This window comes from Oncorhynchus tshawytscha, linkage group LG33, assembly GCF_018296145.1.
Source record: "Oncorhynchus tshawytscha isolate Ot180627B linkage group LG33, Otsh_v2.0, whole genome shotgun sequence".
Taxonomy (NCBI): domain Eukaryota; kingdom Metazoa; phylum Chordata; class Actinopteri; order Salmoniformes; family Salmonidae; genus Oncorhynchus; species Oncorhynchus tshawytscha.
This window is the reverse complement of record NC_056461.1, coordinates 40,088,972-40,161,060: the sequence shown is the minus strand read 5'-3', so window position 1 is coordinate 40,161,060 and position 72,089 is coordinate 40,088,972. Positions and strand designations below refer to the sequence as shown.

The 72,089-nt window shown below is 42.5% G+C and overlaps 6 protein-coding genes across 6 annotated transcripts; 3 read left to right on the top strand and 3 right to left on the bottom strand.

Moving 5' to 3' along the window:
- Nucleotides 1-5,720: 5,720 nt before the first annotated feature.
- On the bottom strand, nt 5,721-6,693 carry LOC112230712 (olfactory receptor 10G7-like). Its single transcript, XM_024396964.1, has one exon. It carries the CDS (start codon nt 6,669-6,671, stop codon nt 5,721-5,723), a length of 951 nt encoding a protein of 316 aa, XP_024252732.1. The 5' UTR covers nt 6,672-6,693.
- An 8,783-nt stretch (nt 6,694-15,476) lies between these two features.
- LOC112230630 (olfactory receptor 1-like) lies at nt 15,477-23,626 on the bottom strand. The gene is made up of 7 exons (XM_042311232.1): nt 23,550-23,626; nt 22,996-23,190; nt 22,377-22,429; nt 21,141-21,362; nt 20,853-20,969; nt 20,527-20,724; nt 15,477-15,735 (listed from the first exon to the last, which is right to left on the bottom strand). The coding sequence occupies exons 2-7, from the start codon at nt 23,140-23,142 to the stop codon at nt 15,477-15,479; spliced, it is 996 nt and encodes a 331-aa protein (XP_042167166.1). The 5' UTR covers nt 23,143-23,190; nt 23,550-23,626.
- Nucleotides 23,627-32,030: 8,404 nt separating this feature from the next.
- Nucleotides 32,031-33,163, bottom strand: LOC112230713 (olfactory receptor 10G4-like). Its single transcript, XM_024396965.2, has one exon. It carries the CDS (start codon nt 33,161-33,163, stop codon nt 32,201-32,203), a length of 963 nt encoding a protein of 320 aa, XP_024252733.2. The 3' UTR covers nt 32,031-32,200.
- A 9,669-nt stretch (nt 33,164-42,832) lies between these two features.
- LOC112230714 (olfactory receptor 6Y1-like) lies at nt 42,833-43,510 on the top strand. Its single transcript, XM_024396966.1, has one exon. The coding sequence runs from the start codon at nt 42,833-42,835 to the stop codon at nt 43,508-43,510; it is 678 nt and encodes a 225-aa protein (XP_024252734.1).
- A 4,056-nt stretch (nt 43,511-47,566) lies between these two features.
- On the top strand, nt 47,567-57,594 carry LOC112230715 (olfactory receptor 1-like). Its single transcript, XM_042311546.1, has 7 exons — nt 47,567-47,632; nt 47,992-48,183; nt 54,503-54,555; nt 54,871-55,092; nt 55,264-55,380; nt 55,511-55,705; nt 57,266-57,594. The coding sequence occupies exons 2-7, from the start codon at nt 48,037-48,039 to the stop codon at nt 57,522-57,524; spliced, it is 993 nt and encodes a 330-aa protein (XP_042167480.1). The 5' UTR covers nt 47,567-47,632; nt 47,992-48,036; the 3' UTR covers nt 57,525-57,594.
- Nucleotides 57,595-65,991: 8,397 nt separating this feature from the next.
- Nucleotides 65,992-67,374, top strand: LOC112230631 (olfactory receptor 10G7-like). The gene has a single exon (XM_024396904.1). The coding sequence runs from the start codon at nt 66,132-66,134 to the stop codon at nt 67,080-67,082; it is 951 nt and encodes a 316-aa protein (XP_024252672.1). The 5' UTR covers nt 65,992-66,131; the 3' UTR covers nt 67,083-67,374.
- Nucleotides 67,375-72,089: the final 4,715 nt, after the last annotated feature.

Sequence of the window (72,089 nt, the reverse complement as noted above, 5' to 3'; positions counted from 1 at the left end):
GATGCATTATGCCTAGGAATCCACCGGAAATAGCGGTCACGACAACGCAGACAAAAATTCCAAATTATATCCATAATATCGACAGAAACATGGTAAACGTTTTTTATAATCAATCCTCATGGTGTTTTTCAAATATCTATTCGATAATATATCAACCGGGACAGTTGGCTTTTCACTAGGACCGGGAGGAAAAATGGCTACCTCTCTGTTTAGCGCAAAAATCACACTGAGAGCCAACAACTGACCACATACGCAATGTGGACGTTTACGCACATTCTTCAAAATAAAGGGCTGAAACTACGTCTAAAGGCTGTAGACACCTTAGGGAAGCCACAGAAAAAGGAATCTGGTTGATATCCCTTTCAATGGGCAATAAGGGATGCATAGAAAGACAGGGGTTTCAAAATAAGAGTCACTTCCTGATTGGATTTTTCTCAGGATTTCGCCTGCAATATCAGTTCTGTTATACTCACAGACAACATTTTTACAGTTTTGGAAACTTTAGAGTGTTTTCTATCCTAAGCTGTCAATTATATGCATATTCTAGCCTTCGGTCCTGAGAAATAGGCAGTTTACTTTGGAAACGTTATTTTTCCAAAAATAAAAATAGTGCCCCCTAGCTTCAAGAGGTTAACACCTTCCTGTTTGGCCCTGTCCGGGGGTCTCATCGGATGGAGCGATGGGTAACGATGCTTCGTGGGTGACTGTTGTTGATGTGTGCAGAGGGTCCCTGGTTCGCGCCTGGGTATGGGCGAGGGGACGGTCTAAAGTTATACTGTTACAATAGCTCAGATGTGTCTTTTAAAATACTATTTCAGCAAATGTTGGTGGGGCATCTGAACCTGTTTTAATGATACTCCCGAATCTCTATGATCAATAAAATATTTTCTTGATTATACTTTCAACAGAACTGGGATTTACTTCAATGTGCATTCACCCTATTGCTTCCACCTATCAAGTTGTTTCAGAGTGCTTAGTGAGGATGGGTTAGGGATTCTTCTGGACAGGACCTAAATATACTGGCCTAATAACCACATTTGCTGGAGATATGCCTTATTGGGACAGTGGTTAGAGCGATCATTGGTGCTGGTGGGTTCGAGACCCAGGCCAGCAATATACACTGCTCAAAAAAATAAAGGGAACACTTAAACAACACAATGTAACTCCAAGTCAATCACACTTCTGTGAAATTAAACTGTCCACTTAGGAAGCAACACTGATTGACAATAAATTGCACATGCTGTTGTGCAAATGGAATAGACAACAGTTGGAAATTATAGGCAATTAGCAAGACACCCCCAATAAAGGAGTGGTTCTGCAGGTGATAACCACAGACCACTTCTCAGTTCCTATGCTTCCTGGCTGATGTTTTGCTCCCTTTTGAATGCTGGCGGTGCTTTCACTCTAGTGGTAGCATGAGACGGAGTCTACAACACACACAAGTGGCTCAGGTAGTGCAGCTCATCCAGGATGGCACATCAATGCGAGCTGTGGCAAGAAGGTTTGCTGTGTCTGTCAGCGTAGTGTCCAGAGCATGGAGGCGCTACCAGGAGACAGGCCAGTACATCAAGAGACGTGGAGGAGGCCGTAGGAGGGCAACAACCCAGCAGCAGGACCGCTACCTCCGCATTTGTGCAAGGAGGAGCAGGAGGAGCACTGCCAGAGCCCTGAAAAATGACCTCCAGCAGGCCACAAATGTGCATGTGTCTGCTCAAACGGTCAGAAACAGACTCCATGAGGGTGGTATGAGGGCCAACGTCCACAGGTGGGGGTTGTGCTTATTTGCCAGAGAACACCAAGATTGGCAAATTCGCCACTGGCGCCCTGTGCTCTTCACAGATGAAAGCAGGTTCACACTGAGCACATGTGACAGACGTGACAGTCTGGAGACGCCGTGGAGAACGTTCTGCTGCCTGCAACATCCTCCAGCATGACCGGTTTGGCGGTGGGTCAGTCATGGTGTGGGGTGGCATTTCTTTGGGGAGCCGCACAGCCCTCCATGTGCTCGCCAGAGGTAGCCTGACTGCCATTAGGTACCGAGATGAGGTCCTCAGACCGCTTGTGAGACCATATGCTGGTGCGGTTGGCCCTGGGTTCCTCCTAATGCAAGACAATGCTAGACCTCATGTGGCTGGAGTGTGTCAGCAGTTCCTGCAAGAGGAAGGCATTGATGCTATGGACTGGCCCGCCCGCTCCCCAGACCTGAATCAAATTTAGCACATCTGGGACATCATGTCTCGCTCCATCCACCAACGCCACGTTGCACCACAGACCGTCCAGGAGTTGGCGGATGCTTTAGTCCAGGTCTGGGAGGAGATCCCTCAGGAGACCATCCGCCACCTCATTAGGAGCATGCCCAGGCGTTGTAGGGAGGTCATACAGGCACGTGGAGGCCAAACACACTACTGAGCCTCATTTTGACTTGTTTTAAGGACATTACATCAAAGTTGGAACAGCCTGTAGTGTGGTTTTCCACTTTAATTTTGAGTGTGACTCCAAATCCAGACCTCCATGGGTTGATAAATTTGATTTCCATTGATCATTTTTGTGTGATTTTGTTGTCAGCACATTCAAATGTGTAAAGAAACAAGTATTTAATAAGAATATTTCATTCATTCAGATCTAGGATGTGTTATTTTAGTGTTCCCTTTATTTTTTGGAGCAGTGTATATGATTCATTATTTGGCAGCAGTTAAAACACACTTTTCTCAGTTAATTAAATGCAGTTTCCCATTTTACATTTGAAAACTTTCCAGTCCAATATCAAACAACCAGGAAGAGGTAGGCTCTCTCTCCCTCAGTTGTCTATGTACATCAACAACTAGCTAATGTTAGCCAGAGTGAGGTGAGCTCAACTCTAACGAGCAAACAGTAGATAAACACTATTTCTGCTACCACTGATGAATGATGAACGATGGCGAATAGTATCCTGCTTGCCCTCTGCAGCTTGCCTGCCAATGTGTGCATGTCCCAACCCACATTTTGACAACTGAATGTGAACTTGCCTGCCTGCTCATTTGATCAATGCCAAATCCATTTGATTGATATTTAGAGACATGCTAACTGTTGACAACATAGCTAGCATAGCTAGCTAGCAAAGTGATTCACATTTCTTACTAGTTAACCAAATGACACCTGCATCTGTAGCTGTAGCCACCGAAAACGATATGGGGGGGAAAGTCATTCACCCACTTGTTCAAGGACATGACATCCTCCCTAGCTAACATTAGGCCTTGTGTGTTTAGCTTGCTAAATAAATAGCTACATAAATAGATAAGCTAGCCTATTAGCCACATTACTCTGTCATGGAATTTTGATTTAAATTTAACCTAATTTTAAAACTTCATTTAAAGTTGGCTTTGAAGTATAAACTGGGAATTTTATATTTTTACTGATATTGTGATTGTCTGTTGGATTCCAATCACCAAAGTAGTTAAAATGCTGTTCATTCAACTTTAAATTGTTGAAATAAGTAAGTTCCCATGAAATGTGTCTGGAACATTGATATATTGTATTAATCATTAACCATGTAACCAGCAACCATGTCCTGTATATGTTCGGTAAACATGGTAACCATGTTCTGTATATGTTCGGTAAACATGGTAACCATGTCCTGTATATGTTCGGTAAACATGGTAACCATGTTCACACACACAACAGTCAGGTATTATCAGTACTGCATTGGCTTACAGAATGCAGTGACACTGATGATGTTATGACACTTACAATGGTTTGTTTTTATTGTTACTAAGCTTCAATAAAATAAATATAGCTATTTCATGAACAACAATGCACAGTGACATAGTGGTCTTCTCTCATATAAACATGACCCATATTTTATATTTCTTTGTGTCTGTAACTTTAAATCTATTTTGTAAAAGGATCCTTTAAATGAGACCAAACTCTTTGGTCCTGTGTGGCTCAGACAGACCTCCCAGGATGCATCCCAAATGGTACCCTATTCCCTATATTATTTAATTTTTATTAATTTTTATTTCACCATTATTTTATTTAACCAGGTAGGCTAGTTGAGAACAAGTTCTCATTTGCAACTGCGACCTGACCAAGATAAAGCAAAGCAGTTCAACACATACAACAACACTGAGTTACTCATGGAATAAACAACAACACAGAGTTACACATGGAATGAACAACAACACAGAGTTACACATGGAATAACCAAACATACAGTCAATTATACAGTAGAAAAAAGGAAAACAAAAAGTCTATATACAGTGTGTGTAAATTAATTAAGATAAGGGAGTTAAGGCAATAAATAGGCCATGACGGCGAAGTAATCACAATTTCGCAATTCAACACTGGAATGGTAGATGTGCAGAAGATGAATGTACGATATAGTGCACTACTTTTGGTTCCTGGTCACCTGGCACTATAAAGGGAATAGGGTGCCATTTGGGACAGAGGCCCAGTCTCCTCTTGTCTTCCAGCTTCTCCACTGCATCTCCGTAGGCCTCAATAACCAGGTCCTGATTGAATGAATGCAACCAATCATTATTAATGGTTCTTATGGGTGATGATGATGACACAGTGGGAATAGACATTAACTACTATGCTGGTGGGGATTGTGACCTAGTAAAGCTGTGTAGCATATTATAGCTATAATTTCTTGACTTCATTTTTATATCACTTTATTCAGAGGGCCTGTGGATTCATTGATAAAGAGTCAGGTTATAATCAAGCTCCTTTCTATAGATGAATCCTTCCCAACTAGCAGCAGCAACAACTTTAGTTGCACAACAACATGTTATCTCCATCACTTCACTTCTCTGTCATTCACACATCTCTCATGTGAAACTCTTCTCACTCACAGATGAGTATGGGATGGTACTTTCAGAATAAAACCCAGACATAAATTCTATATGGTGATGCCATAATAAAAGTCTTGATAGACCTTACATACAGCAGTTCTGATGACTAAACTGAATACCATGGCTCCACTAGTACTATTGACAGTCTCTTCATGGTGTGCTTGGGGCTATGATCCTGGCCTAGTAGGCATAAGAAAGAACAAGATCCAGATCAATCTTTGCCGTCAAATAAGAAAAGTCAAATGTATTCCGAGAGTGCTTCATCCTGGTCCAATTTTGGGTGTTTGTTCAATTGTGTGTGTATCGGGTGGTTGTGGTGTGCATCGTTGTTGCGGTGTGTGTCGGCCATAGGGCCCAACACAATTGGCCCAGTGTTGTCCGGGATTGGCTGGGGTAGGCCGTCATTGTAAATAATAATTTGTTCTTAACAGACTTACCTAGTTAAGTAAAGGTTAAATTAAACAAATATATATAAAGGGGTTATATAATCAAATCAAGTTTATTTGTCTTTTGAACCAGACACATGTTGTGTATACAGTACAATCAAATTCTAACTTGCATGTATAACTCTCGACATTGCAACAACAAACAAAGAATTATGTGGAATATACAATGTAATAAAAACATTTAGATACAATAGATACATGACAATAGACAGGTGTAGTAATGTAAATTGCAAACAGAAGAAGCCGGAACTATTTAAACCTTGGACTGTGGTTATTCAACATAAATCCAATCTGATCTTTCTTGAAGACAAAGCAACTCTTAAAGGCAACGTAAACGCTGCTGATGTGAGCTGAATTGGAACTTATCTTTCAAATCTTTAAACACACATCTGTGCAATTTCTGATTTAATCCTGGGCCATGTTGCAAAAAAATACTGTCAAGACCTCATTTCATCACTGCAGTTCTTTTTCTAGACAGTATCTGAACCAATCTCTTTCTAATCTCCTTGGTCTTCAGACAGTAGACTACTGGGTTGATCAGAGAAGGTAACAGCGTGGCCATAATCAGTAAAGCATTACGCTCCGTCAGATTCAGCCTCACCCCTATCCTCGTCAACAACACAGAGACCAACTTGGGAGCGTAGTAACAGGACACCACAATGATGTGACAAATACAGGTATTAAACACCTGCACTCTGCTCTCGTTGTTAGGCAGTCTCAGTACTGTGTAGATCAGATTCACGTATGACAGCAGAATGAATATGAACTGTGCACCAATCAACCACAGACCCAGGATGGTGGGAAGCATCCAATAGGGTTCAGGGTTGACACAGGCAGCTCTGACCATAGCAGGATAGTCACAGAACACATATCTAATGATGGGCTGGCAGTATGGAAGGCTGTCTACCTGAGCTGCTACTACCCCCATGACCCCTAACCCTATCAGCCAGGTAGCTGTGATCAACAGGAAGAGCCGTGGGTTAGTCAGGATGCTGTGGTACCTAAGAGGGGTGCTGATAGCGATGGTTCGGTCCAAAGCCATCAGGGACAGGGACAGAAACTCTTCGATGTCACCCAGGTGGTAGATGGACATGCTTGATATGCAGGAGTAGTAAGAGATGGTTTTGACCTCGGCCAGCAGGACAGAGATCATGGTGATGCTGGTGCTGGTGGTGAACATGATGTCCACCACGGCCAGGTTACAGATGAGGAGGTACATGGGCGTGTGCAGCCTTCTGTCCGTCAAAATGATGCAGATGTTGGTGCCGCTTCCCAGAAGCACAAGGAAATAGGTGATGAAGATGAGGAAGCCCAGGAGCTTCTGGTGAGAGAGGTGGTCGAAGCCAGTGATGGTAAACTCCTCCACATTCTTCCCAGTGAAATTCACTGAAGACATCCTACACAAGCATCAGCCTACACAGACATAAAGATGATATATAAACACAGTTAAACTAAGACACTAACAAGTGGTGACACAAGTCGCATGATCAAAGTCCTCCATTGAAGCTAGCTGAGTAGACAGAACTCTTAAACCCCTAGGCTGTGTACTGTGACACTGTGACTGTCAGCACTTATACATTAGGTGACCAACCCACGTGGTGAAAAGGAGGGGGAGGTGTTTCCCAAATAATAGGTCAGTACCCACTGGGAGGTGACAGCTTATTGGTTTTGAATCATGGCCTAAGTTTTGGTCTTGGATATCATTATTTGGAAACCTATATAGTTTGACATAAGAACATTTTAACAAAACCATCACAATTTATAGATCCAAAAGTCATCAGCCAATAAGACCACAGACTGCAACACTCCTGGCTTTCATCTCTCCTCTCTAATCAGGGAATGACTGTCGAATACCCATCAGTGAATTACCACTAAGAAAAAAGGCCAGCAGTACTGTGGATCTAGACTCCTAGATCTGAAAACCCCTCAGGATATAACATCTCCTTTAGTGAGTGGTATCGTATCTCTGGGGAGTAAACACCTACAGACAACATGTTTAAATCATTAGATGCTATGCTATGCTACGCTATGGAGCTATGTTTTCTCTGGGGTGTAAACACAAACAGGCAACAGGTGTAGTCATTAGACGCTATACTATGCTATGCTACGCTTTCTCTTGGGCTCAACACCTACAGTCCCCAGGTCCAGAGGTCTAATCATTAGACTAATGATTTCCCTGTCTTATTAAGGTTAATAAACATCATCAGGGAACAGTATTACCACTTCCTCATTGAATTGATAGTCCCACTGATCCATCCAACTGGCTCCATGTGGACAAAGATACAGTAGATGATATGCAATGTATACTCTATCTCTAGATATACCCAGGCAATTCACACAAGGAGGTACAACTTCGATGGCCTCACCTGCTTCGTACTGCAAGACTAAACGAAAACTTTCAGATTGTAATGTATCTCAAGGTAGTGGTAAAAGGGAAAACATACACCTACGCCAAATACATTTAAACTGTCTTTCACAATTACTGACGTTTAATCCTAGTAAACATTCCCTGTCGTAGGTCAGTTAGGATCATCACTTTATTTTAAGAGTGTTAAACGTCAGAATAATAGTAGAGAGAATTAATTTATTCCAGCTATTTCAGCTTTATTTCATCACATCCCCAGTGGGTCAGAAGTTTGAATATGCTCAATTAGTATTTGGTAGCTTTGCCTTTAAATTGTTTAACTTGGGTCAAGAGTTTCAGGTAGCCTTCCACAAGCTTCCCACAAAAAGTTGGATGAAATTTGGCCCATTCCACCTGACAGAGGTGGTGTAACTGAGTCATGTTTGTAGGCCTCCCTGCTCACACATGCTTTTTCAGTTCTGCCCACATATTTTCCATTTGGAAGACCTGTTTGCGACTAAGATTTAACTTCTTGACTGAGGTCTTGAGATGTTGCTTCAATTTATCCACATAATTTTCCTTCTTCATAGTGCTATCTTGTGACGTGTGTCAGTCCCTCCTGCAGCAAAGCACCACCACAACATGATGCTGCCACCCCAGTGCTTCACGGTTGGGGTGGTGTTCTTTGGCTTGCAAGCCTCCCCCTTTTTCCCACAAACACAATGATGGTCATTATGGCCAAACAGTTGTATTTTTGTTTCATCAGACCAGAGGACATTTCTCCAAAAAGTACGATCTTTGTTCCCATGTGCAGTTGCAAACCGTAGTCTGGCTTTTTTATGGAAGTTTTGGAGCAGTGGCTTCTGATGTGTGGTCCCACGGTGTTCTTTCTTGCATACTATTGTTTGTACAGATGAACAAGGTACCTTCAGGTGTTTGGAAATTTCTCCAAAAGGATGAACCAGACTTGTGGAGGTCTACAATTGTTTTTTTGGCTGATGTTCCGTTGATTTTCCTATGATGTCAAGCAAAGAGGCACTGAGTTTGAAGGTAGGCCTTGAAATAAATACATCCACAGGTACACCACCAATTGACTCAAATGATGTCAATTAGCCTATCAGAAGCTTCTAAAGCCATGACATCCTTTTCTGGAATATTCCAAGCTGTTTAAAGGCACAGTCAGCTTAGTGTAAGTTAACTTCTGACCAACTGAAATTGTGATACAGTGAATTATAAGTGAAATAATCTGTCTGTAAATAATTGTTGAAAAAATGAATTGTGTCATGCACGAAGTAGATGTCCGAACCGACTTGGCAAAAGTATAGTTTGTTATTAACAAGAAATGTGTGGAGTGGTTGAAAATGAGTTTTAATGACGCCAACCTAAGTGTATGTAAACTTCCGACTTCAACTGTACATTTGGGCCTAACATTGTGGCCTAAAGACAGGCCCCAACTTCATCTGAAGCATAATGTAGCTAACATCAGTTCCATCATCACCTGAATGGCTACCTGTAAACAGGTGAGGTGATGACTCAAGATCCCAGGTCTACCAACACTCTAATTAGGTCTCTGATGACCACCTGTTTGTTGATCCTGAGTCTGAGGAGAGTGACAGGGACACTAGACCTGGTGGGAATACTGCTCTGCCATCATACAACTTGTTACTGTACACTCATTACGAGAGAGAGAGACTCGTTTAAGCAACAGGCCAAAGCAATGGGTTTAGGCAAGCTAATTAAATATTACTGCGAAATGTAAATTTGCTGAATCTTGCCAAAATACTGTTAATACATCTCTCTACATTGTCCCTAAAACACACAACAGTTAGTGGGTTGGTAATCTGTTCAACACTGTGACATTAATCTTCTCATAGGATCTGATGTCACTCTGTACAGAGTTAACAAATAGGCAGTCATCAGAGAGCCAATTATAATGTTGATACACCTGAGAAGAGTGTTTACAGGTAGACAACTTAGGCTGGGGAGAGTTAGGACGTTTAGGGTCAAAGGGCTACAGAACAAGGTCAATGCAGGTCAGCACTTTTGTTACGACCTTGCATGCTGTCTATTGCAAAGCGCTTGAAAATAAACTACTGAAAATGTAGAAATAGACAAGGTTGTCCCTTCTCCCCCCTTTTGTTCACTATTGTGAAAAGCCACTGGTCATCTCAGTCCAGGCCAATGACGTCATAAGGGAGGTGAAACGGAATGACATAGAGGTAAATTAAAACATAAGGGAAGTGAAACAGAAGGACATCCAGGCCAATAACAACATAAGGGAGGTGAAAGAGAAGGACATCCAGGTCAATGAGAACATATCAGGAGCTGTTCCAGAAGGCTCAGGCAGTGGTCAGACAACATTCCCATTTCAGAGTAATGAGTGAGTGATGCCATCCAGTCAGTGCCATGCTGGCACATGTCCCTTGTCGGATTTAGGCACAGGTGACATGGGCATCCTGCCGGGAGGCAGCATTTGATGCCTGCTAAAATAAATTAAATAATGATATATATATATATATATATATATATATATATATATATATATATATATATATATATATATATATATATATATATATATATATATATATATATATATATACAAATAATATCCCGAATGGTGACATATGCGCGATCGGTTTTATATCGCTCATTTGCACGTCACGTCAATGATATCATGTCACCGTGTGGGACTGTGGGTCAATAATACTTGTCGGAGTGGGCGTCCTGATTCTAGTTTCTGAGCTTAGCAGGCTACTGCCTGGGAAGGTCTCCCACTCAGAAGTATGAGATATGGAGTGGGCGTCCTGATTCTAGTTTCTGAGCTTAGCAGGCTACTGCCTGGGAAGGTCTCCCACTCAGAAGTATGAGATATGGAGTGGGCGTCCTGATTCTAGTTTCTGAGCTTAGCAGGCTACTGCCTGGGAAGGTCTCCCACTCAGAAGTATGAGATATGGAGTGGGCGTCCTGATTCTAGTTTCTGAGCTTAGCAGGCTACTGCCTGGGAGAAGGTCTCCCACTCAGAAGTATGAGGTATGGATATGTGGGCGTCCTGATTCTAGTTTCTGAGCTTAGCAGGCTACTGCCTGGGAAGGTCCCTCACTCAGAAGTATGAGATATGGAGTGGGCATCCTGATTCTAGTTTCTGAGCTTAGCAGGCTACTGCCTGGGAAGGTCTCCCACTCAGAAGTATGAGATATGGAGTGGGCGTCCTGATTCTAGTTTCTGAGCTTAGCAGGCTACTGCCTGGGAAGGTCCCTCACTCAGAAGTATGAGATATGGAGTGGGCGTCCTGATTCTAGTTTCTGAGCTTAGCAGGCTACTGCCTGGGAAGGTCTCCCACTCAGAAATATGAGATATGGAGTGGGCGGGGTTAGGTTGACCTCAGGTCACTGGAATCCCGAGGTAGCCGGAGCAGGGGAATCTATCAAATAGAGCACCTCAAACTTTCTTCAGTACTAATGCAATTAGTTGTGTAATTTAGTTTGTGTGTTTCTTGTTTGAAGTGCAGTAGTGTAATAATCTTCTTTATAAGTGTGTTATCTATTTGTATATTTGTGTGGTATAGGATTTGTGCAATTTAGTTTTATTTGTGTGTTTTTTGTTAGCAATAGGGTAATAGTGCAATAATTCGATACTCTTTAACATTTGTATTTTTTACTACAATTTGTTTCTATTTGTCTTTGTTCTTTTTGATATTTATGGGTCTTATTTTTGTATATATAATTATATTTATATAGTTTTGAATGTTTTGATGATTTATTTGTGTTGTTCCAAATGTCAACAGATGAAGGACTGAAGAAATGCTTTGGAGTCCTCTGCTGTCTGAACTGGGAGGGACATTTCCCTCAGTATTAAATTGATTCAAGACACATCTGGTACTTTTTATCATCTTTGTTATTATTAAATCCAATGGTACATCAATAGAGGGAGGAGTGTGTATTCTTCAAACATGTCAGGGAACTCCTGTCTTATACGGGGCACGGGGTTTATTCTACATGAAACTGTTACACCTGAAAGTTATTTAATCAAATGTATTTGTATTTGTCACATGCGCTGAATACAACAGGTGTAGACCTTACAGTGAAATGCTTACTTACAAGCCATTAACCAACACTGCAGCTTTAAGAAAAAAAAAACATTAAGAAGTAAGTAACAAATACTTAAAGAGCAGCAGTAAATAACAATAGCGGGGCTATATACAGGGGTTATTGGTACAGAATCAATGTGTGAGGGCACCGGTGTCGAGGTAATTGAGGTAATATGTACATGTAGATATAGTTAGAGTTATTAAAATGGCTTTGTAGATAATAGATAATAACAGAGAGTAGCAGCAGTGTAGAAGAGAGGTAGGGGGCGGGCAATGCAAATAGTCTGGGTAGCCATTTGATTAATGTCTCTGTCCTGAAGCAAGCACCAATTAGCCTGGAGCTAGCCCATGCTAGGCTCACCTTCCTGGCTAGCTGAAGAGGTACATCAGCCACTCCTGGGCTACTATACCTATTTTGCCAATTGGCCTGGACCCCTTTTACTGCCGGTTCGAAGCCCCACCAACCCTTCACGGCTGGACTACCGATGGGTTCTTCAACTGGCTAAAACATTGCGATGTCCCCTGAATGATCATCTGCTAGCATGCTAGCCACGGTCCTCTAGCTGTCTAGAGCATATTGGACTGTTAGCTGAATATGTACATCGGCCAATTTCTTGTGCCTCTATACCTATTTTGGCAATTGGACTGGACCCCTTTTACTACACGGAACCCTGCTTATCCATCACGACTGGACTACCGACGTAATCTGCCCAAGGTTTTTTTTTTACCAACAGGCCCCTCCGTCGTGATGTCTCCTGAATGCTCATCTGCTAGCCTGCTAGCCACGGCCCGCTAGCTGTTTAGAGAATATTGGACTGTTAGCGGAAGAGACCCATCGGTAAATTTCTTGGGCCACTATACTGTATAGTACATACTATATACTATATATATTTTGCCAATTGGACTGGACCCCCTTCACTAAACGGAACCCTACTAATCCACCACAACTGGTTTGCCAACGTAACAGCACGAGGAGGCTCCGCACGAGGAGGCTATAACAGACTTATTTTGTCGCGACGTCCCTCTAAGGCCCTTCTGCTAGCTTGCCAGCACCGGCCCGCTAGCTGTCTAAATTGCCGTGTCTCTAGCCAGCCTAACTACTCACTGGACCCTTATGATCACTCGGCTACGCATGCCTCTCCCTAATGTCAATATGCCTTATCCATTGCTGTTCTGGTTAGTGATTATTGTCTTATTTCACTATAGAGCCTCAAGCCCTGCTCAATATGCCTTATCTGAATTCTGGCTTAGGAAGACCACCAAAAACCCTGAAATGTCCATCCCTAAACATTTTCCAACAAGATAGAAATGCCAAAGTGGGCGGAGTTGCAATCTACTGCAGAGATAGCCTGCAGAGTTCTGTCTTTCTATCCAGGTCTGTATCCAAACAATTTGACCTTCTACTTTTAAAAATCCATCTTTCCAGAAACAAGTCTCTCACTGTGGCTGCTTGCTATAGACCACCCTCTCCCCCCAGCTGTGCCCTGGACACCATATGTGAATTGATTGCCCCCCATCTATCTTCAGAGCTCGTGCTGCTAGGTGACCTAAACTGTGACATACTTAATAATACCCTGGCCATCCTACAATCTAAGCTTGATGCCCTCAACCTCACACAAATTATCAATGAACCTACCAGGTACAACCCCAAATCCGTAAACACAGGCACCCTCATAGATATCATCCTAACCAACTTGCCCTCCAAATACACCTCTGCTGTCTTCAACCGAGATCTCATCGATCACTGTCACATTGCCTGCACCCGTATTGGGTCTGCGGTCAAACGACCACCCCTCATCACTGTCAAAAGCTCCCTCAATCACTTCAGCGAGCAGGCCTTTCTAATCAACCTGGCTCTGGTATCCTGGAAGGATATTGACCTCATCCCGTCAGTAGAGGATGCCTGCTTATTCTTTAAAAGTGCCTTCCTCACCATCTTAAATAAGCATACCACATTGAAAAAATGTAGAACCAGGAACAGATATAGCCCTTGGTTCACACCAGACCTGACTGCCCTTGACCAGCACAAGAACATTATGTGGGATACTGCATTAGCATTGAATAGCCCCCGTGATATGCAACTTTTCAGGGAAGTTAGGAACCAATTTACACAGGCAGTTAGGAAAGTAAAGGCTAGCTTTTTCAAACAGAAATTTGCATCCTGTAGCACAAACTCAAAAAAGTTCTGCGACAGTGTAAAGTCCATGGAGAATAAGAGCACCTCCTCCCAGCTGCCCACTGCACTGAGGCTAGGAAACTCTGTCACCACCGATAAATCCACTATAAAGCATTTTTCTACGGCTGGCCATGCTTTCCACCTGGCTACCCCTACCCTGGTCAACAGCCCTGCACACCCCACAGCAACTCGCCCAAACCTTCCCCATTTCTCCTTCACCCAAATCCAGGTAGATGATGTTCTGAAAGAACTGCAAAATCTGGACCCCTACAAATCAGCCAGGCTAGACAATCTGGACCCTCTCTTTCTAATATTATCTGCCGAGATTGTTGCAACCCATATTACTAGCCTGTTCAACCTCCCTTTCGTATCATCTGAGATTGGAAAGCTGCCGCGGTCATCCCCCTCTTCAAAGGGGGAGACACTCTAGACCCAAACTGCTACAGACCTATATCTATCCTACCCTGCCTTTTTAAGGTCTTAAAAAGCAAAGTTAAACTCTTATGGATCCCGTCGCGCGCCAATCCCTTTAGATCGATTTGACAACATCCAGTGAATTTGCAGTGCGCCAAATTCAAAAACAGAAATACTCATAACAAAAATTCACAAAACATACATGGCTAATACATCAAAATAAAGCTTAACTTCTTGTTAATCCATCCGCAGTGTCAGATTTCAAAAAGGATTTACGGCGAAATCATGTGATTATCTGAGGAAAGCACCCCGCATACAAACACATGAAAATCATATTTCAACCATCCAGGTGCGACACAAAAGTCAGAAATAACGATATAATTGATGCCTTACTTTTGAAGATCTTCTTCTGTTGGCACTCCAAAATGTCCCAGAAACATCACAAATGGTCCTTTTGTTCGATAAATTCCTTCTTTATGTCAATTTATTTGGCGCATTTGATTCAGAAATCCACTAGTTCCAACTCGCCCAACATGACTACAAAGTATCTAATAAGTTACCTGTAAACTTGGTCCAAACATTTCAAACAATAAACAAGCCAATAACACAATAAACAAGTCAATGACACAGTAGAAAAAAGAAAGTCTACATACAGTGTGTGCAAAAGGCATGAGGAGGTAGGCAATAAATAGGCCATAGGAGCGAATAATTACAATTTAGCAGATTATAGTAGAATGCATCCCCCAAACAACTACCCCGGGCCATCCGAGCCTGGTTCCTCTCTAGGGTGTTAATCCTTCTATGGTGTTAATCCTTCTAGGGTGTTCATCCTTCTAGGGTGTTAATCCTTCTAGGGTGTTAATCCTTCTAGGGTGTTTTTACTGGTTCTAATGTATTGCTTCTAATTCTGCTTGCTGGGCACTTTGTAAAACTGAGATGTAGAAAGGGTTTTATAATTAGATTTGATTTGTATTAGAGTTCTATCCAGATTTTTTATTATGTAATTTTCTATATGGCTTTAAAGGAATATCGCCAAAATAATATAAATATTTAATTTAGAAGAAAAACAATTTTACATTTAATTGAAACAATTATTCACTATGGCAGATACAGTATATCTTACACAGCATATCAATCAAAAACAAGTCAAACAGAGATATAAATAAATAGTAACACTTCATGTTGATTGGTTCAGCACCACAGCTCTCTGTGCTCTTCTTTTACTAAGCAGCTTCTTGGCCGATTCCTTAAACTCCTCTGTCTTTAGAACATATACGAAGGGGTTGAGCATGGGCGGCAGCACCAAAGTCAGGGAGAGGTTGAATATCCGGGCGTTGGTTGGTATGATTGGGTGAAGGAGGTAGGTGATATTAATAGGCAGGTAGAATATGGCTACGAGTATCAGGTGTGAGGTACACGTCTTCAAGCCTCTGACTCTGAGAGAGAGAGAGAGAGAGGGAGAGAGAATGACAGAGAGAGGGAGAGAGAGAGAAGGAGAGGAGAAGTGTCAGTACAGTGAGTCATAACCTATCCAGTTCAATGGCATTCTCAATCTTTACCAGCCTTTCTCACCATAACAAGTCCATCACTCTAACATGCACACACTGTACAGTCTATACAAAAGAATGTGGACACCCATTCAAAGGAGTGGATTCAGCTATTTCAGCCTCACCCGTTGCTGACAGGTGTATAAAATGGAGCACACAGCCATGCAATCTCCATTAACATGCAGTGGCAGCAGTAGAATGGCCTTACTGAGGAGATCAGTGACTTCCAACATAGTACTGCCATAGGATGCTACTTCTCCAACAAGTCAGTTCATCACATGTCTGACCTGCTTGAGCTACCCAGCTGAACTGTAAGTGCTGTTAATGTGAAGTGGAAACGTCTAGGTGTCACGATCGTCGTATGAGTGAGACCAAGGCCCAGCGTAGTAATGAATGAATGAATGAATGAATGAATGAAACACTTAACAAAACCAACAAACGACACGTGAAGCTATACAACTTAGTGCAGACAGGCAACTAAACATAGTCAAGATCCCACAACACAAATTAGGAAAATGGCTACCTAAATATGATCCCCAATCAGAGACAACTATTAACAGCTGTCTTTGATTGGGAACCATATCAGGCCAACATAGACATACAAAAACCCCTAGATATACAAAAACCCTAGACATACAAAAACTAGAGTACCCACCCTAGTCACACCCTGACCTAACCAACATATATAGAAAAACAGAGATATCTAAGGTCAGGACGTGACACTAGGAGCAACAATGACTCAGCCACGAAGTGGTAGGCCACACAATGTCACAGAATGGGACGAATGCTGAAGCATGTAAAGCGTAAAAATTGTCTGTCCTCAGTTGCAACACACGCTACCTAGTTTCAAACTGCCTCTGGAAGCAACGTCAGTGCAATAACTGTCTGTCAGGAGCTTCATCAAATGGATTTCAATTCAATGGAGTATCCGCACACAAGCCAAAGATCACCATGCACAATGCCACGCGTCAGCTAGAGTGGTGTAAAGCTTTCCGCCATTGGACTCATTGGAACAATGGAAACCGGCAGTCCGACGGATGAATCTGGGTTTTGCAGATGCCAGGAGAACGCTACCTGCCCCAATGCATAGTGCCAACTGTAAAGTTTGGTGAAGGAGGAATAGTGGCCTGGACCTGTTTTTTAATGGTTCGGGCTAGGCCCCTTAGATCCAGTAGCTTCCGGCGCCGACAGAGATGGCCGCCTCGCTTCGCGTTCCTAGGAAACTATGCAGTTTTTTGTTTTTTTACATGTTATTTCTTACATTAGTACACCAGGTCATCTTAGGTTTCATTACATACAGTCGAGAAGAACTACTGAATATAAGATCAGCGTCAACTCACCATCAGTACGACCAAGAATATGTTTTTCGCGACGCGGATCCTGTGTTCTGCCTTACAAACAGGACAACGGAGTGGATTCCATGCAGCGACCCAAAAAAACGACTCCGAAAAAGAGGGAAACGAGGCGGTCTTCTGGTCAGACTCCGGAGACGGGCACACCGTGCACCACTCCCTAGCATTCTTCTTGCCAATGTCCAGTCTCTTGACAACAAGGTTGATGAAATCCGAGCAAGGGTAGCATTCCAGAGGGACATCAGAGACTGTAACGTTCTTTGCTTCACGGAAACATGGCTCACTGGAGAGACGCTATCCGAGGCGGTGCAGCCAGCGGGTTCTCCACGCATCGCACCGACAGAAACAAACATCTTTCTGGTAAGAAGAGGGGCGGGGGGCGTATGCCTTATGACTAACGTGACATGGTGTGATGAAAGAAACATACAGGAACTCAAATCCTTCTGTTCACCTGATTTAGAATTCCTCACAATCAAATGTAGACCGCATTATCTACCAAGAGAATTCTCTTCGATTATAATCACAGCCGTATATATCCCCCCAAGCAGACACATCGATGGCTCTGAACAAACTTTATTTAACTCTCTGCAAACTGGAAACAATTTATCCGGAGGCTGCATTCATTGTAGCTGGGGATTTTAACAAGGCTAATCTGAAAACAAGACTCCCTAAATTTTATCAGCATATCGATTGCGCAACCAGGGGTGGAAAGACCTTGGATCATTGTTACTCTAACTTCCGCGACGCCTATAAGGCCCTGCCCCGCCCCCTTTCGGAAAAGCTGACCACGACTCCATTTTGTTGATCCCTGCCTACAGACAGAAACTAAAACAAGAGGCTCCCACGCTGAGGTCTGTTCAACGCTGGTCTGACCAAGCTGACTCCACACTCCAAGACTGCTTCCATCACGTGGACTGGGAGATGTTTCATATTGCGTCAGATAACAACATTGACGAATACGCTGATTCGGTGTGCGAGTTCATTAGAACGTGCGTTGAAGATGTCGTTCCCATATAGCAACGATTAAAACATTCCCTAACCAGAAACCGTGGATTGATGGCAGCATTTGTGTGAAACTGAAAGCGCGAACCACTGCTTTTAATCAGGGCAAGGTGTCTGGTAACATGACTGAATACAAACAGTGCAGCTATTCCCTCTGCAAGGCTATTAAACAAGCTAAGCATCAACTGAGCTAAACGACTACCGCCCCAGCCCAGTCAGCACTCACTTCCGTCATCATGAAGTGCTTTGAGAGACTAGTCAAGGACCATATCACCTCCACCCTACCTGACACCCTAGACCCACTCTAATTTGCTTACCGCCCAAATAGGTCCACAGACGATGCAATCTCAACCACACTGCACACTGCCCTAACCCATCTGGACAAGAGGAATACCTATGTGAGAATGCTGTTCATCGACTACAGCTCGGCATTCAACACCATAGTACCCTCCAAGCTCGTCATCAAGCTCGAGACCCTGGGTCTCGACCCCGCCCTGTGCAACTGGGTACTGGACTTCCTGATGGGCCGCCCCCAGGTGGTGAGGGTAGGCAACAACATCTCCTCCCCGCTGATCCTCAACACTGGGGCCCCACAAGGATGCGTTCTGAGCCCTCTCCTGTACTCCCTCTTCACCCACGACTGCGTGGCCACGCACGCCTCCAACTCAATCATCAAGTTTGCGGACGACACAACAGTGGTAGGCTTGATTACCAACAACGACGAGACGGCCTACAGGGAGGAGGTGAGGGCCCTCGGAGTGTGGTATCAGGAAAATAACCTCACACTCAACGTCAACAAAACAAAGGAGATGATTGTGGACTTCAGGAAACAGCAGAGGGAACACCCCCTATCCACATCGATGGAACAGTAGTGGAGAGGGTAGCAAGTTTTAAGCTCCTCGGCATACACATCACAGACAAACTGAATTGGTCCACTCACACAGACAGCATCGTAAAGAAGGCGCAGCAGCGCCTCTTCAACCTCAGGAGGCTGAAGAAATTCGGCTTGTCACCAAAAGCACTCACAAACTTCTACAGATGCACAATCGAGAGCATCCTGACGGGCTGTATCACCGCCTGGTACGGCAACTGCTCCGCCCTCAACCGTAAGGCTCTCCAGAGGGTAGTGAGGTCTGCACAACGCATCACCGGGGGCAAACTACCTGCCCTCCAGGACACCTACACCACCCGATGTTACAGGAAGGCCATAAAGATCATCAAGGACATCAACCACCTGAGCCACTGCCTGTTCACCCCGCTATCATCCAGAAGGCGAGGTCAGTACAGGTGCATCAAAGCTGGGACCGAGAGACTGAAAAACAGCTTCTATCTCAAGGCCATCAGACTGTTAAACAGCCACCACTAACATTGAGTGGCTGCTGCCAACACACTGACACTGACTCAACTCCAGCCACTTTAATAATGGGAATTGATGGGAAATGATGTAAATATATCACTAGCCACTTTAAACAATGCTACCTTGTATAATGTTTACATACCCTACATTATTCATCTCATATGCATACGTATATACTGTACTCTATATCATCGACTGCATCCTTATGTAATACATGTATCACTAGCCACTTTAACTATGCCACTTTGTTTACATACTCATCTCATATGTATATACTGTACTCAATACCATCTACTGTATCTTGCCTATGCTGCTCTGTACCATCACTCATTCATATATCCTTATGTACATATTCTTTATCCCCTTACACTGTGTATAAGACAGTAGTTTTGGAATTGTTAGTTAGATTACTTGTTGGTTATTACTGCACTGTCGGAACTAGAAGCACAAGCATTTCGCTACACTCGCATTAACATCTGCTAACCATGTGTATGTGACAAATAAAATTTGATTTGATTTGATTTGAGTAAAGGGACATCTTAACGCTGCAGCATTCAATGACATTCTAATGGATTCTGTGCTTCCAACTATGTGACAACACTTTGGGGAAGGCCCTTTTCTGTTTCAGCATGACAATGCACAGAGCACTGACCTCAAACCCATCAAACAACTTCGGGATGAAATGGAACACCGACTGCAAGCCATCAGTCCCCGACCTCACTAATGCTCTTGTGGCTGAATGGAGAGTGGAGAGTGTTATAACAGCAACGGGGGGACCAACTCCAAATTAATGGCCATGATTTTGGAATGAGATGTCTGACGAGCAGTATGTGTGTCCACATACTTTTGGTCATAAGGTGTAGGTCTGAGGCAGCAGAACAAGAGCTATATATTTATATTTATAATCAAAATATATATTTATATTTATATGTGGTTAAATCTCTGACTCTGATCAGTATGACTTCTCACCTGTCCTGGGGCAGTGTGATGGTGACCAGGGCATGTGTGATACAGATGTATGATGATATGATGAAGACCATGGGGAAATAGAGCATTAAACAGGGGTTGAGATAAGATATTACTATGTTAGGGACCACATCAGAACAGGGGGCCGCCAGACGGAACAGGGGACCGTGGTCACAGAAGTAGCTGTTGATCACCAGAGACCTACAATACAAGACATCTTCATTGTCCACATGTTACAGTGATCAACTGATCATTTATTTTTACAGCACCCGGCCCGGGATTCAAACCGGTAACCTTTTGGCAACAGGTTCACCTCCTCAGCCACCTACCGACAAAAGGAGAGTCGGGTGATGAAGAACACAGCCAGAAACACCAGGAACACAGCAAACGCCCAGGCAGCACCCGTCAGCTGGAACATGGACCTGTGAGTCACTATCATATGGTACCTATATGGACAGTGGAAAGAAGCTGTTAACAGGGATTTTAGATGCAGTGTATTGATATATCAGGTTGAATTGTCAGTGAAAGCAGAAACATTATTATCACACAAGGGGCAATTATGAAGGCCTTTTAAATTGTATTTTTTGAATTATTAGATTTGATGTATTATCTGAGACCTGAGCGGGTAGCAGATGGCCACCAGTCTGTCGTAAGAGAGGATGATGAGGTTGAAGGACTGCATGTTGAGGAAGAGGAAGATGAAGAAGAGGCTTGCGAGGCACTGGTTGTAGGAGATGAGCTGTCTGCTGAACAGGAACGTATCCAGGAGCTTGGGGACCATGGCAGTGCTCCCACACACGTCTGTGAAGGCCAGGTTGAACACAGCAATGCACTTGGGGCTGTAAGGGTAAGATCCTGACTTGATTATCTCCATGGGGAAATGTTTGTTTGTGCACTAGACACAGGACATAGACAATTACAGAGAAGGTAAATACAATCAATCAGTAAAGAAGTAGACAAAAAGTGCAGATCCTAAACATCTTTACACTGTCATCTGTAATGTGTATGTTATCAACTATAGACCATCCAGCTGAACCTAATGGTGGTTTTCATTCAGAATCAACTATAGACCATCCAGCTGAACCTAATGGTGGTTTTCATTCATAATCAACTATAGACCATCCAGCTGAACCTAATGGTGGTTTTCATTCAGAATCAACTATAGACCATCCAGCTGACCTAATGGTGGTTTCAATTCAGAATCAACTATAGACCATCCAGCTGAACTTAATGGTGGTTTTCATTCAGAATCAACTATAGACCATCCAGCTGAACTAATGGTGGTTTTCATTCAGAATCAACTATAGACCATCCAGCTGAACCTAATGGTGGTTTTCATTCAGAATCAACTATAGACCATCCGGCTGATCTAATGGCGGTTTTCATTCATAATCAACTATAGACCATCCAGCTGAACCTAATGGTGGTTTTCATTCATAATCAACTATAGACCATCCAGCTGGACCTAATGGTGGTTTTCATTCAGAATCAACTATAGACCATCCAGCTGATCTAATGGTGGTTTTCATTCAGAATCAACTATAGACCATCCAGCTGATCTAATGGTGGTTTTCATTCAGAATCAACTATAGACCATCCAGCTGACTTAATGGTGGTTTTCATTCAGATGCCTTATTGAGAGGCAGGCCGGTAACCAGGGATACAGTTGAAATCCCGAGCTGATGGGGGGAATCTAAAAGGAGTGAACTAGCAGCCAGAGCCCCTGTGCTACTTCAGCTTGTGTTGTTTGTGTTGTGGTTCATCTGGTTGGGTTCTGGAACTGCAAAAATACAGTCCAATAAAGGTGGAATTCTGCTGTATTATTACCACTGAGATAAAAGAGGACTGATTACCTGTGGAGACTGTTGTCCATGTAGATAACCATCATGACGAAGGTGTTGCCCACCTAGACCCAATACACACACACACACACACACACACACACACACACACACACACACACACACACACACACACACACACACACACACACACGCACACAGGAGAAAATATGAACCACAATGTAAATAGAGGTAAATTCATTTTTCACTTTTCATTTTTCACCTGTTGACTATGGGTGACCCCCAGCTGAAATGTTACTGCACCATATCAGGTTTTCTTAAGTAAAACAAAATGTGTGCTTTCAATTGGAAAGTGAAAACTTTAGTAAATAAAGTGGATCAAATCAAATCAAAGTTCATTTGTCACATTCCTTGAATACAACATGTGTAGACCTTACAATGAAATGTTTACTTACAGGCTCAACTAGCTGACCCTGGCCGTACGTAACACCCTGGCCTGGAGCTAGTTAGTAACAGACTGTAACAGAGCTATTTAGTAACAGCCTGGACCACAGCTATTTAGCAACAGCCTGGACCACAGATATTTAGCAACAGCCTCGACCAGAGCTAGTTTTTAACAGCGTAGACCAGAGCTATTTTGTAACAGCGTAGACCAGAGCTATGGACTAACCAGAGACATGATGTATACGAAGCAGAGGAAGATGTAATAGTACTTCATGTGGGGGATGTCGATGAAACCACTGATGAAGAAGTAAGGGGGTCGGATAATGGGGTCAATGTTCTCTGTCTGGTTAGGGTCAGAGGTCAGGTAACTCATGGTGGTGACTGGTGGTGTTATCAGTGATTCCTCCTGGCTCGTAATAATCTGTGGAAATATAAAATAAATACATTACTGTTTTTTAATTCACCTGTTGAGACATTGCAATGGGTGAAACATCATCAATACAAGGGCAAATATCCAAGTTCAATTGTCTATTGTTTATGTAATTATATTTAAAAAACTAAGAATATAATTAATTTAACTGACAACAAAGTACGAAATAGAATCCATTTGACTTTTACCTCAGATACAGTTAAACAATACTAATGAATAATCCATGGAATAGCACTGGAAAGGTGATATTGGTTTCACGTTCCCTCCATTAGAATAACTCTTACCTGTTGAACCCTCATACTGTATAGTTTAACATGGTACAACTACATACTGCAGAAACTAATTCTTACCTGGTCTTACCACAGACTTGATCCAAATGTCTCTCTTCAGTAGTCTGGTGATGTGTGTTGGACTGAAGAACAATTTGTGGTGCTGGCTCTGAGTCCACCTCCACTGTTCTACCTGCAGCCCCATGGTAAATATGTAGTAGGAGGTCCCCTGTGGACCACCGTAGTTGTGTATGACACACCTTGATTGAGTGAAGAAGACATGTCGGAGATGAATACCCTTGCTGTTGGTGTTGTTGTTGTTGTGTGGTTGTCATAGGACACATCTCAATGCCCTTCTGGATCTACCAACCACACAGGCTGAGAAGAGAGAGGAGGGAAACGAAATAAAGAGGAGGTAAGAGAGAGGAAGGAGGAGAGAGAAAGAAGAGAAAGCAGAGAGAAATAGGAGAGTTGACCATTCAGATCTCATCAAAGTTACATTTTTTATGTTTTGGTAATTGTGGTAATTTTAATAATTTAGCAGACACCCTCTTCCAGTTGAGCTAATGAATTGAGCTAATGACAGTAGCGTAAAGTACTTAAGTGAAACTACTTTAAGGTGCTAATTAAGTCGTTTTTGGGGGGGGTATCTGTACTTCCCTTAATATTTATATTTTTGACAAGTTTTACTTTTACTTCACTACATTCCTTAAGAAAATATTGTACTTTTACTCCAGGATGATAACTAGAACTCTATCTATTTGTAGTTTCATATTGTCACGACTTCTGCCGAAGTTGGCTCCCCTGCCTGTTCGGGTGGTGCTCGGCGGTCGTCGTCACCGTCCTACTAGCCGCTACCGATCCCTTTTTCGTTTGTCTGTTGGTTTTGTCTTATTCGTTTCACCTGTGTGTATTTTGGTTTAATTAGCATCCCTATATGTAGTAGTTTGACCCGCCCTTGTTTTGTGCGGGATTGTCTTTTGTTACGTGTGTACATATTAGGTTGTGGTGTATTTTATTTTCTATACTGGACACCCTGTGGTTTTGGGTTGTCTGGTATAGTGTTGCGCCCTGTATTGTATTGGGCTTATCAGTTTGGTGTGCAATAGTAAAGCACTTTACTCCGTTACTCTCTCTCTGCGTCTGATTCCTGCACACACACGTAGTCCCGCGTGACACATATAGGATGATTTCTAAACATCTATCTATGTGTAGTATCATAGAGGATGATTACCAGACCTCTATCTATCTGTAGTATTACAGAGGATAATTACTAGACCTCTATCTATCTGTAGTATCATAGAGGATGATTACCAGACCTCTATCTATCTGTAGTATCATAGAGGATGATTACTAGACTTCTATCTATCTGTAGTATCATAGAGGATAATTACTAGACCTCTGTCTATCTGTAGTATTATAGAGGATGATTACCAGACCTCTATCTATCTGTAGTATCATAGAGGATGATTACCAGACCTCTATCTATCTGTAGTATTACAGAGGATAATTACTAGACCTCTATCTGTTTGTAGTATTACAGAGAATGATTACTAGACCTGTCACACCCTGACCATAGTTTGCTTTGTATGTTTTTATGTTTTGGTTGGTCAGGGTGTGATCTGAGTGGGCATTCTATGTTGGATGTCTTGTTTGTCTATTTCTATGTCTGGCCTGATATGGTTCTCAATCAGAGGCAGGTGTTAGTCATTTCACTGTGTGTTTGCGGGTGATTGTTTCTGTCTTTGTGTTTGTTGTCACCAGATAGGCTGTTTCGGTTTTCGTGTTACGTTTATTGTGTTTTTGTATTTTGATTCGTGTTTACTTTGTTTGATTAAACATGGATCGCAATAGCCACGCCGCATTTTGGTCTGACTCTCTTTCACATAAGGAAAACCGTTACAAGACCTCTATCTATCTGTAGTATTACAGAGGATAATTACTAGACCTCTATCTATCTGTAGTATCATAGAGGATGATTACCAGACCTCTATCTATCTGTAGTATCATAGAGGATGATTACTAGACCTCTATCTATCTGTAGTATCATAGAGGATGATTACTAGACCTCTATCTATCTGTAGTATCATAGAGGATGATTACTAGACCTCTATATATCTGTAGTATTACAGAAGATAATTACTAGACCTCTATCTATCTGTAGTATTACAGAGGATGATTACCAGACCTCTATCTATCTGTAGTATCATAGAGGATGATTACCAGACCTCTATCTATCTGTAGTATTATAGAGGATGATTACCAGACCTCTATCTATCTGTAGTATTATAAATGATGATTACCAGACCTCTATCTATCTGTAGTATTATAGAGGAGGATTACCAGACCTCTATCTATCTGTAGTATCATAGAGGATGATTACCAGACCTCTATCTATCTGTAGTATCATAGAGGATGATTACCAGACCTCTATCTATCTGTAGTATCATAGAGGATGATTACCAGACCTCTATCTATCTGTAGTATCATAGAGGATGATTACCAGACCTCTACCTATCTGTCAACACATGAGTATCCTTATGAGTACACAGTCAGGCTAATGAGATATCTAATGAGGACCGGCTTGTCCACATAGCTTAGAAACACTCTCTGCAGATGAAAGAGAGAGATAGATAGAAGGAGAGAGAGAGCAACTCATGTGTAAGCAACAGGCCAATCCCAGCTAACAACAAATGTTCCCACAACTTTAGAGAATGTTCCCTTAGGAGTCTCATTACGTCATTAACTAACCATTAGGAATGTTCCCGTGTTGTGCATGGAATTTTTTCAAGAATCCAATCCCTTCAAGTCAAATAGAACTTACCCAGAACATGATATGAATATTCTAAAAAGTCTCAGGAGAACGTTTAAAATACTTTGTAAAATTTTTTAAAATAACATTACACATCATATCTCATTACTGTTGCTGAGCCAATTAAGGCCCTGATTGTTGAACTACTGATCCATTCGCTGCTCTTTGTCTGTTGACAAAGTTAGGGATAGCCACACAGTGCTTTTAAGATAGTGTTTTCAACTTAACATATTTGACACACATGATTACATTGTGCGTGTTCAATTAATGAGTCGTTGTTATTCAACAAATCCTCACGTGCGATTATGAACTCACAATCTCTTGGTTTACGTTACTCCGATCCTCCTGCTACGCCACCACATCCAGTTAAGTTATTCGGACTATTCTCTCATGATTGATTTTATTGAATTATTTCAGAAAGAAGAAGAAACCCCCACACTGCTCTTGATAGTATCACTGCTCTTTATTAAGCTTTACGTATCAGAAAGGCCTTCGTCAGAAAGTGCTTTTAATTTGGCATTCTTCTTTTTTCTCATCTTACTCAACTGTTACCATGTCCCTGCAACAAAGATAGCTCAGATGTGTCTTTTAAAATACTATTTCAGCAAATGTTGGTGGGGCATCTGAACCTGTTTTAATGATACTCCCGAATCTCTATGATCAATGAAATATTTTCTTGATTATACTTTTAACAGAGCTGGGATTTACTTCAATGTGCATTCACCCTATTGCTTCCACCTATCAAGTTGTTTCAGAGTGCTTAGTGAGGATGGGTTAGGGATTCTTCTGGACAGGACCTAAATATACTGGCCTAATAACCACATGCCCTAGACATATTCCTTATTGGGACAGTGGTTAGAGCGATCATTGGTGCTGGTGGCCTGGGTTTGAGACCCAGGCCTGTCATATTCATTATTTGGCAGCAGTTAAAACACACTTTTCTCAGTTAATTAAATGCAGTTTCCCATTTTACATTTGAAAACTTTCCAGTCCAATATCAAACAACCACGAAGAGGTAGGCTCTCTCTCCCTCAGTTGTCTATGTACATCAACAACTAGCTAATGTTAGCCAGAGTGAGGTGAGCTCAACTCTAATGAGCAAACAGTAGATAAACACTTTTTCTGCTTTTAGTTGGCCGTCAACATACCACTGATGAATGATGAACGATGGGGAATGTCCCAACTGTCCCAACCCACATTGTCCCAATGTCCCAACCCACATTTTGACAACTGAATGTGAACTTGCCTGCCTGCTAATTTGATCAATGCCAAATCCGTTTCATTGATAACTAGAGATATGCTAACTGTTGACAACATTGCTAGCATAGCTAGCTAGCAAAGTGATTCACATTTCTTGCTAGTTAACCAATTGGCATCTGCATCTGTAGCTTTAGCCACCGAAAACGATATGGGGGGGAAAGTCATTCACCCACTTTTCAAGGACATGACATCCTCCCTAGCTAACATTAGGCCTTGTGTGTTTAGCTTGCTAAATAAATAGCTACATAAATAGATAAGCTAGCCTATTTGCCACATTACTCAATGTCATGGAATTTTGAGTCAAATTTAACCTAATTTTAAAACTTCATAGAAAGTTGTCTTGGTAGCATGTACTGCGAATTTTATATTTTTATTGATATTATGATTGTCTGTTGGATTCCAATCACCAAAGTAGTTAAAATGCTGTTCATCCAACTTTAAATTGTTGAAATAAGTAAGTTCCCATGAAATGTGTCTGGAACATTGTTTGATATTGGACTGTGAAGGTGGTAAATGACATTTTAATGGCACCGGACCGAGGCTCTGCATCTGTCCTCGTGCTCCTAGACCTTAGTGCTGCTTTTGATACCATCGATCACCACATTCTTTTGGAGAGATTGGAAACCCAAATTGGTCTACACGGACAAGTTCTGGCCTGGTTTAGATCTTATCTGTCGGAAAGATATCAGTTTGTCTCTGTGAATGGTTTGTCCTCTGACAAATCAACTGTAAATTTCGGTGTTCCTCAAGGTTCAGTTTTAGGACCACTATTGTTTTCACGATATATTTTACCTCTTGGGGATGTTATTCGAAAACATAATGTTAACTTTCACTGCTATGCAGATGACACACAGCTGTACATTTCAATGAAACATGGTGAAGCCCCAAAATTGCCCTTGCTAGAAGCATGTGTTTCAGACATAAGGAAGTGGATGGCAGCAAACTTTCTACTTTTAAACTCGGACAAAACAGAGATGCTTGTTCTAGGTCCCAAGAAACAAAGAGATCTTCTGTTGAATCTGACAATTAATCTTAATGGTTGTACAGTCGTCTCAAATAAAACTGTGAAGGACCTCGGCGTTACTATGGACCCTGATCTCTCTTTTGAAGAACATATCAAGACCATTTCAAGGACAGCTTTTTTCCATCTACGTAACATTGCAAAAATCAGAAACTTTCTGTCCAAAAATGATGCAGAAAAATGTATCCATGCTTTTGTCACTTCTAGGTTAGACTACTGCAATGCGCTACTTTCCGGCTACCCGGATAAAGCACTAAATAAACTTCAGTTGCTTCAGGTGCTAAATACGGCTGCTAGAATCCTGACTAGAACCAAAAAATTTGATCATATTACTCCAGTGCTAGCCTCTCTACACTGGCTTCCTGTCAATGCAAGGGCTGATTTCAAGGTTTTACTGCTAACCTACAAAGCATTACATGGGCTTGCTCCTACCTATCTCTCTGATTTGGTCCTGCCGTACATACCTACACGTATGCTACGGTCACAAGATGCAAGCCTCCTAATTGTCCCTAGAATTTCTAAGCAAACAGCTGGAGGCAGGACTCTCCTACAGAGCTCCATTTTTATGGAACGGTCTGCCTACCCATGTCAGAGACGCAATCTCGGTCTCAACCTTTAAGTCTTTACTGAAGACTCATCTCTTCAGTGGGTCATATGATTGAGTGTAGTCTGGCCCAGGAGTGGGAAGGTGAACGGAAAGGCTCTGGAGCAACGAACCACCATTGCTGTCTCTGCCTGGCCGGTTCCCCTCTTTCCACTGGGATTCTCTGCCTCTAACCCTATTACAGGGGCTGAGTCACTGGCTTACTGGGGCTCTCTCATGCCGTCCCATAAGGGGTGCGTCACCTGAGTGGTTGATTCACTGATGTGGTCATCCTGTCTGGTTTGGCGCCCCCCCTTGGGTTGTGCCATGGCGGAGATCTTTGTGGGCTATACTCAGCCTTGTCTCAGGATGTTAAGTTGGTGGTTGAAGATATCCCTCTAGTGGTGTGGGGGCTGTGCTTTGGCAAAGTGGGTGGGGTTATATCCTTCCTGTTTGGCCCTGTCTGGGGGTGTCCTCAGATGGGGCCACAGTGTCTCCTGACCCCTCCTGTCTCAGCCTCCAGTATTTATGCTGCAGTAGTTTATGTGTCGGGGGGCTAGGGTCAGTTTGTTATATCTGGAGTACTTCTCCTGTCCTATTCGGTGTCCTGTGTGAATCTAAGTGTGCGTTCTCTAATTCTCTCCTTCTCTCTTTCTTTCTCTCTCTTGGAGGACCTGAGCCCTAGGACCATGCCCCAGGACTACCTGACATGATGACTCCTTGCTGTCCCCAGTCCACCTGACCGTGCTGCTGCTCCAGTTTCAACTGTTCTGCCTTATTATTATTCGACCATGCTGGTCATTTATGAACATTTGAACATCTTGGCCATGTTCTGTTATAATCTCCACCCGGCACAGCCAGAAGAGGACTGGCCACCCCACATAGCCTGGTTCCTCTTTAGGTTTCTTCCTAGGTTTTGGCCTTTCTAGGGAGTTTTTCCTAGCCACCATGCTTCTACACCTGCATTGCTTGCTGTTTGGGGTTTTAGGCTGGGTTTCTGTACAGCACTTTGAGATATCAGCTGATGTACGAAGGGCTATATAAATAAATTTGATTTGATTTGATATCTTATATTATGAGGACATGGCAACCATGTCCTGTATATGTTCGATAAACATGGTAACCATGTTCACACACACAACACTCAGGTATTATCAGTACTGCATTGGCTTACAGATTGCAGTGACACGGATGATGTTATGACACTTACAATGGCTTGTTTTTATTGTTACTAAGCTTCAATAAAATAAATATAGCTATTTCATTAACAACAATGCACAGTGACATAGTGGTCTTCTCTCATATAAACATGACCCATATTTTATATTTCTTTGTGTCTGTAACTTTAAATCTATTTTGTAAAAGGATCCTTTAAATGAGACCAAACTCTTTGGTCCTGTGTGGCTCAGACAGACTTCCCAGGATGCATCTCAAATGGCACCCTGTTCCCTATATAGTGCACTACTTTTGGTTCCTGGTCACCTGGCACTATAAAGGGAATAGGGTGCCATTTGGGACAGAGGCCCAGTCTCCTCTTGTCTTCCAGCTTCTCCACTGCATCTCCGTAGGCCTCAATAACCAGATCATGACTCAATGAATGCAACCAATCATTATTAATGGTTCTTATGGGTGATGTTGATGACACAGTGGGAATAGACATTAACTACTACGCTGGTGGGGATTGTGACCTACTAAAGCTGTGTAGCATAGTATAGCTATAAATTCTTGACTTCATTTTTATATCACTTTATTCAGAGGGCCTGTGTATTCATTGATAAAGAGTCAGGTTATAATCAAACTCCTTTCTATAGATGAATCCTTCCCAACTAGCAGCAGCAACAACTTTAGTTGCACAACAACATGTTATCTCCATCACTTCACTTCTCTGTCATTCACACATCTCTCATGTGAAACTCTTCTCACTCACAGATGAGTATGGGAGGGTACTTTCAGAATAAAACCCAGACATAAATTCTAGATGGTGATGCCATAATAAAAGTCTTGATAGACCTTACATACAGAAGTTCTGATGACTAAACTGAATACCATGGCTCCACTTGTACTATTGACAATCTCTTCATGGTGTGCTTGGGGCTATGGTCCTGGCCTAGTAGGCATAAGAAAGAACAAGATCCAGATCAATCTTTGCCATGAAATAAGGAAAAGTTCAATGTATTCCGAGAGTGCTTCATCCTTGTCCAATTTTCATCTTCGTCTAATCTTTATCTGTGTTTAGATAATTGGGTGTTTGTTCAATTGTCTGTTTGTTGTGGTGTGTATCGGTTGGTTGTGGTGTGTTTCGGGTGGTTGTGGTGTGTATCAGCGTTGTGGTGTGAGTCGGGTGGTTGTATCTATACACAGACAGAAAGTTTGATATTCGGTCAGTAGTAAGGAGCTGCCTGGAAGAGAGTGAACACTAATCATATTGTTCATCACAATATAAGGGCTCTCAAGTGGCACAGCGTTCTAAGGCACTGCATCTCACTGCAAGAGGCGTCACTACAGTCCCTGGTTCGATTCCAGGCTGTATCACATCCGGACGTGATTGGAAGTACCATAGGGTTGCGCACAATTGCCCCAGCGTTGTCCGGGTTTATCCGATGTAGGCCGTCATAGTAAAAAAAAAAATCTGTTCTTAACTGACTTTTCAAGTTAAATAAATATATATAAATAGGGGTTATATAATCAAATCAAGTTTATTTGTGATTTTCACAGGACATACGTTGTGTACACTATAACGTACATTGAAATTCTAACTTGCATGTATAACTCTCGACATTGCAACAACAATTTTAAAAAGTACGTTGAATATTGAGTGTAATAAAATAAAACCATTTAGATATTTTCAGGTGTAATGTAACGTGCTGACAGAAGAAGCTGGAAATATTTAAACCTTGGACTGTGGTTATTCAACAGAAATTCAATCTGATCTTTCTTGAAGACAAAGCAACTCTTAAAGGCAACGTAAATGCTGCTGATGTGAGCTGAATTGGAAATTATCTTTAAAACCTTTAAACACACTGATTTGAAGTCACAAAATAATACTTTTCACTACCTCATTTCATCACTGCCGTTCTTTTCCTAGACAGTATCTGAACCAATCTCTTTCTAATCTCCTTGGTCTTCAGACAGTAGACTACTGGGTTAATCAGAGAAGGTAACAGCGTGGCCATAATCAGTAAAGCATTACGCTCCGTCAGATTCAGCCTCACCCCTATCCTCGTCAACAACACAGAGACCAACTTGGGAGCGTAGAAACAGAACACCACAATGATGTGACAAATACAGGTATTAAACACCTGCACTCTGCTCTCATTGTTAGGCAGTCTCAGTACTGTGTAGATCAGATTCACGTATGACAGCAGAATGAATATGAACTGTGCACCAATCAACCACAGACCCAGGATGGTGGGAAGCATCCAATAGGGTTCAGGGTTGACACAGGCAGCTCTGACCATAGCAGGATAGTCACAGAACACATATCTAATGATGGGCTGGCAGTATGGAAGGCTGTCTGCCTGAGCTGTTAATACCCCCATGACCCCTAACCCTATCAGCCAGGTAGCTGTGACCAATAGGAAGAGCCTTGGGTTAGTCAGGATGCTGTGGTACCTAAGAGGGGTTCTGATAGCGATGGTTCGGTCCAAAGCCATCAGGGACAGGGACAGACACTCTTCGATGTCACCCAGGTGGTAGATGTACATGCTTGATATGCAGGAATAGTAAGAGATGGTTTTGACCTCGCCCAGCAGGACAGAGATCATGGTGATGCTGGTGCTGGTGGTGAACATGATGTCCACCACGGACAGGTTACAGATGAGGAGGTACATGGGCGTGTGCAGCCGTCTGTCCGTCAAAATGATGCAGATGTTGGTGCCGCTTCCCAGAATCACAAGGAAATAGGTGATGAAGATGAGGAAGCCCAGGAGCTTCTGGTGAGAGAGGTGGTCGAAGCCTGTGATGGTAAACTCCTCCACATTCTTCCCTGTGAAATTCACTAGAAGTTCACTAAAAAACATCTTCAAGCATCAACCCTTGTGAGTTATTAAAATTAAATCACTATATTCCTATAGCTTCAAATACAAATGAGTTAATTTGAAAACAGTACAACAGTACAAAAATCCAAATGTATTTGATTCTTCAAACAAAGCAGTCTCCACAATGCAATCCGTCCATAACTTGTTAAGTTGTGGAGCCAATCCAAGCCCTGCGGTAGAATTTAGTGGAGCAGATTTTAAAGAGGCTCAATCCACCCAGGGAGTGGCAAAACCACACATGGAGGACACAGGGGAGAGGGATCCAAAGTCATTATGCTTTGGAAAGCTTTCAAAGTTTTCTAATGAAGTAAACATGACACTAATCAAAAGTTTAAACATAAAGAGATACAGTGCCTTGTAAAAGTATTCATCCCCCTTGGCATTTTTCCTATTTTGTTGCATTACAACCTGCAATTTAAATCGATTTGGATTTCATGTAATGTACATACACATAATAGTCCAAATTGGTGAAGTGAAATGAAAAAAAAAAATGAATGTTTAAAAAAATAAAATGAACGTAAAAGTGGTGTGTGCATATGTATTCACCCCCTTTGCTATGAAGCCCCAACCAATTTCCTTCAGAAGTCACATAATTAGTTAAAGTCCACCTGTGTGCAATTTAAGTGTCACATGATATGTCACCTGATCTCAGTATATATACACATGTTCTGAAAGGCCCCAGACTCTGCAACACCACTAAGCAAGGAGCACCACCAAGCAAGCGGCACCATGAAGACCAAGGAGCTCTCCAAACAGGTCAGGGACAAAGTTGTAGAGAAGTACAGATCAGGGTTGGGTTATAAAAAAATATCAGAAACTTTGAACATCCCACAGAGAACCATCAAATCCATTATTTAAAAATTGAAAGAATATGGCACCAAAACAAACCTCCCAAGAGAGGGCCCCCCACCAAAACTCACAGACCAGACAAGGATGGCATTAATCAGAGAGGAAACAAAGAGACCAAAGAAAAGCCTGAAGGAGCTGCCAAGCTCCACAGCAGAGATTGGCCAATCTGTCCATAGGACCACTTTAAGCTGTACACTCCACAGAGCTAGGCTTTACGGAAAAGTGGCCAGAAAAAAGCAATTTCTTAAAGAGAAAAATAAGAAAATACGTTTGGTGCTCACCAAGTGGCATGTGGGAGACTCTCTAAACATATGGAAGGAGGTACTCTGGTCAGATGAGAGTAAAATGTAGCTTTTTGGCCATCAAGGAAAATGCTATGTCTGGCGCAAACCCAACACCTCTGGGTGGTGGCAGCATCATGCTGTGGATATGTTTTTCATCGGCAGGGACTGGGCAACTGGTCAGAATTGAAGTAATGATGGATGGCGCTAAATGCAGGGAAATTCTTGAGGGAAACCTGTTTCAGTCTTCCAGAGATTTGAGACTGGGACAGAGGTTCACCTTCCAGCAGGACAATGATCTTAAGCATACTGCTAAAGCAGCACTCAAGTGGTTTAAAACCTCTTAAAGCTAGGGGGCAGAATTTTCACTTTTGGATAAATAGCATGCCCAATTTCAACTTCCTGCTACTCATGCCAAGAATATAAGATATGCATATTATTCATATATCTGGATAGGAAACACTCTGAAGTTTCTAAAACTGTTTGAATCATGTCTGTGATAATAACAGAACTTATGTAGCAGGCAAAACCCAGAGGACTAACTGTTCAGATTTTCTTTTCCCCCCTCTCTGTTCCCTATCATGTCTTTGCCATTGGATATTTAATAGTAACCTATTTTCAGTTCCTACTGCTTCCACTGGATGTCGCCAGTCTTTGGAATATGGTTGAGGTTATTCCTTTGTGCTATGAAGAAGTAGGCCAACTTGGAACTGGGGACACTTTTGTGAGTTGCGCAAGACGTGAAAAGCAGTGCTGGTTTCTTTTCTTTCCTGTATTGAATACAGATTGCCACGTCTACAATTTGATCCATTATTAACGTTTAAAAATACCTAACGTTGTATTACAAAAGTCGTTTGAAATATTTTGGCAAAGTTTATAGGCAACTTTTGAAATATTTTGTAGTGACGTTGCGTTTTTGTAAGCTGTTTTTTTCTGGATCAAACGTGCTTTATAAATGGACATTTTTGATATATGGACGGAATTAATCGAACAAAAGGACCAAATGTGATGTTTATGGGACATATTGGAGTGCCAACAAAATATTGGAGTGCCAAAAAGCATTTTTTAAATCTGACATGTTGGCTGGATTCACAACGAGTGTAGCTTTAATTGAGTTGATCTTACATGTGTGATTTAATGAAAGTTTGAATTGTATAGCATTTTATTTGAATCTGGCGCTCTGCATTTCCCCCAGCAATTGGCCAGTTGAGACGTTAGCGTCTTGCCTATCCATAAGAGGTTTTAAGGGGAAACATTTAAATGTCTTTGAATGGCCTAGTCAAAGCCCAGACCTCAATCCAATTGAGAATCTGTGGTGTCATGACGTGGCCCTTTTTGGGTATAGCGAGTGGCTTCCCCCTATCTCCCTCCAACACCCAGGTTCTGTTATCTCAGGTCATAAATTCCTGAAGGAGACTCTCCTCCTGGCCACGCAGAAAGATACACATAGAAAGAACAAAGGAACATCTTCTATATCACAGAACTTGAGAACGGAACAATATCCATGTTTTGGAGAATGTGTAAACGGTCGGTGGAGAAGCCAGCTACGACCCGGTCCGTTTTGTTTCATGTTTGTGACCTCATGAAAGACAATATAGCCACATTACCATAACTCTGTTTATACAGGAGCCTCCGTTATGAGGTTTGCATCTCATCATTGTATAAAATGAATGAGTAAAGATGAAACTACTTGTGAAAGTATGTAATGTGATGTTAAACTGTTAATTAATGTGAGAGAATTGTATTCCCTTTAAAGTTTAACTAAATTATTGGCCCACCTCCATGAGTACTGGCATGATCTGGCTCATGGGACAGCCCTTTTCTACTGTTAGGAATAAAAACCCACCTGAAGAAATCCTCTTGAAACCATGCATACATCAATCACAAAGGGGACGAAGGTTTTAGTTTAGACAAAAAACACAAAAAAGTCAGTATAAGCTAAGGTTGTAATGGTTGTTGAATTCCTAACCATATCTCGTGGAGCATTGGCTACACGGGTGGGAATGGTTAAACTCTGAGACTATCGATCCTGACAGAATAAGAGCTTATTAATTAATTATTAATCTTAGATAATAATTACTAGTCTGCAGCTAGAACTTATGTCAACCTGGATTGCGATGACCGTCAACCACTGAAACATCTATCTATAAGAACATTTCTGAGTGGTACTCTGAAGTATCCATCCTAACCACGAAAGACTTAAGGCAAGCAGAGAGAGAGAGATGTGCGAATTAACTTTCCAACAGAAAGACGGACGATATATATTGATTGAAATTATTCCCGAATGAATGGGCGTTCATGTGCAAAGGATTAGCATTTCAATGAATATAATTATCAACTGTGTAGTGACTCTTTTGTCTTTCGCGCCCTTCTCAGTCCACACCCACTTCCCTTTGTCCATCAAGCCGTCATATCGGCTTAGCCCACTAGGGAACCTCCCCTATCATTTCCTTGTAACCATATCTACTGTTTGTTTGTTTGTGCATTTCTGTGATTATATAGTTAGTAAATAAATGATTAAGTCAATTGGTGTATGGATGATTCATAGTAAAGGCTAGGTTTGTGCAGACAACCAACAATTTATGATGTTTGGAATGAGACTAACGTGAGGTAAAGAATAATTCATTAATTAGAAGACTAACTGATCAGATACTAAAATATCTGAAGAGTTACAGTGGGGCAAAAAAGTATTTAGTCAGCCACCAATTGTGCAAGTTCTCCCACTTAAAAAAATGAGAGAGGTCTGTAATTTTCATCATAGGTACACCTCAACTATGACAGACAAAATGAGAAAATTAAAACCAGAAAATCACATTGTAGGATTTTTTATGAATTTATTTGCAAATTATGGTGGAATATTTTGGCCCATTCCTCCATGCAGATCTCCTCTAGAGCAGTGATGTTTTGGGGCTGTTGCTGGGCAACACAGACTTTCAACTCCCTCCAAAGATTTTCTATGGGGTTGAGATCTGGAGACTGGCTAGGCCACTCCAGGACCTTGAAATGCTTCTTACGAAGCCACTCCTTCGTTGCCCGGGTGGTGTGTTTGGGATCATTTTCATGCTGAAAAACCCAGCCACGTTTCATCTTCAATGCCCTTGCTGATGGAAGGAGGTTTTCACTCAAAATCTCATGATACATGGCCCCATTCATTCTTTCCTTTACACGGATCTGTCATCCTGGTCCCTTTGCAGAAAAACAGCCCCAACGCATGATGTTTCAACCCCCATGCTTCACAGTGGGTATGGTGTTCTTTGGATGCAACTCAGCATTCTTTGTCCTCCAAACACGACGAGTTGAGTTTTTACCAAAAAGTTATATTTTGGTTTCATCTGACCATATGACATTCCCCCAATCTTCTTCTGGATCATCCAAATGCTCTCTATCAAACTTCAGACGGGCCTGGACATGTACTGGCTTAATTCCAAGGTGGGTGAATACTTTCGCAAGCCACTGTAAAGGCTTCTCTTCCCTGCTCTCTGTAAAGTCCACCGATAAAGTGCATGTGTGGTGCTATGCACACATTTTTATCCTTGTTTTGGCAGACACAACATAGCTGTGTTCTTCCGTACCGGAGAAGGAGAGCAAGGACCCAAGACACAGACGTCTTGCTCCAGTTGAAGAGACATGCTGGTGGGCTAAAGACAGTGCCTTAAAGAAGGTCTTAGGAGCTTTTAGAAATCCAGATGAGGGTCTGTATGTTGACGTCCTTCTCACTCTTTCAACCATAGAAGATCAGAAAAACATCAACACTACTGTACAGGTCAAGGCACAAAGATACATTGAGGGGTTGCTTATGTATGAAACAATACTTACAGCTCAGATATTCCTCTGAATATTTTCAGGTAACCTCAGCAGTCACAAAATATCTTCAAACAAGTGGAATGGACATTCTGTCTGCACCTCGTATGGTTGTGTCTACAGCGGAGCAGCTGAACTGAATGGCAAGAGATTTTGAAAAAGTCAAGGAAGCTGTAGACACATTTGATCAGTGGGCCAACAGGAAGTTACAGGAACAGGTAGAAAAAAACAGAGCTGTAGTTAGAGACCACTCTGCCAACGAAAAGGGCTCGAAAGAAGAAAACCATGCCTGGAGAGATGGCACAATACAAGACCTTTACTGGGGCAGAGAGTGCATACAGGATTGGTGTCCATAATCATATTCTGGATACAGGTATAGATAGCATCCAATGGCGTTTTCTAAGTAATGGCTATGCCCTCCGATGAACCATCGAACAGGCAAAGCGTAAATACAGGACTAAAATTGAAGCACAGCCAAGAGCTGCCCAGTGACATGAGCCTACCAGACTAGCTAAATTACTTCTATGCTCTCTTCGAGGCAGGTAACACTGAAACATGCATGAGAGCATCAGCTGTTCCGGACGACTGTGTGATCACACTCTCCGCAGCCTGTGAGTAAGAACTTTAAACAGGTCAACATTCACAAGGCCACAAGGCCAGACGGATTACAAGGACTCCGATGTTCTCCGAGCATGCACTGAACAACTGGCAAGTGTCTTCACTGACATTTTCAATCTCTCATTGTCTGAGTCTGTAATACCAACGTGTCTCAAGCAGACCACCATAGTCGCTATACCAAAGAACACTAAAGTAACCTGCCACATCCGCCATGCTGATCCTCAACACGGGGGCCCCTCAGGGGTGGTGCTCAGCCCCTCCTGAACTCCCTGTTCACTCATGACTGCAAGGCCAGGCACAACCCCTACACCATCATTAAGTTTTCTGTTGACACAACAGTGGTAGGTCTGATCACCGACAATGATAAGACTATGGGGAGGAGGTCAGAGACCTGACCGTGTGGTGCCAGAATAACAACCTATCCCTCAACGTGATTAAGACAAAGCAGATGATTGTGGACAACAGGAAAAGGAGGACCGAGCACGCATCCATTCTCATCGACGAAGCTGTAGTGGAGCAGGTTGAGAGCTTCAAGTTCCTTGGCGTCCACATCACCAACAAACTAACATGGCCTAAGCACACCAAGACAGTCGTGAAGAGGGCACGACAAAACCTATTCTCCTCAGGAGACTGAAAAGGTTTGGCACGGGTCCTCAGATCCACAAAAGGTTTTACATCTGCACAATCGAGAGCATCCTGATGGGATGCATCACTGCCTGGTATGGGAACTGCTCTGCATCCGACCATGTGGCACTACAAATTCCTGCCATCCAGGACCTCTATACCAGGCGGTGGCAGAGGAAGGCCCTAAAAATGGTTAATGACTCCAGCCACCCTAGTCATAGACTGTTCTCTCTGCTACCGCCGGTAAGCGGTACCGGAGCGCCAAGTCTAGGTCCAAGAGGCTTCTAAACAGCTTCTACCCCCAAGCCATAAGACTACTGAACAGCTAATAATTTTGTTCATATTGCTCATATTGTTCACCTAACACCTTTTTTGCACTATTGGTTAGAGCCTGTAAGTAAGCATTTCACTATTTGGCGCATGTGACAAATAAACTTTGATTTGATTTGAAATGGCTACCCAGACTGTTTGTATTGCCCACCCCCTACCCTTCTACACTGCTGCTACTCTCTGTTATTATCTATGCATTGTCACTTTAATAACTCTACCTACATGTACATATTACCTCAATTACCTCGACTCCGGTGCCCCCGCACATTGATTCTGTTCCAGTGACCCCTGTATATAGCCCCGCTATTGTTATTTACTGCTGCTCTTTAAGTATTTGTTTTTCTTATCTCTTACTTTTTTTTGTTGTATATTCTAAAAGCTGCGTTGTTGTTTAAGGGTTTGTAAGTAAGCGCTTCACTGTTCACCTGTTTGTATTCGGCTATTGTGACAAATTTGATTTGATTTGATTTGATTGTTTGTATTCGGCTATTGTGACAAATACAATTTGATTTGATTTGATAACTTTCAGGTGTAATAAACCATCCTTCACATAATACTGTAGAAGCAGTGTTCTGATAATATAACAATGTACAAATATTATACCTTCCTGTATGGTGCCCCGTATAAGACAGGAGTTCCCTGACATGTTTGAAGAATACACAGACTCCTCCCTCTATTGAAGACTCCATTTCAAAAGCATCTCTTCAGTCCTCCATCATTTGACATTTGGAACAACACAAATAAATAATCATAACATTTACAACTATATACATTTAAATATATATACAAAAATAAGACTCGAAAATATAAATAATAAGTAACAAAAAGAAATGGAAACAAATTGTAGTATATGAATACAAATGATAAAGAGAATCAAATTATTACACTATTACCCTATTGCTAACAAAAAACACACAAATAAACTAAATTGTACAAATCCTATACCACACAAATACACAAATAGAATAACACACTTATAAAGAAGATAACCTGATTATAACACAATTGCAATTCAAACAAGAAACACACAAAATAAATTGCACAACTAATTGCATTACTAATTGCATTAGTACTGTACAAAGTTAGAGGTGTGCTATTTGATAGATTCCCCAACTCCCCCTACCTCGGGCTTCCAGTGGGGAGACCTGAGGTCAACCTACCCCACTCCTCATCTCATACTTCTGAGTGAGGGACCTTCCCAGGCAGTAGCCTGCCTAGCTCACAAACTAGAATCTGGACGCCCACTCCGACAAGTTTAATTGACCCACAGTCCCACACGGTGACATGATATCATTGACGTGACGTGCAAATGAGCGATAGAACACCTATTGCGCAAATGTCACCATTCGGAATATTATTTTCATATATATATATGAATACCTGTATATACAGTATATATATAATATTTTGTTCAGGTACCCCATACCTCCCCTGGCAAGATGCCGCCCTGGGCGGATGCCCATGTCGTCTATGCCTAAATCCACCACTGGACACGTGCCAGCATGGAACTTACTGGTTGGCATCACTCACTCGGGCCAGGAGTAGTCCATTGGCATAGTAGAAAAGGGCACCTCCTTGCAACGTACACTATAATCACATAGACGCAGCACTGATTATATTATCAATGGTGGTTCGGTGAATTCCAGGAAAGTATTTTGACTCTTGATCAGATCCAATGTGACCAACCAAATTCCAGTGTCCTCCATTACTCTGAAGTGGGACTGTTGTTTGACCACTGCCTCAGCCTTCTGGCACAGCTCCTGATATGTTGTCATTGACCTGGATGTCCTTCTGTTTCACATCCCTTATGTTCTCATTGACCTGGATGGCCTTCCGTTTCAGTCCCCTTATCTTCTCATTGACCTGGACTGAGATGACCAGTGGCTTTTCACAATAGTGAATAAAAGGGGGGAAAAGGGACAGCCTTGTCTAGTCTTACATTTTCAGTAGTTTTGCAGTAGACAGCATACAAGGTAGTAACAAAAGTGCTGACTTGAATTGACCTTGTTCTGTAGCCCTTTGACCCTAAACGTCCTAACTCTCCCCAGCCTAAGTTGTCTACCTGTAAACACTCTTCTCAGGTGTATCAACATTATAATTGGCTCTCTGATGACTGCCTATTTGTTAACTCTGTACAGAGTGACATCAGATCCTATGAGAAGATTAATGTCACAGTGTTGAAAATATTTTCAACCCACTAACTGTTGGGGTTTGATGGGACAATGTAGATAGATAGAGAGAGAGAGAGAGAGAGAGATAGTCCGTCTTTTGGCAAGACTCCGCAAATTTACATTTAGCAGTAATATTTAATTAGACTTGCCTAAACCCATAGCTTTGGCCTGTTGTTTACACATGAGTTAGTCTCTCTCTCTCTCACTCACTCACTCACTCACACTCACTCTCTCTCTCTCTCTCTCTCTCTGGCTCTCTCTTTCCTAATGAGTGTACAGTAACAATATGACAGCAAAGTATGACAGCAAAGCAGTATTCCCACCAGGTCTAGTGTCACTGTCACTCTTTTCGGGCCCAACAAACAGGTGTTCATCAGAGACCTAATTAGAGTGTTGGTAGACCTGGGGTGGCTGAGTCATCACCTCACCTGTTTGCAGGTAGCCATGCAGGTGACGATGGAACTGTTGTTAGCTACATCATGCTTGAGATTAAGTGGGGCCTATGTCTTTAGGCCATGATGTTAGGCCCAAATGTATGTTTTCACTATTACCACTACCTTGACATATATTACAATCTGATAGTCATAGTTTTTTCTTGCAGTATGAAGCAGGTGAGGCCATCGAAGTTGTACCTCCATGTGTGAATAGCCTGGGTATATCTAGAGATAGAGTATACATTACATAACATCTACTGTATCTTTGTCCACATGGAGCCAGTTGGATGGATCAGTGGGCCTATCAATTCAATGAGGAAGTGGTAATACTGTTCCCTGATGATGTTTATTAACCTTAATAAGACAGGGAAACCATTAGTCTAATGATTAGACCTCTGGACCTGGGGACTGTAGGTGTTGAGCCCCAGAGAAAGTGTAGCATAGCATAGCACAGCGTCTAATGATTAAACCTGTGGTCTGCAGGTGTTTACACCCCAGAGAAAACATAGCTCCATAGCATAGCATTGCATAACATAGCGTCTAATGATTAAGACAGCCATGGTGGACATCATGTTCACCACCAGCACCAGCACCACCATGATCTCTGTCCTGCTGGCCGAGGTCAAAACCATCTCTTGCTACTCCTGCATATCAAGCATGTACATCTACCACCTGGGTGACATCACAGGGTGTCTGGCCCTGTCCCTGATGGCTTTGGACCGAACCATCGCTATCAGCACTTCTCATAGGTACCCCAGCATCCTGACTAACCCAAGGCTCTTCCGGCTGATAGGGTTAGGGGTCATGGGGGTAGTAGCAGCTCAGGCAGACAGCCTTCCATACTGCCAGCCCATCATTAGATATGTGTTCTGTGACTATCCTGCTATGGTCAGAGCCGCCTGTGTCAACCCTGAACCCTATTGGATGCTTCCCACCATCCTGGGTCTGTGGTTGGTTGGTGCACAGCTGACATTCATTCTGCTGTCATGCGTGAATCTGATCTACACAGTACTGAGACTGCCTAACAACGAGAACAGAGTGCAGGTGTTTAATACCTGCATTTGTCACATCATTGTGGTGTTCTGTTTCTACGCTCCCAAGTTGGTCTCTGTGTTGTTGACGAGGATAGGGGTGAGGCTGAATCTGACGGAGCCTAATGCTTCACCTTCTCTGATCAACCCAGTAGTCTTCTGTTTGAAGACCAAGGAGATTAGAAATTAGAAAGAGATTGGTTCAGATACTGTCTACAAAAAATAACTGCAGTGATGAAATGAGGTAGTGAAAAGTATTATTTTTGTGACTTTAAATCACTAATGGGTTTGAAAGATCATTTCCAATTCAGCTCACATCAGCAGCGTTTACGTTGCCTTTAAGAGTTGCTTCGTATTCAAGCAAGATCAGATTGGATTTATGTTGAATAACCACAGTCCAAGGTTTAAATAGTTCCGGCTTCTTCTGTTAGCACTTCACGATACTACACCTGTATATTATCCTGTATCTATTGTATCTAAATGTTTTTATTTTATTACACTGAATATTCAACTTACTTATTTTTATTGTTGATGCAATGTCGAGAGTTATACATGCAAGTTAGAATTTCATTTTATGGTGTACACAACATGTGTCCTGTGAAAATGACAAATGAACTTGGTTTGATTATATAACCCTTAGATATATATATATATATATATAAAATACTAATATATATATATATATATAAAATACTAATATATATATATATTTGTATATTAGTATTTTTTAAAAAATGTTAACCTTTATTTAGCTAGGCAAGTCAGTTAAGAACAAATTCTTATTTACAATGATGGCCTACCCCGGACCAACGCTGGGCCGATTGTGCACCGTCCTACGTCCGGATGTGATACAGCCTGGAATCGAACCAGGGACTGTAGTGACGCCTCTTGCAGTGAGATGCAGTGCCTCGGAACGCTGTCCTACTTGAGAGCCCTTATATTGTGATGAACAATATGAATAAAGTGTTGACTCTCTCCCAGGCAGCTCCTTACTCCAGAACCAATAAAACACTTTCTGTGACAACCACCCGATACACATCACAACACTGATACACACCACAACACTGATACACACCACAACCACCCGATACACACCACAACCACCCAATACACACCACAACACTGATACACACCACAACACTGATACACACCACAACACTGATACACACCACAACCACCCCGATACACACCACAACAAACACCCAATTGAACAAACACCTAATTGTCTAAACACTGATAAAGATTGGACGAAGATGAAAATTGGACCAGGATGAAGCCCTCTCGGAATATATTTGACTTTTCCTTATTTCACGGCAAAGGTTGATCTGGATCTTGTTCTTTCTTATGCCTACTAGGCCAGGACCATAGCCCCAAGCACACCATGAAGAGACTGTCAATAGTACTAGTGGAGCCATGGTATTCAGTTTAGTCATCAGAACTGCTGTATGTAAGGTCTATCAAGACTTTTATTATGGCATCACCATCTAGAATTTATGTCTGGGTTTTATTCTGAAAGTACCATCCCATACTCATCTGTGAGTGAGAAGAGTTTCACATGAGAGATGTGTGAATGACAGAGAAGTGAAGTGATGGAGATAACATGTTGTTGTGCAACTAAAATTGGTGCTGCTGCTAGTTGGGAAGGATTCATCTATAGAAAGGAGCTTGATTGTAACCTGACTCTTTATCAATGAATCCACAGGCCCTCTGAATAAAGTGATATAAAAATGAAGTCAAGAAATTATAGCTATACTATGCTACACAGCTTTAGTAGGTCACAATCCCCACCAGCGTAGTAGTTAATGTCTATTCCCACTGTGTCATCAACATCACCCATAAGAACCATTAATAATGATTGGTTGCATTCATTCAATCAGGACCTGGTTATTGAGGCCTACGGAGATGCAGTGGAGAAGCTGGAAGACAATTTGTCCCAAATGGCACCCTATTCCCTTTATAGTGCCAGGTGACCAGGAACCAAAAGTAGTGCACTATATAGGGAATAGGGTGCCATTTGGCATGATCCTGGGAAGTCTGTCTGAGCCACACAGGACCAAAGAGTTTGGTCTCATTTAAAGGATCCTTTTACAAAATAGATTTAAAGTTACAGACACAAAGAAATATAAAATATGGGTCATGTCTATATGAGAAAAGACCACTATGTCACTGTGCATTGTTGTTAATGAAATAGCTATATTTATTTTATTGAAGCTTAGTAACAATAAAAACGAGCCATTGTAAGTGTCATAACATCATCAGTGTCACTGCAATCTGTAAGCCAATGCAGTACTGATAATACCTGAGTGTTGTGTGTGTGAACATGGTGACCATGTTTACCGAACATATACAGGACATGGTTGCCATGTTTACCGAACATATACAGAACATGGTTGCCATGTCCTCATAATATAAGATATTAATGTTCTAGACACGTTTCATGGGAACTTTGAAAGAACGTTTCTATGTATGTACTCACACATAGTGCTTTTAAGATAGTGTTTTCAACTTGCAACTTATATCATTTGACTATTCTCTCGTCATTGATTTGATTTACTTATCTCAACAATTTAAAGTCGAACGGACAGCGTTTTCACTACTTTGCAGATATGAAAAACAGATATATAAATATATAACATTCCCAGGTTAAACTACAAAACTAACCTCCATACGAGGTTTTAATAGTAGGTTAAATTTGACTCAGAATTCCATGACAGAGTAATGTGGCTAATAGGCTAGCTTATCTATTTATGTAGCTATTTATTTAGCAAGCTAAACACACAAGGCCTAATGTTAGCTAGGGAGGATGTCATGTCCTTGGACAAGTGGGTGAGTGACTTTTTCCCCCCATATCGTTTTTCGGTGGCTACAGCTACAGATGCAGGTGTCATTTGGTTAACTAGCAAGAAATGTGAATCACTTTGCTAGCTAGTTATGCTAGCTATGTTGTCAACAGTTAGCATATCTCTAGTTATCAATCAAATGGATTTAGCATTGATCAAATGAGCAGGCAGACAAGTTCATGTTCTGGGTAAGTTCTATTTGACAGGAAGGAATTGGTCTCTTGATAAAATTCCTTGCCCATCACGGGACCATTCCTATGAAAATGTTACTTAATGACGTAATGAGACGCTTAAGGGAACGTTCTCTAAAGTTGTGGGAACGTCTGATTTTAGCTGGGTTTGGCCTGTTGCTTACACATGAGTTGCTCTCGCTCTCCTTCTCTCATTTACAGAGAGCGTTTCTAAGCTATGTGGACAAGCCGGTCCTCATTAGCTATCTCATTAGACTGACTGTGAACTCAGTGGGAGACTCATGTGTTCACAGATAGATAGAGGTCTAGTAATCATATGTGATATTACAGATGGATAGAGGTCTGGTAATCATCCTCTATGATACTACAGATAGATAGAAGTCTAGTAATCATCCTCTATGATGCTACAGATATATAGAGGTCTAGTTATCATCCTCTGTGATACTACAGATAGATAGAGGTCTAGTAATCATCCTCTATGATACTACAGATAGATAGAGGTCTAGTAATCATCCTCTGTGATACTAAAGATGGATAGAGGTCTAGTTATCATCCTCTATGATACTACAGATAGATAGAGGTCTTGTAATCATCCTCTATGATACTACAGAGAGATATAGGTCTAGTTATCATCCTGGAGTAAAAGTTAAATATTTTCTTAAGGAATGTAGTGAAGTAAAAGTAAAACTTGTCAAAAATATAAATATTAAGGGAAGTACAGATACCCCCTCAAAACGACTTAATTAGCACCTTAAAGTAGTTTCACTTAAGTACTTTACGCTACTGTCATTAGCTCAATTCATTAGCTCAACTGGATGAGAGTGCCTGCGAAATTATTAAAATTACCACAATTACCAAAACATAAAAAATTGAACTCTGGTGAGATCTGAATGGTCAACTCTCCTATTTCTCTCTACTTTCTTTTTCTCTCCTTTCTCCTCTTTCTCTCTCCTCCTTCCTCATCTTTTTACTGCCTCCCTCCTCTCTCTTCTCAGCCTGTGTGGTTGGTAGTTCCAGAAGGGCAATGAGTTGTGTCCTATGACAACAACAACAACAACAGCAAGGGTATTAATCTCTGACACGTCTACTTCACTCAATCTAGGCATGTCATACACAAGTACGGTGGCCCACAGGGGACATCCTACTACAGATTCACCATGAGGCTGCAGGTATAACAGTTGAGGTGGACTCAGAGCCAGCACCACTAATTGGTCTTCAGTCCAACACACATCACCAGACTACTGAAGAGAGACATTTGGATCAAGTCTGTGGTAAGACCAGGTAAGACTTAGTTTCTGCAGTATGTAGTTGTACCATGTTAGACTATACAGTATGAGGGTTCAACAGGTATGAGTTATTCTAATGGAGGGAAGGTGAAACCAATATCACCTTTCCAGTGCTATTCCTTGGATTATTCATTAGAATTGTTTAACTGTATCTGAGGTAAAAGTCAAATGGATTCTATTTCGTACTTTGTTGTCAGTTAAATTAATTGTATTCTTAGTTTTTTAAATATAATTACATGAAAAATAGACAATTGAACTTGGATATTTGCCCTTGTATTGATGATGTTTCACCCATTGCAATGTCTCAACAGGTGAATTAAAAAACAGTCATGTATTTATTTTATATTTCCACAGATTATTACGAGCCAGGAGGAATCACTGATAACACCACCAGTCAGGATGAGTTACCTGACCTCTGACCCTAACCAGACAGATAACATTGACACCATTATCCGACCCCCTTATTTCTTCATCAGTGGTTTCATCGACATCCCCCACATGAAGTACTATTACGTCTTCCTCTGCTTCGTATACATCATGTCTCTGGTTAGTCCATAGCTCTGGTCTACGCTGTTACAAACTAGCTCTGGTCTACGCTGTTACAAACTAGCTCTGGTCCAGTCTTTTATTAACTAGCTCTGGTCCAGTCTGTTACAAACTAGATGTAGTCCAGGATGTTACAAACTAGCTCTGGTCTACGCTGTTACAAACTAGCTCTGGTCTACGCTGTTATTAACTAGCTCTGGTCCAGTCTTTTACTAACTATCTCTGGTCCAGTCTTTTATTAACTAGCTCTGGTCCAGTCTTTTACTAACTAGCTCTGGTCCAGTCTTTTACTAACTAGCTCTGGTCCAGTCTTTTACTAACTAGCTCTGGTCCAGTCTTTTACTAACTAGCTCTGGTCCAGTCTTTTACTAACTAGCTCTGGTCCAGTCTGTTACAAACTAGCTCTGGTCCAGTCTGTTACAAACTAGATGTAGTCCAGGATGTTACAAACTAGCTATGGTCCAGGGAGTTACGTATCGCCATCGTCAGCAAGTTGATCCACTTGATAAGCTAGAAAATGTTTCACTTTCCTATCGAAATCACACTTGTATATGTTTTTTGAACTTAAGAAAACCTGGTATGGTGCAGTATCATTTCAGCTGGGGGCCTGTTGCGCCCATAGTCAACAGGTGAGAAATGAAAAGTGAAAAAATGAATTTACCTGTATTTACATTTTGGGTCGTGTGTGTGTGTGTGTGTGTGTGTGTATTGGGTCTAGGTTGTAACGGTTTTGACTTGAGGTTATTATTTATAGGGGTGCCAGGTAGGTTGTGCCTACCAGAGAAAACATTAGTTTCTCCTTTTAGTTTGGGTGGGGATGAGTCCCATCTGGTCCGTCAAGTCTACACCAATACAAAGGACTTATGTAAAAGTCAGGATGGAAATAAACTTTTCATAAACCCTTAAAACATTGGAAAGAACTTCAAAAACAACTATATTCTTTTGCGTGGGTTGTATTAGCAACAACAATGATTACACACATATAATAATATCACAATGAGTTCTGGTTCCTCCAGAAATGTCCTGTACCTCGGGCCTAAAAAGAGTCCAGCCCGGTAAAGGAGTTCAGTGAACTCAAGTGACTTTTGTCACGCAATGTTTGTCCGTTCATTCCGTGTAGCGTAAACCCAGTATTAAACATACAATCAATATAACAATTATTTTACCACAGAACTTTAAAGCGTATCAACTCTTACTAAGTCCTCAACTACAACTAACTACATAAATCAAAGTATACATCGCATCAAAACAAATGAAATACCGTATACAAAAAGGTGGTAGTCAGTCGGTCAGTCAGACAATCCAATCCGCCAATAGATCTCCAGCGGAGAAAGGCCACGAAGAACGGAGAGGTGTAGTCCATGGACGCAAAGAGTGGATCCGATCCTGGGTAAACTCTCTTAGGCTACAAAACACACGTTTAACGGCAACAAAACAAACGGAATAGAGAAGCTTCGGCACTGAGGGTTGAACACATCCTCATTCACGTCTCCATCACAACCCCACTTTTGCGCAGCTGATGCTGGCTATTTAATTGGGAATTAAAGGGAAAGCGCCCTATTGGAAGGAGCTGCACTGAGACGGTTCAGAATAATTCAGGGCCGTCACACACCCCCTCCCTGGAAAAAGCCGACCATTGCCCTGGAAGGCACATCTTGGTCGGGGAAACCGAGAAAGGTCTCATCGCTTTCCTCTACAAAAATATTCATGACTTTTTGGAGCTCACGCTCCTCAGCTGAAGGATCACAGGCCTTAAGGTGTGAGACTTCTGAGTCTGGGAATCCAAGAAAAGTCTCCTCACTTTCCTCTTCAAAGATATCCAGGACCTTGCGGCGCTCAATCGCCTCCAATTCCTCAGCCGAGGGTAACAGGCCTTAAGGCGTGAGACATGGACAACGCGCATATCTTCACCTGTGTCCTCTTTCACCACTCGGTAGTTCAAAGGGCCCATCTGCTCCACAATCCTATATGGTCCTTGCCATTTAGGAGCGAGCTTGGCAGAGAAGAATTGTTCAGCTTTCGAGTAAGGATGAGAGCGAAGCCACACCCGATCACGAAGCTGGAACTGCATGTCTCGTCTGTTCTTATCATAATTTCTCTTCTGCTTGAGTCGAGCCTGGATCGTGTTCTTTGAGACAAGAGCTCTCAAGTCGTGGAGATGGACTACCTGGTCATAGCAAGCAGCGTCTGGAGTAAGCTGCTGGGGCTGTAGCACCATATCCAAGGGTCCTCGGAGAGGACGACTTAGGTTCAGCTCTGCAGGTGTGACTCCAGTGGACTCTTGCACAGCAGAATTCAGGGCAAATCGAAACTCGTGAAGGTGCTTGTCCCAGTGTTTGTGCTGGGTCCCTACATAGGAAGCAATCATTGTCTTCAAGGTTCGATTTACTCTCTCAGTGAGATTGGTCTGTGGGTGATAGGCTGTGGTCAACTTCTGTCTCAGGTTCCATCTTTGGCAGGTCTCCTCAAAGAGATCAGAGACAAATTGGGAACCTCGATCAGACAGGATGTAATCAGGCACTCCCCAGCGAGTCAGGATCTCTTTCGTAAGGATGTTAGAGACGGTCCTTGCTGTGGCCTGACGCAGGGAAAATAGCTCCACCCACTTTGAATAATAATCAACAAAAACAAGCATGTACACATTCTGATTGGAGCTTCTAGGAAATGGACCCATCAAATCCACTCCTAACATTTCCCAAGGTCGGGTAACCACCGTTTGCTGCAACTTGCCAGCAGGCTTTCTACCTTCTGGTTTGTACATTTGACAAACCTGACAGTTTCGGATGTGCGACTTCACATCCATGCCCAGATTTGGCCAGTACAGTAACGCTTGCAACCGCTTGTAGGTTTTGAACCTGCCCAAATGACCAGCTAATGGGTCTTCATGGAAATGTTGAAGCAGTTGAAGGCGTAGAGTTTCAGGTATGTACATTTGGTAGAGTGTTCTGTGAGGTAGTTGTACAACACGGTAGACTTTGTCTTCAATGATGGTCAGCTTTGTGGTAGGATTGACCATCTTTTCTCCATCTTCCAGGATAGTCTGGTACAAAGCCTGTACTTCTGGATCATCCTGTTGGGCTTTCCATATGGCCTCATCAGAGATGGGAAAGTCCGTTTTGGGCGAGTCTCGACTGCTTGACAGGACAGTAGCACATGTAAGAGGAGGGCCACCGTTATCACAAGCAGGAGCTCTGGACAAGGCATCTGGAACAGTGTTGTATTTTCCTTTCCTGTATTCTACTGCAAAGGTGAACTCTTGCAACCGTAGAGCCCATCTTATGAGTCTGGTACTTGGTTTGTTGGTCTTGAACACCCACACAAGGGAGGAATGGTCAGTGACCACAATGAAGTGTCTTCCCTCCAGGTAGTACCTCCACTTTTCCAAAGCCCAGACAACTGCAAGGCACTCTTGCTCGGTTGTGGAGTAGTTCCGTTCTGCTCCATTCAATGTCCGACTGGCGAACGCTAGCACTTCTTCAGTGCCAAGTCCAGTCTGTTGGACTAGGACAGCACCAAGTCCAACATCACTTGCATCAGTGTAAACAACAAAAGGGCAATCAAAGTTGGGATGACCTAAAATGGGAGGTGTGACGAGGTGTCGTTTCAGGGTTTCAAAGGAGGTCTGGCACTCTGCCGTCCATTGGAATTTCACTCCTTTTCGCTTCAACGCGTTGAGGGGTTCTGCCACCTGGGAGAAGTTCGACACAAACCGATGGTACCAGCCAGCCATACCAAGGAACCGTTGAAGGGCCTTGAGTGTGGTTGGCACAGGGAAGTCTTGTACAGCCTTCGTCTTTTCAGGATCCACATGAATGCCGTCAAAAGACACAATATGGCCAAGGAACTTCAGGGAGGTTTGGCAGAAGTTGCTCTTCTTCATATTCAAGGTCAGACCAGCTTCTCTTAGCTTGTCCAACACTGCTTGAAGATCTTGAAAGTGTCTTTCTCTGTTCTGAGAGTAGATAATTATATCGTCCAGGTAGACGAAACAGATCTTCCCTTTGAGCTCACCTAACGCAATCTCCATGAGTCTTTGGAAAGTGGCAGGGGCATTCTTTAATCCAAAGGGCATCACCTTAAAGGAAAACAAGCCCTCAGCACAGACAAAAGCAGTCTTGTCCTTGCTTTCCTGGTCCATCTCAACCTGCCAATAACCACTATTGAGGTCAAGGGTAGTGAACACAACAGCGCCAGACAATGACTCCAGGATCTCGTGGATGGTGGGAAGAGGATAGGCATCAGTCTGGGAAACATTGTTGGTCTTCCTATAGTCCACACAAAATCTAAGACCACCAGTCTTTTTTGGGATGAGGACAACAGGAGCAGCCCAGGGAGAGGAGGAACGTTCTATTATATCTTGTGTTAACATATCATTAATGAGTCCCTTTTGGATGATTAGCTTCGCTGGGGACAAACGATATGGCTTTTGCTTGATCGGCATTTCCTGTGTAAGGAATATTTTGTGCTTCAGGAGCCCGGTGCGTCCTAGCTTTGAAGTACATACATCAGCATTATTCTGCAGCTGTTCCAACAGCCTTAACTCCTCTGGCTGTTCCAGCTGAGCTCTTCTCACAGCCTGTAAAAGGAAATCGTCAGAAGGATTATCAAGGGTTAGTGGTACCGGAGCAACGGCAGAGAAGAGTGCCACATTTGAACCCCAATCATGTAACTTTGTAGCTTCTGATTGGTGCGGTATTAACTGAAAGGAAGGGGATGTCGATGGGGGGGCGTAGGCAGTGACTCTTGGAGTTTCAGCTCTGGTTAAAGCACCCAGAGTAGGATGGTCATTCCTGCAAAGAGAGTTAGGTGTGTTGGCCTGTTGTGATTTGTGGTTTCTGGAAGGGTTTACTTGATACGGTCTTGGACATGTAGCTGAAGAATGTCCCTTTTGGCTACATCTCCAACAGAACATGAGAGGGGTCTTGGCTGGAGACTCTAGCTGTTGTTGATAGTCTGTCTTGGGTAACCGTTTGGGTGTCTGTTTCTTTCTCTGGTCATATTGCTGTTGGCAGTCTCTGTCCTTCTCAAACTGCTGTCCCAAGCGAACCAGTCCATCGACAGTGGTGACTCGTTCTCGGAGTTGACTGGCTAGTAGTGGGTTGATGTTCTTCAAGATCAATTTAATGACCTCTTCCTCCTCAATGCCAGGTTTCCACCTTCTGCACAGGGAGTGGTAACCGTATGCAAAGTCACGGATACTCTCTTTCTCGCTTTGCACTCGATTCCTGACTCTGTCTGCCAGCTCATCTGTGTAGTCCTCAGACAGAAATGCAGAGGAAAACTTGGCCTCAAAGTCAGCCCAGGAGGTAGTGGTGAGACGTGCAACATCCCACCAGTCTCGAGCTGTCCCATGCAACACATTCCTCAATGTGGCAAGGAGTTCTTCCTAAGCCAGGGATTGTGGTGTGCCAGGGGTGCCATTTTTTATGTAACGGTTTTGACTTGAGGTTATTATTTATAGGGGTGCCAGGTAGGTTGTGCCTACCAGAGAAAACATTAGTTTCTCCTTTTAGTTTGGGTGGGGATGAGTCCCATCTGGTCCGTCAAGTCTACACCAATACAAAGGACTTATGTAAAAGTCAGGATGGAAATAAACTTTTCATAAACCCTTAAAACATTGGAAAGAACTTCAAAAACAACTATATTCTTTTTGCGTGGGTTGTATTAGCAACAACAATGATTACACACATATAATAATATCACAATGAGTTCTGGTTCCTCCAGAAATGTCCTGTACCTCGGGCCTAAAAAGAGTCCAGCCCGGTAAAGGAGTTCAGTGAACTCAAGTGACTTTTGTCACGCAATGTTTGTCCGTTCATTCCGTGTAGCGTAAACCCAGTATTAAACATACAATCAATATAACAATTATTTTACCACAGAACTTTAAAGCGTATCAACTCTTACTAAGTCCTCAACTACAACTAACTACATAAATCAAAGTATACATCGCATCAAAACAAATGAAATACCGTATACAAAAAGGTGGTAGTCAGTCGGTCAGTCAGACAATCCAATCCGCCAATAGATCTCCAGCGGAGAAAGGCCACGAAGAACGGAGAGGTGTAGTCCATGGACGCAAAGAGTGGATCCGATCCTGGGTAAACTCTCTTAGGCTACAAAACACACGTTTAACGGCAACAAAACAAACGGAATAGAGAAGCTTCGGCACTGAGGGTTGAACACATCCTCATTCACGTCTCCATCACAACCCCACTTTTGCGCAGCTGATGCTGGCTATTTAATTGGGAATTAAAGGGAAAGCGCCCTATTGGAAGGAGCTGCACTGAGACGGTTCAGAATAATTCAGGGCCGTCACAAGGTGGGCAACACCTTCGTCATGATGGTTATCTACATGGACAACAGTCTCCACAGGTAATCAGTCCTCTTTTATCTCAGTGGCAATAATACAGCAGAATTCTACCTTTATTGGACTGTATTTTTGCAGTTCCAGAACCCAACCAGATGAACCACAACACAAACAACACAAGCTGAAGTAGCACAGGGGCTCTGGCTGCTAACTTACACATTACAGATGACGGTGTAAAGATGTTTAGGATCTCCACTTTTTGTCTACTTCTTTACTGATTGATTGTATTTACCTTCTCTGTAATTGTCTATGTCCTGTGTTTGTTGCATAAACAACATTTTCCCCATGGAGATAATCAAGTCAGGATCTTACCCTTACAGCCCCAAGTACGTTGCTGTGTTCAACCTGGCCTTCACAGACGTGTGTGGGAGCACTGCCATGGTCCCCAAGCTCCTGGATACGTTCCTGTTCAGCAGACAGCTCATCTCCTACAACCAGTGCCTCGCTAGCCTCTTCTTCATCTTCCTCTTCCTCAACATGCAGTCCTTCAACCTCACCATCCTCTCTTACGACAGACTGGTGGCCATCTGCTGCCCGCTCAGGTCTCAGATAATACATCAAATCTAATAATTCAAAAACTACAATTTAAAAGGCCTTCATAATTGCCCCTTGTGTGATAATAATGTTTCTGCTTTCACTGACAATTCAACCTGATATATGGATACACTGCATCTAAAATCCCTGATAACAGCTTCTTTCCACCGTCCATATAGGTACCATATGATGGTGACTCACAGGTCCATGTTCCAGCTGACGGGTGCTGCCTGGGCGTTTGCTGTGTTCCTGATGTTGCTGGCTGTGTGCCTCATCACCCGTCTCTCCTTCTGCCGGTAGGTGGCTGAGGAGGTGAACCTGTTGCCGAAAGGTTACCGGTTTGAATCCCGGGCCGGGTGCTGTAAAAATAAATGATCAGTTGATCACCGTAACATATGGACAAGATGAAGATGTATTGTATTGTAGGTCTCTGGTGATCAACAGCTACTTCTGTGACCACGGTCCCCTGTACCGTCTGGCGGCCCCCTGTTCTGATGTGGTCCCTAACAAAGTGATGGCATATCTCATCTCTACAGTCCTCTTTCTCCCCATGGTCTTCATCATATCATCATACATCTGTATCACACACGCCCTGTTCACCATCACACTGCCCCAGGACAGGTGAGAAGTCATACTGATCAGAGTCAGAGATTTAGCCAGAGATTTAGTTTATATATACATATAGCTCTGATACTGATTGTTGTGCTGCCTCAGATATACACTCCAGACCAAAAGTATGTGGACACCTGCTCCTCAGACATCTCATTCCAAAATTATGGGCATTAATATGGAGTTGGTCCCCCCTTTGCTGCTGAAACAGCCGCCACTCGTTTGTGAGTGCTTTTCACTAGATGTTGGAGCATCGCTGTGGGGACTTGCTTCCATTCAGGCACAAGAGCATTAGTGAGGTCGGACGATGATGTTGGGCGAATAGGCCTGGCTCGCAGTCAGTGTTTCAATTCATCCCAAAGGTGCTTGATCGGGTTGAGGTCAGTGCTCTGTGCAAGCTAGTCAAGTTCTTCCACACTGATTTCGACAATCCATTTCTGTTTGGACCTCGCTTGGTGCACTTGGGTATTGTCATGCTGAAACAGGAAAGGGCCTTCCCCAAAGTGTTATCACAAAGTTGGAAGCACAGAATCCAGAATGTCATTGTATGCTGTAGTGTAAAGGTTTCCCTTCACTGGAACTAAGAGGCCTAGCACGCACCATGAAAAACAGCCATGGACCATTATTCGTCATCCACCAAACTTTACAGTTGCCACTATGCATTGGGGTAGATAGCGTACTCCTGGTCTCTGCCAAATCCAGATTCTTGGCATTGCGCACAGTGATTTTAGGCTGTTTGCAGTTGATCAGCCATGGAAACCAATTTCATGAAGCTCCAGAAGAAAAGTGAATTGCTTCCAAAGGCAGATTGAAACTCAGTAGTGAGGACAGAAGATTTTTACACACTACACACTTCAGCACTCAGCGGTCCCGTTCTGTAAGCTTGTGTTACCACCATTTCCAATTTCCAATAAAAACACCTACAGTTGACCGGGGCAGCTCTAGCAGGGCAGAAATTTTATGAACTGACTTGTTGGAAGGAAGCATCCTATGACAGTGCCACATTGAAAGTCACTGATCTCTTAATTAAGGCCGTTCTATAGCCAATGCTTGTGTATGGAGATTGCATGGCTGTGGGCTCGATTTTATACAGTTTTATACACCCGGGTGTGGCTGAAATAACCAAATCCACTAATTTGAAGGGGTGTCTACATACCGTTGTATATATAGTGTATGTTGTTCTAGTGATAAATGTTGTAAATACTGAGAATGTCATTGACCTGGATAGATGATGACTCACTGTACTGACACTTTTGTCCTTTTCTCTCTGTCTCTCTCTTTCTCTCTCTTTCGCTCTCTTTCTCTCTCTCTGTCTCTCTTTGTCTCTCTGTCTCTCTCTCTCTCTCTCCCCCTCTCTCTCCCTCTCTCTCCCTCCCTCTCTCTCCATATCTCTCCTTCTCTCTCCCTCTCTCTACGTCTCTCTCTCTACTTCTCTCCCTCTCTCTCCTTCTCTCTTCCTCTCTCTCCCTCTCTCTCCTTCTCTAATTTTCTCTCTCTCTCATTCTCTCTCTCCCTCTCTCTCTCCCTCTCTCTCATTCTCTCTCTCCTTCTCTCTCTCTCTCCCTCTCTCAGAGTCAGAGCCTTGAAGACGTGTACCTCACACCTGATACTCGTAGCCATATTCTACCTGCCTGTTAATTTCACATACTTCCTTCACTCAATCATACCAACCAACGCCCGGATCATCAACCTCTCCCTGACCTCGGTGCTGCCGCCCATGCTCAACCCCATCATATATGTTCTGAAGACAGAGGAGTTTAAGGAATCGGCCAAGAAGCTGCTTAGTAAAAGAAGAGCACAGAGAGCTGTGGTGCTGAACCAATCAACATGAAGTGTTACTATTTATTTATATCTCTATTTGACTTGTTTTTGATTGATATGCTGTGTAAGATATACTGTGTCTGCCATAGTGAATAATTGTTTCAATTAAATGTAAAATTGTTTTTCTTCTAAATTATATATTTATATTATTTTGGCGATATTCCTTTAAAGCCATATAGAAAATTACATAATAAAAAATCTGGATAGAACCCTGATACAAATCAAATCTATTTATAAAACCCTTTCTACATCTCAGTTTTACAAAGTGCCCAGCAAGCAGAATTAGAAGCAATACATTAGAACCAGTAAAAACACCCTAGAAGGATTAACACCCTAGAAGGATTAACACCATAGAAGGATGAACACCCTAGAAGGATTAACACCCTAGAAGGATTAACACCATAGAAGGATTAACACCCTAGAAGGATTAACACCCTAGAAGGATTAACACCCTAGAAGGATTAACACCATAGAAGGATTAACACCCTAGAAGGATTAACACCATAGAAGGATGAACACCCTAGAAGGAAAAACACCCTAGAAGGATGAACACCCTAGAAGGAAAAACACCCTAGAAGGATTAACACCATAGAAGGATGAACACCCTAGAAGGAAAAACACCCTAGAAGGATTAACACCCTAGAAGGATGAACACCCTAGAAGGAAAAACACCCTAGAAGGAAAAACACCCTAGAGAGAAACCAGGCTCGGATGGGAAGCCTGGGGTAGTTGGTAGGGGATGCATTCTACTATAATATCTCTTACAGTATAAGGGTTGACCTGTGTGACCTGTTGACACCCAGGGGATTGTTTGGCCCAGGTGAGTGTCCATCCCTGTTGGCTAGAGAAGCTACCATATAGATAGATACGTGTATGTCAGCCAACCCCTGCATGATGACCTCACCATTGACATCCTATAACCAGGGCCCCCCTAGATTCCTGGAACATGGCTTACGAGCAATCAGTCCTAATCTCTTACACTGCTACATTCAAAACGCCAGTGATATTTCTACATCAACAGTTTCCATCAAATACTATCATGTGTTTTAGTGTCTGGTCTATGCCGTGACGGTCATGGCTAACTCCATCATGGCTGTTATCCACCTGGCCAGGAACCTCCACACGGCCAAGTACGTTGTTAGCTCCAGTAACACAAGTATTCTAATGTCACATAAATCTTTGCATAAATGTGGTATAATTTCTTAACAAGCAGCCTGGATATGTTATTTTAGTTATAGCGCTGGTCCTATGAATCTGTTCACTTTCAACAGTTTTCTCACCGACGTTGTTATAAACTCTGTTATCTTCAACTTAGGGACGTCGTAGTCTTCAACCTGACAGACCTGTGTGTCTCATCCCTAATCTCATAGAGACCTTTCTGTTTGAGAAGCAGTACATCTCCAACCAGGTCTGTCTCAGTAGCATGTTCTTTGTCTATTTCTTCATGACTCTCCAGTCTGTCTCTACACAACATTACACCCCCAAGATATGCTAACCTCTCAGTCATCATAATTCACGGTTAATTCAGTATTATACATAATCATGGAAGCATCCATTCATGTAGACGTTTTTAGAAACATATTCTATTCTTATTTACAATAAAAGTGTCCCCAAAAAAAGGGTCGTATTAGATTGTGTAGAAATGCAGGAAATTAGCTTTAGATGCCAAAGAATACTGGAGGGAGGAAGCCCCAGAGCCCCCACCAGGTTATGTCCCCCCACCTCTAAAGCAAAAGTTTCGCCCCTGGTTTCGGAGGTACTAGAACCTGCACGCCTGGCACAGAAGATCATACCACGCTCAAAGATGCTTAGGTTACTCGTTCCGCCCATTCTATCATTCAATCGAACGGTAACTGAATGTCTCAATGCCTGTCTGCCTGCTTTATATAGCAAGCCACGGCCACATGGCTCACTGTGTATAGGAGCCAACAATTTTAGCGAACGGGATGGTGTTTTAGTGAACAGGGTGGTGTACCTAAAAGCAATTGGCCAATGAGATTATATGTAATATTCATATACTCACTAAGAGGAAGACAGAGGAATTATTGGAGTCTATAAAATGAACACAGCTTGTTCAGGGGCAGAATATTAGATTTTTACCTTGTCAGCTCAGGGATTCAATCTTGCAACCTCTCGGTTACTAGACCAACTCTCTAACCACCAGGCTACCTGCCGCCCCAAATAGGAAGGGATAGGATAGGAAACAACACACACCCATCCACAACCAAAGATGATAAAAAGTAACAGATATGTCTTGTATCAACTTAATACTGAGGGAAACGTCAGCAGAGGACTCCATTTCAAAAGCATCTCTTCAGTCCTCCATCTGTTGACATTTGGAACAACACAAATAAATAATCATAACATTTAAAAGTATGTAAATATAAATTTATATACAAAAATAAGGCTCATATATATATACAAAAGAAGTAACAAAGACAAACAGAAACAAATTGTATTATATAAATACAAATGTATCGAACAAAGAGAATCGAATTATTACACTATTACCCTATTGCTAACAAAAAACACACAAATATAACTAAATTGCAAAAATCCTGTATCACACAAATACACACATAGATAACACACTTATAAAGAAGAGTATTACACTATCACACTTCAAACAAGAAACACACAAACTAAATTACACAACTAATTGCATTAGTACTGAGCAAAGTTTGAGGTGCTCTATTTGATAGATTCCCCTGCTCCGGCTACCTCGGGCTTCCAGTGACCTGAGGTCAACCTAACCCCGCCCACTCCATATCTCATACTTCTGAGTGGGAGACCTTCCCAGGCAGTAGCCTGCTGAGCTCAGAAACTAGAATCAGGACGCCCACTCCATATCTCATACTTCTGAGTGGGAGACCTTCCCAGGCAGTAGCCTGCTAAGCTCAGAAACTAGAATCAGGACGCCCACTCCATATCTCATACTTCTGAGTGGGAGACCTTCCCAGGCAGTAGCCTGCTAAGCTCAGAAACTAGAATCAGGACGCCCACTCCATATCTCATATTTCTGAGTGGGAGACCTTCCCAGGCAGTAGCCTGCCTAGCTCACAAACTAGAATCAGGACGCCCACTCCATATCTCATACTTCTGAGTGGGAGACCTTCCCAGGCAGTAGCCTGCTAAGCTCAGAAACTAGAATCAGGACGCCCACTCCATATCTCATACTTCTGAGTGGGAGACCTTCCCAGGCAGTAGCCTGCTAAGCTCAGAAACTAGAATCAGGACGCCCACTCCATATCTCATACTTCTGTGTGGGAGACCTTCCCAGGCAGTAGCCTGCTAAGCTCAGAAACTAGAATCAGGACGCCCACTCCATATCTCATACTTCTGTGTGGGAGACCTTCCCAGGCAGTAGCCTGCTAAGCTCAGAAACTAGAATCAGGACGCCCACTCCATATCTCATACTTCTGAGTGGGAGACCTTCCCAGGCAGTAGAATGCTAAGCTCAGAAACTAGAATCAGGACGCCCACTCCATATCTCATACTTCTGAGTGGGAGACCTTCCCAGGCAGTAGCCTGCTAAGCTCAGAAACTAGAATCAGGACGCCCACTCCATATCTCTTACTTCTGAGTGGGAGACCTTCCCAGGCAGTAGCCTGCTAAGCTCAGAAACTAGAATCAGGATGCCCACTCCATATCTCATACTTCTGAGTGTGAGACCTTCCCAGGCAGTAGCCTGCTAAGCTCAGAAACTAGAATCAGGACGCCCACTCCATATCTCATACTTCTGAGTGGGAGACCTTCCCAGGCAGTAGCCTGCTAAGCTCAGAAACTAGAATCAGGACGCCCACTCCATATCTCATACTTCTGAGTGAGGGACCTTCCCAGGCAGTAGCCTGCTAAGCTCAGAAACTAGAATCAGGACGCCCACTCCATATCTCATACTTCTGAGTGGGAGACCTTCCCAGGCAGTAGCCTGCTAAGCTCAGAAACTAGAATCAGGACGCCCACTCCATATCTCATACTTCTGAGTGGGAGACCTTGCCAGGCAGTAGCCTGCTAAGCTCAGAAACTAGAATCAGGACGCCCACTCCGACAAGTATTATTGACCCACAGTCCCACACGGTGACATGATATCATTGACGTGACGTGCAAATGAGCGATATAAAACCGATCGCGCATATGTCACCATTCGGGATATTATTTGTATATATATATATATATATATATATATATATATATCATTATTTAATTTATTTTAGCAGGCATCACATGCTGCCCCCGGCAGGATGCCCATGTCACCTGTGCCTAAATCCGACAATGGACATGTGCCAGCATGGCACTGACTGGATGGCATCACTCACTCATTACTCTGAAATGGGAATGTTGTCTGACCACTGCCTGAGCCTTCTGGAACAGCTCCTGATATGTTCTCAATGACCTGAATGTCCTTCTGTTTCACTTCCCTTATGTTCTCAATGGCCTGGATGTCCTTCTGTTTCACTTCCCTTATGTTCTCATTGACCTGGATGTCCTTCTCTTTCACCTCCCTTATGTTGTTATTGGCCTGGATGTCCTTCCGTTTCAGTCCCCTTATCTTCTCATTGACCTGGACTGAGATGACCAGTGGCTTTTCACAATAGTGAATAAAAGGGGGGAGAAGGGACAACCTTGTCTCGTTCTACATTTTCAGTAGTTTATTTTCAAGTGATTTGCAGTAGACAGCATGCAAGGTAGTAACAAAAGTGCTGACCTGCATTGACCTTGTTCTGTAGCCCTTTGACCCTAAACGTCCTAACTCTCCCCAGCCTAAGTTGTCTACCTGTAAACACTCTTCTCAGGTGTATCAACATTATAATTGGCTCTCTGATGACTGCCTATTTGTTAACTCTGTACAGAGTGACATCAGATCCTATGAGAAGGTTGATGTCACAGTGTTGAACATATTACCAACCCACTAACTGTTGGGTGTTTTAGGGACAACGTAGAGAGATGGATAAACAGTCTTTTGGCAAGATTCAGCAAATGTACATTTAGCAGTAATATTTACTTAGCTTGCCTAAACCCATTGCTTTGGCCTGTTGCTTACACATGAGTTAGTCTCTCTCTCACTCGCTCTCTCTCTCACTCTCTCTCTGGCTCTCTCTCTCTCGTAATGAGTGTACAGTAACAAGCTGTATGACAGCAAAGCAGTAATCCCATCAGGTCTAGTGTCCCTGTCACTCTCCTCAGACTCAGGCTCAACAAACAGGTGGTCATCAGAGACCTAATTAGAGTGTTGGTAGACCTGGGATCCTGAGTCATCACCTCACCTGTTTACAGGTAGCCATGCAGGTGATGATGGAACTGTTGTTAGCTACACCATGCTTCAGATGAAGTGGGGGCCTATGTCTCTAGGCCACAATGTTAGGCCCAAATGTACAGTTGAAGTCGGAAGTTCACATACACTTAGGTTGGCGTCATTAAAACTAATTTTCAACCACTCCACAATTTTCTTGTTAAACAAACTATAGTTTTGGCAAGTCGGTTAGGACATCAACTTTGTGTATGACACAAGTATTTTTTCCAACAATTGTTTACATACAGACTATTTCACTGATAATTCACTGTATCACAATTCCAGTTGGTCAGAAGTTAACTTACACTAAGTTGACTGTGCCTTTAAACAGCTTGGAAAATTCCAGAAAATTATGTCATGGCTTTAGAAGCTTCTTACAGGCTAATTTATATAATTTGAGTTAATTGGAGGTGTACCTGTGGATGTATTTCAAGGCCTACCTTCAAACTCAGTGCCTCTTTGCTTGACATCATGGAAAAATCTAAAGAAATCAGCCAATACCTCAGAAAAACAATTGTAGACCTCCACAAGTGTGGTTCATCCTTGGGAGCAATTTCCAAATGCCTGAAGGTACCATGTTCATCTGTACAAACAATAGTACGCAAGTATAAACACCATGGGAACACATAGCCATCATACCGCTCCGGAAGGAGATGCGTTCTGTCTCCTAGAGATGAATGTACTTTGCTGCGAAAATTGCAAATCAATCCCAGAACAATAGCAAAGGACCTTGTGAAGATGCTGGAGGAAAAAGTTGCAAAAGTATCTATATCCACAGTAAATTGAGTCCTATATCAACATAACCTGAAAGGTCACTCAGCAAGGAAGACGCCACTGATCCAAAACCTCCATAATTAAGACAGACTACTGTTTGCAACTGCACATGGGTACAAATATCATACTTTTTTGAGAAATGTCCTCTGGTCTGATGAAACAAAAATACAACTGTTTGGCCATAATGACCATCGTTATGTTTCTAGGAAAAAGTGGGAGGCTTGCAAGCCGAAGAACACCAACTGTGAAGAACACGGGAGTCAGCATCATGTTGTGGGGGTGCTGTTCTGCAGGATGGGTCTGGTGCATGTCACAAAATAGATGGAAATATGAGGTAGGAAAATTATGTGGATATATTGAAGCAACATCTCAAGACATCAGTCAAGAAGTTAAAGCTTGGTCGCAAATGGGTCTTCCAAATGGAAAATTTGTGGGCAGAACTGGAAAAGCGTGTGCGAGCAAGGAGACCTACAAACCTGACTCAGTTACACCACTTCTGTCAGGTGGAATGGGCCAAAATTCACCCAACTTATTTTGGGAAGCTTGTGGAAGGCTACCCAAATCGTTTTACCCAAGTTAAACAATTTAAAGGCAATGCTACCAATTACTAATTGAGCGTATGTAAACTTCTGAGCCACTGGGAATGTGATGAAAGAAATAAAAGCTAAAATAAATAATTCTCTCTAATATTCTTGTGACATTTCAGAATGTAACTGAATCGAATGTAAACTAAAATAAAGATGTGATCCTAACTGACCTACGACAGGAAATCTTTACTAGGATTAAATGTCAGTAATTGTGAAAAACTGAGGTTAAATGTATTTAGCTAAGGTGTATTTAAACTTTCTGACTTCAACTGTATGTTTTCACTATTACCACTACCTTGACATACATTACAATCTGATAGTCATAGTTTTTTCTTGCAGTACGAAGCAGGTGGGGCCATCGAAGTTGTACCTCCATGTGTGAATAGCCTGGGTATATCTAGAGATAGAGTATACATTGCATAACATCTACTGTATCTTTGTCCACATGGAGCCAGTTGGATGGATCAGTGGGACTATCAATTCAATGAGGAAGTGGTAATACTGTTCCCTGATGATGTTTATTAACCTTAATAAGAGAGGGAAACCATTAGTCTAATGATTAGACCTCTGGACCTGGGGACTGTAGGTGTTGAGCCCCAGAGAAAGTGTAGCATAGCATAGCACAGCGTCTAATGATTAAACCTGTGGTCTGAAGGTGTTTACACCCCAGAGATACGATACCACTCACTTAAGGAGATGTATTCAGATCTAGGAGTCTACATCCACAGTACTGCTGGCCTTTTTTCTTAGTGGTAATTCACTGATGGGTATTCAACAGTCATTCCCTGATTAGAGAGGAGAGATGAAAGCCAGTAGTGCTGCAATCTGTGGTTGTCACAATTGTAATCCTCTTCTGACAAAGAGGAGTAGTAGGAAGGATTGGAGGACCAATGCGCAGCGTGCTAAGTGTCCATTTTAATATATAAAACTGAACACTACAAAAATACAAAATAACAACGTGAATGAACAAACGAAAATCGAAACAGACACAGGAAACAATCACCCACAACTCAAAAGTGAAACCAGGCTACCTAAGTATGGTTCTCAATCAGGGACAACGATTGACAGCTCCCTCTGATTGAGAACCATACCAGGCCAAACTCAGAAATCCCAAATCATAGAAAAAGGGACGTAGACAACCCACCCAACTCACACCCTGACCATACTAAAACAAAGACATCACAAATGAACTAAGGTCAGAACATTTATTTATTTATTTTATTTATTTTACCTTTATTTAACCAGGTAGGCAAGTTGAGAACAAGTTCTCATTTACAATTGCGACCTGGCCAAGATAAAGCAAAGCAGTTCGACAGATACAACGACACAGAGTTACACATGGAGTAAAACAAACATACAGTCAATAATACAGTATAAACAAGTCTATATACAATGTGAGCAAATGAGGTGAGAAGGGAGGTAAAGGCAAAAAAGGCCATGGTGGCAAAGTAAATACAATATAGCAAGTAAAACACTGGAATGGTAGTTTTGCAATGGAAGAATGTGCAAAGTAGAAATAAAAATAATGGGGTGCAAACATGACAGTGGTATTATTGGTTGATGACTTTTTGATCTGGGCATTGACTATAAAGTGTGATGGTTTTGTTCAAGTATTCTTACGGCAAACTATATAGGTTTCCAAATAATGATATCTAAGACCAAAACTTAGGCCATGATTCAAAACCAATTGGCTGTCTCCTCCCAGTGGGTCCTGACCTATAATTGGGGAAACAACCCCCCTTCCTTTTCACCACGTGGGTTGGTCACCTAATGTATAAGTGCCGACAGCTTCACAGTGTCGCAGTACACAGCCTAGGGGTTGTAGAGTTCTGTCTACTCAGCTAGTTTCAATAGAGGGATTTGATCGTACGACTTGTGTCACCACTTGTTAGTGTCTTAGTTTAACTATAGAGTTGTTGTGTTTATATATCATCTTTATGTCTGTGTAGGCTGATGCTTGTGTAGGATGTCTTCAGTGAATTTCACTGGGAAGAATGTGGAGGAGTTTACCATCACAGGCTTCGACCACCTCTCTCACCAGAAGCTCCTGGGCTTCCTCATCTTCATCACCTATTTCCTTGTGCTTCTGGGAAGCAGCACCAACATCTGCATCATTTTGACGGACAGACGGCTGCACACGCCCATGTACCTCCTCATCTGTAACCTGGCCATGGTGGACATCATGTTCACCTCCAGCACCAGCACCACCATGATCTCTGTCCTGCTGGGCGAGGTCAAAACCATCTCTTACTACTCCTGCATATCAAGCATGTACATCTACCACCTGGGTGACATCGAAGAGTGTCTGGCCCTGTCCCTGATGGCTTTGGACCGAACCATCGCTATCAGCACTCCTCTTAGGTACCACAGCATACTGACTAACCCACGGCTCTTCCTGTTGATCACAGCTACCTGGCTGATAGGGTTAGGGGTCATGGGGGTAGTAGCAGCTCAGGCAGACAGCCTTCCATACTGCCAGCCCATCATTAGATATATGTTCTGTGACTATCCTGCTATGGTCAGAGCTGCCTGTGTCAACCCTGAACCCTATTGGATGCTTCCCACCATCCTGGGTCTGTGGTTGGTTGGTGCACAGCTCACATTCATTCTGCTGTCATACGTGAATCTGATCTACACAGTACTGAGACTGCCTAACAACGAGAGCAGAGTGCAGGTGTTTAATACCTGTATTTGTCACATCATTGTGGTGTTCTGTTTCTACGCTCCCAAGTTAGTCTCTGTGTTGTTGACGAGGATAGGGGTGAGGCTGAATCTGACGGAGCGTAATGCTTTAATGATTATAGCTACGCTGTTACCTTCTCTGATTAACCCAGTAGTCTACTGTCTGAAGACCAAGGAGATTAGAAAGAGGTTGGTTCAGATACTGTCTAGGAAAAGAACGGCAGTGATGAAATGAGGTAGTGAAAAGTATTATTTTGTGACTTCAAATCAGTGTGTTTAAAGGTTTTAAAGATAATTTCCAATTCAGCTCACATCAGCAGCGTTTACGTTGCCTTTAAGAGTTGCTTTGTCTTCAAGAAAGATCAGATTGAATTTCTGTTGAATAACCACAATCCAAGGTTTAAATATTTCCAGCTTCTTCTGTCAGCACGTTACATTACACCTGAAAATATCTAAATGGTTTTATTTTATTACACTCAATATTCAACATACTTTTTTAAAATTGTTGTTGCAATGTCGAGAGTTATACATGCAAGTTAGAATTTCAATGTACGTTATAGTGTACACAACGTATGTCCTGTGAAAATCACAAATAAACTTGATTTGATTATATAACCCCTATTTATATATATATTTATTTAACTTGAAAAGTCAGTTAAGAACAGATTATTTTTTTACAATGACGGCCTACATCGGACAAACCCGGACAACGCTGGGGCAATTGTGCGCCACCCTATGGTACTTCCAATCACGTCCGGATGGAATCGAACCAGGGACTGTAGTGACGCCTCTTGCAGTGAGATGCAGTGCCTTAGAACGCTGTGACACTTGAGAGCCCTTATATTGTGATCAACAATATGAATAGTGTTGACTCTCTTCCAGGCAGCTCCTTACTACTGACCGAATATCAAACTTTCTGTCTGTGTATAGATACAACCACCCGACTCACACCACAACGCTGATACACACCACAACCACCTGAAACACACCACAACGCTGATACACACCACAACGCTGATACACACCACAACCACCTGAAACACACCACAACACTGATACACACCACAACCAACCGATACACACCACAACAAACAGACAATTGAACAAACACCCAATTATCTAAACACAGATAAAGATTAGACGAAGATGAAAATTGGACAAGGATGAAGCACTCTCGGAATACATTGAACTTTTCGTTATTTCATGGCAAATATTGATCTGGATCTTGTTCTTTCTTATGCCTACTAGGCCAGGACCATAGCCCCAAGCACACCATGAAGAGACTGTCAATAGTACTAGTGGAGCCATGGTATTCAGTTTAGTCATCAGAACTGCTGTATGTAAGGTCTATCAAGACTTTTATTATGGCATCACCATATAGAATTTATGTCTGGGTTTTATTCTGAAAGTACCATCCCATACTCATCTGCGAGTGAGAAGAGTTTCACATGAGAGATGTGTGAATGACAGAGAAGTGAAGTGATGGAGATAACATGTTGTTGTGCAACTAAAATTGGTGCTGCTGCTAGTTGGGAAGGATTCATCTATAGAAAGGAGCTTGATTGGCGTAGTAGTTAATGTCTATTCCCACTGTGTCATCAACATCACCCATTAGAACCATTAATAATGATTGGTTGCATTCATTGAGTCATGATCTGGTTATTGAGGCCTACGGAGATGCAATGGAGAAGCTGGAAGACAAGAGGAGACTGGGCCTCTGTCCCAAATGGCACCCTATTCCCTTTATAGTGCCAGGTGACCAGGAACCAAAAGTAGTGCACTATATAGGGAACAGGGTGCCATTTGAGATGCATCCTGGGAAGTCTGTCTGAGCCACACAGGACCAAAGAGTTTGGTCTCATTTAAAGGATCCTTTTACAAAATACATTTAAAGTTACAGACACAAAGAAATATAAAATATGGGTCATGTTTATATGAGAGAAGACCACTATGTCACTGTGCATTGTTGTTAATGAAATAGCTATATTTATTTTATTGAAGCTTAGTAACAATAAAAACAAACCATTGTAAGTGTCATAACATCATCAGTGTCACTGCAATCTGTAAGCCAATGCAGTACTGATAATACCTGGCTGTTGTGTGTGTGAACATGGTTACCATGTTTACCGAACATATACAAGACATGGTTGCCATGTCCTCATAATATAAGATATCAAATCAAATCAAATTTATTTATATAGCCCTTCGTACATCAGCTGATATCTCAAAGTGCTGTACAGAAACCCAGCCTAAAACCCCAAACAGCAAGCAATGCAGGTGTAGAAGCTACGGTGGCTAGGAAAAACTCCCTAGAAAGGCCAAAACCTAGGAAGAAACCTAAAGAGGAACCAGGCTATGTGGGGTGGCCAGTCCTCTTCTGGCTGTGCCGGGTGGAGATTATAACAGAACATGGCCAAGATGTTCAAATGTTCATAAATGACCAGCATGGTTGAATAATAATAAGGCAGAACAGTTGAAACTGGAGCAGCAGCACGGTCAGGTGGACTGGGGACAGCAAGGAGTCATCATGTCAGGTAGTCCTGGGGCATGGTCCTAGGGCTCAGGACCTCAGAGAGAGAGAAAGAAAGAGAGAATTAGAGAGAGCATATGTGGGGTGGCCAGTCCTCTTCTGGCTGTGCCGGGTGGAGATTATAACAGAACATGGCCAAGATGTTCAAATGTTCATAAATGACCAGCATGGTCGAATAATAATAAGGCAGAACAGTTGAAACTGGAGCAGCAGCACGGCCAGGTGGACTGGGGACAGCAAGGAGTCATCATGTCAGGTAGTCCTGGGGCATGGTCCTAGGGCTCAGGTCCTCCGAGAGAGAGAAAAAAAGAGAGAAGGAGAGAATTAGAGAACGCACATTTAGATTCACACAGGACACCGAATAGGACAGGAGAAGTACTCCAGATATAACAAACTGACCCTAGCCCCCCGACACATAAACTACTGCAGCATAAATACTGGAGGCTGAGACAGGAGGGGTCAGGAGACACTGTGGCCCCATCCGAGGACACCCCCAGACAGGGCCAAACAGGAAGGATATAACCCCACCCACTTTGCCAAAGCACAGCCCCCACACCACTAGAGGGATATCTTCAACCACCAACTTAACATCCTGAGACAAGGCTGAGTATAGCCCACAAAGATCTCCGCCATGGCACAACCCAAGGGGGGGCGCCAAACCAGACAGGATGACCACATCAGTGAATCAAAAACTCAGGTGACGCACCCCTTCCAGGGACGGCATGAGAGAGCCCCAGTAAGCCAGTGACTCAGCCCCTGTAATAGGGTTAGAGGCAGAGAATCCCAGTGGAAAAAGGGGAACCGGCCAGGCAGAGACAGCAAGGGTGGTTCGTTGCTCCAGAGCCTTTCCGTTCACCTTCCCACTCCTGGGTCAGACTACACTCAATCATATGACCCACTGAAGAGATAAGTCTTCAGTAAAGACTTAAAGGTTGAGACCGAGATTGCGTCTCTGACATGGGTAGGCAGACCGTTCCATAAAAATGGAGCTCTATAGGAGAAAGCCCTGCCCCCAGCTGTTTGCTTAGAAATTCTAGGGACAATTAGGAGGCCTGCATCTTGTGACCGTAGCATACGTGTAGGTATGTACGGCAGGACCAAATCAGAGAGATAGGTAGGAGCAAGCCCATGTAATGCTTTGTAGGGTAGCAGTAAAACCTTGAAATCAGCCCTTGCTTTGACAGGAAGCCAGTGTAGAGAGGCTAGCACTGGAGTAATATGATCAAATTTTTTGGTACTAGTCAGGATTCTAGCAGCCATATTTAGCACCTGAAGCAACTGAAGTTTATTTAGTGCTTTATCCGGGTAGCAGGAAAGTAGAGCATTGCAGTAGTCTAACCTAGAAGTGACAAAAGCATGGATACATTTTTCTGCATAATTTTTGGACAGAAAGTTTCTGATTTTTGCAATGTTACCTAGATGGAAAAAAGCTGTCCTTGAAATGGTCTTGATATGTTCTTCAAAAGAGAGATCAGGGTCCAGAGTAACGCCGAGGTCCTTCACAGTTTTATTTGAGACGACTGTACAACCATTAAGATTAATTGTCAGATTCAACAGAAGATCTCTTTGTTTCTTGGGACCTAGAACAAGCATCTCTGTTTTGTCCGAGTTTAAAAGTAGAAAGTTTGCAGGCATCCACTTCCTTATGTCTGAAACACATGCTTCTAGCAAGGGCAATTTTGGGGCTTCACCATGTTTCATTGAAATGTACAGCTGTGTGTCATCCGCATAGCAGTGAAAGTTAACATTATGTTTTCGAATAACATCCCCAAGAGGTAAAATATATAGTGAAAACAATAGTGGTCCTAAAACGGAACCTTGAGGAACACCGAAATTTACAGTTGATTTGTCAGAGGACAAACCATTCACAGAGACAAACTGATATCTTTCCGACAGATAAGATCTAAACCAGGCCAGAACTTGTCCGTGTAGACCAATTTGGGTTTCCAATCTCTCCAAAAGAATGTGGTGATCGATGGTATCAAAAGCAGCACTAAGGTCTAGGAGCACGAGGACAGATGCAGAGCCTCGGTCCGATGCCATTAAAATGTAATTTACCACCTTCACAGTCCAATATCAAACAATGTTCCAGACACATTTCATGGGAACTTACTTATTTCAACAATTTAAAGTTGGATGAACAGCATTTTAACTACTTTGGTGATTGGAATCCAACAGACAATCATAATATCAATAAAAATATAAAATTCGCAGTACATGCTACCAAGCCAACTTTCTATGAAGTTTTAAAATTAGGTTAAATTTGACTCAAAATTCCATGACATTGAGTAATGTGGCAAATAGGCTAGCTTATCTATTTATGTAGCTATTTATTTAGCAAGCTAAACACACAAGGCCTAATGCTAGCTAGGGAGGATGTCATGTCCTTGAACAAGTGGGTGAATGACTTTCCCCCCCATATCGTTTTCGGTGGCTACAGCTACAGATGCAGGTGTCAATTGGTTAACTAGCAAGAAATGTGAATCACTTTGCTAGCTAGCTATGCTAGCAATGTTGTCAACAGTTAGCATATCTCTAGTTATCAATGAAACGGATTTGGCATTGATCAAATTAGCAGGCAGGCAAGTTCACATTCAGTTGTCAAAATGTGGGTTGGGACATTGGGACAATGTGGGTTGGGACAGTTGGGACATTCCCCATCGTTCATCATTCATCAGTGGTATGTTGACGGCCAACTAAAAGCAGAAATAG

Coding starts and splice junctions, on each gene's coding strand:
- LOC112230714 (XM_024396966.1), top strand. CDS start 42,833: ATGATTAAGACAGCCATGGTGGACATCATGTTCACCACCAGCACCAGC.
- LOC112230712 (XM_024396964.1), bottom strand. CDS start 6,671: ATGTCTTCAGTGAATTTCACTGGGAAGAATGTGGAGGAGTTTACCATC.
- LOC112230631 (XM_024396904.1), top strand. CDS start 66,132: ATGTCTTCAGTGAATTTCACTGGGAAGAATGTGGAGGAGTTTACCATC.
- LOC112230630 (XM_042311232.1), bottom strand. CDS start 23,142: ATGAGTTACCTGACCTCTGACCCTAACCAGACAGAGAACATTGACCCC. Junction 20,970..21,140: donor GCCATCTGCTACCCGCTCAG/GTCTCAGATAAT, acceptor CTGTCCATATAG/GTACCATATGATAGTGACTC. Junction 15,736..20,526: donor ATCACACTGCCCCAGGACAG/GTGAGAAGTCAT, acceptor TCTCTCTCTCAG/AGTCAGAGGCTTGAAGACGT.
- LOC112230713 (XM_024396965.2), bottom strand. CDS start 33,163: ATGTTTTTTAGTGAACTTCTAGTGAATTTCACAGGGAAGAATGTGGAG.
- LOC112230715 (XM_042311546.1), top strand. CDS start 48,037: ATGAGTTACCTGACCTCTGACCCTAACCAGACAGATAACATTGACACC. Junction 48,184..54,502: donor TCGTATACATCATGTCTCTG/GTTAGTCCATAG, acceptor GGCCGTCACAAG/GTGGGCAACACCTTCGTCAT. Junction 55,093..55,263: donor GCCATCTGCTGCCCGCTCAG/GTCTCAGATAAT, acceptor CCGTCCATATAG/GTACCATATGATGGTGACTC.